Below are 67,282 nucleotides of genomic sequence, written 5' to 3' on the forward strand. Positions count from 1 at the left end.
TATTCTTTCCGGCCAGAATTCATCATTAATTATGTATTCCTTTAAATCTTCTTAAAGCACAACCCTGCAAAGCAGTACCCTATCTCAAGGCTATGACAGATAGGCCTTTTAGTTGTTCAATGCAAAAAATTACTATGGATTTGTATAAGTAAGCCACTCTTATAACTAAATGATTTTATCTCGGGTCGAACAAACCAGCCTAACAAAAACATGTGTTTACGCATCCCTCGGATCTGGCGTGTGCTTCGTTACAAACAATGATAGGACCGCATCAATGAGCTCAAACTTTTATTGCACCCTAAGCTTATTTGTGATCAGCGCATTGATTGCGTAATGGACTATACAGTACAGCCCAGTATTCTTAACCGAGTAATTCATACAACTGGCAGAATCCTCTCTTTGGTGATCTAAGTACTACACTTACCAGCACATTTCGTTCTTATTCTATACTGGTAATTTTAATTCTGATATATTGGGAAAGCTTTTGCAGAAATACAAGATAACATTATCTATGTTTTTAGCATCACTGTTAAAGCACTGCTTAAAAAATTAACAGGGCGTGACATAAGCCAGCGAACATGTACACATTAAATAAGATTACGTTAAATAAAATAGCATCTATATCTAAAAATAGTGATTTACACCCCGACATAATTTCGCCATTGCTCATACGCATCCCTACATGAAGAAAGGCGGACGTATGTCAGCGACGCTACGCGTGCGGCACTGTATAGCGTCGTCGACTACATAACAGCAGGCAATACTAGAAAGGACGGGGCTGGTTTCCCTCCATTGCTGCTACTGCTATGCTGGTTTAGCCTGGCAGACTGCCCACTGGGTAGGCTGCGAGATGGCTGGACGGCTGGGTATGCGGACAACGACCCATACATAAACTTGGGAACTTGGTCGTTCTCAATCGCGCGCGCACATCCAGGGCGGCGTTCGTCGTCATTGCCATCGCTGCTGTTTCTGCTGTCACTGCCGCCGTACGTCGGCCGGTCGCCAGTTGCTGCTAGACGCTGAGTAGTTGAGGTGCTCAGTGTTGGTTGGTTCGTTGGCTGGTATATGAACGAACGGCCCACAGTCCGACTGCCGCTGGGCTGCAAGGGCCCGATGCCCGATAGTCTCTGATAGGGCGGGTCGATGATCGGAAAAAATATCCGATATCGAGCGACATCCTCCCCGGACCCGCCTTAGTTTATTCCCCTGTTGGACCCCTTGGGCTCCCCCAATGTCGTCCAACCACCACCGCCAGCATCCCCTAATCTCTGCTGCTCTGCTGCTGCCCCTTGTCCCCATTTACCAGTCCTCTCAGTTAGTTTCCCTTTGCCTTTCATGGGTAGCTTGACTAGGGCGGCCCTGACTGGTCCGGTCGTTCGTGTTACCCCCTACTCGCGCCATCGTGGGAAAGGGCGGCGGCGGCCGCTGCTGCTGGATAGGGAGTTTGATTTGAGCCGGATCGAAGGCATTCTGCGCGACTTACTATACGTTTAGCCCGGCCGCCACACACGACCAGCGCGCGAGAGGTTTCACTTGTATATGTCCCGACGTCTATAAATGGTACTTTTCACGTGACTGATACGTGTTGCCAGAAAGAACAAGCGAAGGAAATTACGAGTGAGAGAGAGAGTAGCTGATAAAATTGTATGCCATGTCATACGTTTATATTTGTTATGGAACCTGTCGAAAATTGTCATACGTACATTACATCTCGCTTAATCCTTTAATCATGCTAGACTTTTTTAGAGATGTTAAAGGTGCCCACGAAGATCAACAAACAATAACAGCGTAGGGACCCCTCGAGAACTGATCGGTCGTAATCAAACATTGAACTTTCCTCTAAATACGATCAATGACTGAATGTATTATTTCCCTACAATGTGCGTTAAAAACTCGAACGATAGCACGTCCCTGTACTCGTTCATAAGCGCTAACACATTATCCAAACATGCTTTTCAGTTGCTGAAGCTCCGTCTTCTCTCGATGTTCAGTTATGTGTTGCACGTACGTTTAGATGAAGAGTGGATATACGGTTTATGTATTTGGTTGAAAAGTTTTCAACCATGGCACACACGCACAAAAATATATGGATTTGCAAAGCAAGATGGCGTGCATAGGCTAGGTTTAAGGGATGTGAAAGCACCATTCGCTCACCTTGACGGAGTTCAGAAGTTTGATGGCTCTTCATAAATATATTGCTATCCGTTAAATATATCACAGATTAGGTTATCAGGAACCATGTCCTGTAGTTCGTTTGAATATCACGCATCAAAATCTTCTCAGTGATTCGCGCCAAAAGACAACAGAGATACTTAACAAACTTGGCCTGTTTGTCGGGAAATGTGTTGGCAGGCCGAGTTACAAGGTTCATTTCTAGTGTCGGAATGAACACGGATAACCCAAGCAGTTTCCTAAAACGTTTTTATTTGCTAACTAAAAAAAAAAAAACAACAATGGGAGCTGAATAAAAGATCAAAGGAAACCTTTTGACGCTCTGCAGATTATTCGATGGTGTAAAGTAAATCCCATTTCAGTACCTCTTTTTACAATGACTGGTTTAAATATCAAGCCCAGTCAAGTTTGGGTGATGCTAATGTGTACACCCTGACCCTAATCTCCAACCACTTTCGAGATGAATCAACATGATTTAGGGTTTTTCGGGAAATAAGTAGAATCTGAATCTAAATGGTCCACAACCAATATGGCTTTGCAGCTTTTTGAAAGTCACCCTAGATCAATTATAGTCATAATGAGCGAGAATATATAATCGATAACAAAATCATATACTAAATTTCATAGCTACTGAAGCTGATCCGGTTAAGCATCGCCACCATCTCACTATATTTCTTCACTGGCGAATTGTCTAACAACGGCCACCACAGAATGGGGAATAAAAGAAAGCAATACATCTTCCTTTCAATAGATCATCCGCAACTTTATTTCAAGAAGTTGAAATCTACATTGTTGCGTTCGTCGTTCATCTCCCCGATGGTTTTATTGCGGGTAAAGCTGTACACATGTGAGCTGAATAATTAAAATGCTGGAAATGGTTGTAAAAATAAATAAAAAAAAAAAACTAAACCTTATCGACTGGCTCATACACGGCGTTAAACTTGCGTAATGTACAATTATTTTTAATAGCGTTCGTGAGTTTTTACAGAGGTTCTTTTTTATTATTATAACGAAATATTTTGTAACTGTCTGCTAATGTTACTTACTCAAAAAGCCGGATGTTCGATAATATCCGCCATTTTTAAAGGCGGCTTTATTTACATTTTAAAGATAGATGCTGAAATTAACATGTAGGCTGGATGAAGCAGAAATCCCTAGGCGAAAATAAGCAAATTATATATTATCAGGAGCGGACTTAATGGTTATTCTACTACAGCCATTCAAGTACTTTTATTGACCAATATCAGAGAACACCCTAGCATTATAAGAAGATAAAAAAAAAAATCAGTTCCTTATTGCAATTATTTACGCATCTCTTGGTAACACGATCTACGAACAGGTCCGAAACAGAGACGTTTCGACTACTAAGTAATCCTTGCTTTACCGTCTATATATATATATATATATATATATATATTACTAAGATATTATACCGAACGAAATTTTATCCCTTAAACCGATGTTTTGCAGTTTGAATTAGGGTTCGTCAAAATGGCGATGGTTTATTCAGTACGACGACCTTGTAGCGTAAGCGGAATAAACCTTTTTTCCAGTGTTCTGCTTTCAGACGTGTACGAACGATTAATAATTCAATTATTTCGCATTATATTGTACTTGAAACAAACAATCCATAAAGGATACCACACCTATAGGTTTTCAATGTTCCGAAAATACCGAATATACAGACTTCACTGGGTCTCTTATATTGGTCATCCCACATTTCTAATCGAGGGGAAACAGTTTATGGAATACGGAGAAACAGTTTACGGAATATGGAAGAGACGAGGAAGCTGCTAGTCTATCAGTTTCAAGATTGTCCGTTTAACTTTCAGAATCGTTTTCTTTTATATCTACAAAACACTTGATACCAACTCTGTTTTTTACTTCACCTACTTTACACTTTACCATAGATGCGCCTGACAACCGTTCGCTTGAAGGTTACTAGCACTCACCATTACCTTTTGTACATTTAATCCCTCTACAGAGATTTCATCCGCTGCGGAGACAATGCGGCTGAAAAGGTTCGATTATAATGCCCAATTCGATAATGAAAAAAGACGCATACACGCATTTCGGTAATCGTAACAATAAACCACTCTTCTTCTTCTACTCCGTATATGTGGGTACCCTTTTTGTCAACCGACAGTTCTTCCTAACCTTACATAGGCGTGTGCATACGTGTAAAAGACGTTTGTTTGTTTGTTTCTGTGTTTGCATCTGGGTCCCTTCCAATATCTACGTCGTTGACTCAGGAGTACCATTACATACTCCAGCTGGTCTGCCAGTCTGCTTGCTGGGCTGGATAGTGGGTCGGTAGCTGAGTCGCTAGTGATGACGCCGTCGGCAGTGTTCGAATGACGATGGCTTTGTCATGTAGCCAATGTGGCCTCTTCGCTCACTCGATGGTTTGGCTGCCTGTCGGTCCAGCTGCCCGCTACTGTCATCGTTGTTGGCGGCAAGGCTGTTATTGTCAAGATGGTTACTACTGGAGTGTTAGGACCTCATGGATGTCGACCAGGCTCTGGCAACGACTGCAGACTCGGAATCGATCGGGCAAAAGGCCTCCACTGTATTCAGATCGATCCTCCTCAAGTCGAAAACGCACGGCCTGTGCCACGGTGACGGTCTCACATACGACTATTACTGCGACTATTGATAAGTGCCGCACAGACTGCAGCACGACAACGTGCCGACGAACGCTAGTTCGGACCGATTTTGCTCGATTACGCCATCGCCGCATCCGAACTCCTAACGGACGAATTCCCACTTCGATCGGTTGACCTTGAGCTCGACTTCGAGCTGATAAAGCGCGTGCGTCGCTAACTAGTCACTCTCACACTGGTCCACAGAAATTTTAGAAACTTTGCTAGAAATAAAGTACTCCCAGACAAACTTGGTTTTTTTTTTATAGCAAGAACTTGAACTCCAACTTGTTTGGACGAAGCCTGGTCAATAGAATCGTGCATCTACATGTTCACGTCGTGTGTCCCTAATCCTAAATATTATCTCATTCTAAAAAAGGTCTCAATATTTTCTTTTGTATCAGCGGCGCACATATAAACATGTTCCCGATTCGTTATGGAGGAATAGCAATTTTCCATGCAGTTGTGTCCTATGTTGATCTGTGAGCTCCTACTGTTCTCAGATGTAATCATCGACCATGCTAGCTTCGATTGTCCGAACATTGTGATGTCATGTAGCTGCAAGCTAGGCTGAATTCAAGTATGGAAGGAGTAAACGCTGTCATTTGGCTATGCAATTCCATTTATAATATGAATTGTACGAAAGAGCTGTGTCAGTTTGCCGTATATATAGTCTGTTTTGATTAGTATTGAGTAAATATCGATCGGATTCAAAGATTGTTACCCTAGGATCCAGTTATCTAATCATGGCTCTCGTTTCAGACCCCTCGTTCGAAACAGATCATCCACCGTACTGACCATCGAATCAGCAAAAAGTTTTCAAAGAATACTTGAGAATCAATAAACATTTACGTGTCAAATACGTGTTCTTGATATTTTGGTTTTTCGTCTTCTTGCATGCCTCGTAGAGCGTAACATAATGCACCTATAAGACGTGACACATATGTAGCGGCTTACTAATAGTATCGCGGTGTATCTAAGTGCTCTCGTAATAATAGTGCATGATCCAATAGGTGTCAGTACTACTCCCATTTAGGCGCTAGTTAATTTTAATTCACCGTTTCTAGTCGACCTCGTCGATTATCTCTGATTCTCCTATTAGTCAAAGGGACACGTCATATTCACCTAGTGCTTTGTTGATTTTTCGTGTTGATCTCTTCTATGCCCCTCTACTGCACGTCATCATTATGGATTTTGCGCCGTTTGTCCAATGAAGTTCGTCAGCTTCCGGGCGGTCGGTGGCACGACGATGGCCACCTAACTCTCGATGACCTTCGGCGGATACACGAAAGCGTTAAAGAGGAAATTATGCATGAAAGTGAATCGGTCCTTCAATGGGTATGTGTGCATTGGTTGTATGCGTTGAATGTCAAATCGACGGTAATCGCCTAAAAATACCTAAGAGTTAATGCTTTCCCAGGCAATTTGGCATGTCGCAAGATTTCTGAAGCACTACGATTTCAAAATAAATAAAGGGCTCATTTTGATTGCTCGAGAAACTTTTTTCTCTAACTAAATAGCACAGTTTTTTTTTTTAGAAATAATCCGTATCATGTAGTTGAAACACCGCTTTAACCTATTTTCGAATTTATGAAACATATATTTATATTCAGCTTTTGAAACCGACCTAGACACTTACGCCTTACTCAGAATTTTGCCACAGTATATACATCTGACTATGTGACATTTTTAACAGGTTCGATCATCACAAGGTGTACTTCGGTGTCGAATGTGCCCGTACAAAACAAAGGACGAGGACAAGTTCGAACGACACCAGGGCACCGCACACCGACTGAAAGGGGTCGGTAGCAAGGGCAGCTTGGCCGGCAGCTTGAGTAATGATAAAAGGGCTCAAAGCAGTAATACGGCTGCAAGTCGAGCACTTCTCACCTGTGAACACTGCAATTTTACGGCGGATCTCGCGCAGAACCTTCGTGTACACGCGCTCTCTTGCTTGGGGTTGGCCCGCAGAAAGCTCTTCCGTTGTCCCCAATGTCCATTCCAGGTAGTTAGAACTTACATGTATGCATGTGATATATATTTACCTTGTTTATTACCTATAAATGGGTACCAGAAGAACTACAATAGTAGAAAATGATAAGCTAATCCAGAGCAATGGATACATGCTTTTATTTGGAGTCCGGTAATTACAATAGATTTAATTGTGTTCGATTAAACGTTTCACACTTCGCGCCGCATAATACTATTTAAGGGTATCGGTCAATAAGAAAGTGGTGTGTCTTCATAACTTTTCTATGATATTTTTCGGTTCTTTGATTGCGTCTGTTGACGCCATCAGACACCACGAATGCACGAGATCTCGCGGCACATGAACGCTCACCTCTTCGGGGCTGCAGCCGCGGCTGCGGCAGAGGCCGACTCCAGGGTAACTCAAGCGGCGGCCAACGCGGAGCGTTCAAAGAAAAAACGAGAGGCAGCTGAATTGCCAAAACAGCAACAACTTCAACAACAACATCAACAACAACAACAACAACAACAACAACAGCAGCAGCAACAGCAACAGCAGCAGCAGCAGCAGCACAGCGAGGATGATGCTGAAGTGATCGTTGGAGACGAGGACTAAGTATGAACGAACTGTGTATTACAAGTGCATGGAGGGTTTATTAAGGAAAAATACAGAGGGAGAATCTTCACTAGGGTCCCACCAACCTAAACCGAGCAATGTTAATGTCTTTATGAGCAGAGGGAAAAGTATAGGGACAGAGAAAGCGCGCGCGCGCGCGCAAGAGAGGGGGAGCGAGAGAGAAAACGAAAAAATCGAACATGACGTTAGGGCAACGCTGACTCGCAATGATAAAAAATGGTGGATATATACGTAAAATGTGCAGACTGATGCTACGATTCAAGGCCAAATAAATAGGGTAAAGATCATATCTCCAGCATTAAATCACCTTGTTGTTATTTTTGCCAAATGTTTACTTAGGACAATATATAAGTAATTTACTATACTTATTACTTTATTTATAATCCGTATCCGTTAATGATTTTGGTGAGTTTTTATCTGGCCTTGAAAATCTTGAATTCTAAGGCCTTTGGAACAGTTGAAGTAACAATTGCTGGACAGTTTCTCTATTGATTTGTCTTAACGCTAACGCAAAGACGAACTTACAACTTACATCGTAAAGGTTATTATTGCCGCAGTACATAAATAGATGCCTATCACAAAAACAATATAATCAAAGCAATCAATGATAAAAACCTATGACCGCAACGTGTGTGGCAACTTCCTGCTGCCAGCCGTAACTTGAGGCAGCGACACCATATGCACTTACGGACCGGAAGTTTCATTATTGTGTAAATGGCTTTTTCACAGCTATGCCTAATCTAGTTTCATGAATAAATTCTACCTGCAGTGATTTAGCAACTCGGCCGCAGTGATAGTTATTGGCTATAAAAATAGGCGTCCAAAGAACCCCTAAAGCCGGTACGTCACCTTCGAAACTCATATTTTTACAGAACGAATTTAAGCATGATTATGTCCGCGGTTTACTATTAGAATAATGAAATTCATTTTGAGTAAATAGCCAGATTACAGTATGGCGATGACTTTAGACTCAAGCTCACTAGCCTACATTGCTACTACGATTTCCTCAAATATCCTTGTCATATGGAGAAGTAACAACAGTTGTTTCATTGATTCAGATTTTAACTGTCCACGGATGACCAATCAATACTATAGAACATCCCTTCAGGTATATATATATATATATATATATATATATATATATGGCGACTACAACACGTAACAATATTGCTACCGTAGCGAGAAATCGATCGAAAATAGCTCTGTTATTAACCGAATAGGCTTCTTCGAAAAGTAATAGGCGAGCTGGACGTAAATATATTATTATACATTATTATTAAAGGACGATGCAACAGTTTAGTTCTGGATTATCTCATTATCCTGTTCAGTGACAGGTATTGCTAACGGACAACACGACTAAAGGGCCGGTGTAGCCGCAAACGTGTCTTTAGGAGCGGTGTAGAAGAAATATGGCTTTACCCTTGTGCAATGGATCGTCGTAATGTTTCTTTAGAACAAGCTGGTGCCCTCCGGTAATCTGTTCCATGTGCTCGAGGTGGAAATTTAGATATAATTTTCACACTTGCGGGCCAGTCTCCGTATGAAGAACGCGCTTGGTTATAATTTCCTTGAGTTTTTTCGTTATTTGGATAAAATTGTGTATTAAGAAACCGATGTCCGAGAACGCTTCTTATTTTTTTGCCCTTGGTTTGAATCACTGGTGCAAACGGACTCGATTAGGTAATGACTTGCTATTAGCAGGTTTTTTACAACCATAATTTGGGTAGTTAAAACGTATCTTTGGGTACATTGTTAAGGTCAAAGCCGAAAAGTGATTTCGGAGATCTATCCACACAGAAGAACCGCCGAAGGCCAGCTCCAGATATAACAAATAGGGTAACGGTCATAATAGGATGACAGAATTTGCCTCTTTTCAGTCTAAGTTGATGCAATCAATTAAAATTGAACTTGAAGTTCGTTCACTGACATGTAGGAAATGACGCAAATCAGACTGTGTAATGTTTCATCATGCCCTATCCGAAGATGACGAAATGCTTCCGGATGTAGAAGTCGGAATCTTACATTTAAAAAGACCAATGGAGAGGAACCAGTCTGACAAGTGAGCAAGGAAGGACCCATTTAGCTAGTCTAAATCATTGTAACTGTCTCAGGATATATTTTCTTTTTCAATTCATCTGCCATGTACCGTTAGGCTGTGCATTGCTAGCTAGAGGCTGCTTCATATTCGATCGTATAGCATTAGGGGTCAGCCAAATCTGTCTCAGCTCCTATCTCAATACGACCGCTAATGATGTTGCGCGTGTAGGAATACCTTGTCACAGTTGACTAGCCCTATTAGATCTTTCTCAGCCAGGCCTGACGTGTCGCTTTCGTCCACCGAGTTGTTAAACGCTAGCGGAGTAACCTGGCCTCCAACTCAAAGTTGATTCGCTACCGACACGCACCCTGACGAAATGCATTTGTCGCTTTCGGAGCCGACATAATGGCGCCGATCCTTTGTAACGGCAGAATATCGAAATCGATGAATATGTATTTACGTCAAGACAAAGTTTCGGCTATTTCTCTCTGATGCTCTTTGTGGCTTATTCAATATATTTAATGACAGATCTGTAATGATGAATGTCTATTTCGATTTATACATGCATATTCATAGGAATATATTAGCTCGTGTATGGGTATACTGAAAAAGAAAAAGAGTTACGCAAGTTTGTCAATAGTAACGATAATGTAATACGAACAATGATTTTCTCATCGTAGTAGCTGATAGCTAGAAACGCCTCATGGTGCGCGATTGACCTTGATGCGCTTGACAGTTAGGCAATACGAAACTGATGTCGCTACATTGAACGAAGCACGTCTACGACCATTCATGAAGCATGGAGAGAAATCGTGAGTGAGTGAGTGAGTGAGTGAGTGAGTGTAGACACCTTCCTTTCAACCAAAATGCTGGCAACACCATCTTGCAGTAGTTTCCGCGTACGGCTTGATTCAGAATCCATCACAGATTGGTTCATATCGTGGCGTGGATCTTCTTCTGTTACCAAGACCGGAACAGAGTTATTCCTCGTCTAGTTCTCTCGTCGGCGTCAGACCACTTACGTCCCATCACGCCCAACTGAACACCTGATGGCACCTGTACGCAATGCTACAATTGACTTTCAACTCGAGCCCATATCTCTATTTGGGCATGGACATTTGCTTCTTTTCTTTAACTACGTCTAGTTTTTTAGTAATGATATCGGTCGGTATGATTATCGATACGCTTGTTGAAGTAGCTTATTAACTGCTATAGCAAGGAGAAATATTCCTTCGGCGTCAGGTTATCTATCTATTTCCCGTCACGTTCCATTCAACATTCGATGGCACTTGCACGCAATTCTGCAACAATGCTATAATTGACCCTCACATCGTGAGGACGCGTCACATGCAATATCGATAGTACCAATATTATAGCGTTTTTACTTCACGCATAAATTGTTTTTAGTGATTAAGGAACTCAATCGTCCATTGCTATAGAAACAAACACAAGACACTATGGTTTTTTCCGCTGCCAACTTAAAATTTTCGCCGAACATTTTGCAATGGCAGTAATTGTCCATATGAATAGATCCTATTTGTCTTCCTTAGCAGAAAAAAGGAGAACGCAATACGTTTGAAAGGATCAGAATTTCAAAATGACCCTCGTTTCATTTGTGAGCTTAATGGGTGAACACGTCGCTACGACATAGTAATACATCTTCCCTCAGTGCATCTGATTTATTACAGAAACATCGACTTGTGTTTGGTAAGACATCGTGAAATAGCCCAGGTATGTTTCGTGCTAAGTCGTTGAACAAATCTTGAAAAAAAAGAGCTCATCTGTAGATACCTGCGGAAAATGGGTCCGCGGAACACAGGCCCTCAACAATGTTGGTTTAATGGTCCTCGAACATCGGATTTAGCCTTCTTCCCAACTCTTCGTAGATTCTTCCGTAGTCAATCATATTCAGATAAATTGATCAACCAGTGTAGAGAGAACTTGCATATATAAGTTACTCGTCCATCAGTCATGCTAGTATATTCATTCAGGCAGTCTGTGATGCTATGTTATAGGTATACATTTATTTATTACTTTATTAATTGATGCACTTTAATTAAATTATGCTCAATAGATCATATATAGCAATGGCCTTCATCGTACTAAATTTCGATATGTCCGCATCGGTAGCAATACGTTGGGCTAAAATGAAGCCGTATAGCTATAGAAATCTTATTGAGATTAATTAACACAAATACGGTATCTCACAGTAATCCCTATCGCTTTCTTAATTGTTATATTGTGCTATTATAATGCCTGGACTAGTAAAACTGTTTACTCTGTAGCGTGTTTATTCAGTATTTGTTGCGAATGCCACCCGAAGAAGTCCAGAGATGTGACTAATCTACACGTATATAGGCTGTCCGTACTCTTGATGTACCAAAAGAACAAGTTGCAGGTTTAAAGTTCTCCATCCAACTTCGTTCTTAAAAGTACAGCGATAATATATTGTTTAGTTCACTGATTGTTAGATAAATACGTATTCAAGGCTAACTCAGAGCCCACCAACTCAATGGACAATCAAATTACGGTAAGCTCTGCTATTCACAAATGGTTCAAAGCCATGTCCATTGCTCTACTTAACGAGTGAAAAAGAAGGAAAATCTTCGCAAGATAACATTATTTAATTAATTAATTATTTATTATTCATTTAGAATTTCTAACAGTACTATACAGAGCTTGTTATAGGGGAAGTAGGCATGTCTCAAAGTGGGCCTTCTCTCAAAAAAAACATCCGACTTTTTTCCTTAGTCAGTTTACGTCCCTAAGAGCATTAAGCGCGTTTATATGGTGCCGCTATTAAACCGTGTTCAAATATAAAATAATATCTCGAGCAATATCTTACGCCCATATTCTAAAACGACAGTCCTGAAATAGCAAAACCCTCATTAACCGCTTTAGTTGCTCACAACCAGAAAACAGGTCCTTGCAATGGTGAAGCGATAACGTGTCAGTCTAATACACTCAGAGAGAGATTTTCTTGTCTTGACTTGTTAATCTCCACAGATTCTAACATAACTATCTATTGCAATGCTAACGTAACAAGGGACTCAGGGCCTTCAACTAAAAAAACCTCACTCAATCGGTAATTTCTATTCGGCAAAATCAATAGACTCAAGGGACAAGACCTGTCGCAACTAAATACTATTTTCATTGTATAACACAGTAATTTTCCTAATGATCATAATAACTTTCTAATAATACATCAGTAATTTTTGCCTCAGATTCTCACGTGTCACCTACGTACATGTGCCTCGGGTACGTGCAATCAGCGACTGGCGGTATTATTTACTTAAAAAAAATTCTTTTTTGTTACAGATATCATGTCCTGTGCGATGCAATATACATAACGAATGCGTGCTCGAATATTACAGTCGTTCGTTGAAAACGGTGACAACCGCTCTGCTTGCTAGCAAGGTTCCGAAGGTAGAAGTTTAACTTACAAAAAGCTTCCCTACATGGTTGCAATGACTGCCTATGTCGTAAGCGTTCTTTTTCAGATCAGCTGTATAGGCTCAATGTTTTGTATCTATGCTACATTGAATTTGCTAAAAAAATATCATGTCTCGATCGAGGGCAAAACTAGAGTTTCCCCATCTATAAATGTCATTTTAGGCTGCGTACGTTGTTTATTGCGAAGTAGAAAAGTGTATTTCCTTGGTACGTCTTGTCTTGAACTGTTGCAGGGTTGTTCTTACCGTCCCTAAAACTACAAAACGGTATTGTGTAGTTTTCCAAATGGAACAGGTTAACAAGTCGAAAACCATCTGCTCGTTCGAAAAGAGTATCTGCAGAAGCTTTTATCGTGAACATTTACATCTTTTACATCTCCCAGAAACCGCATCTCACCGCAACACTTACAGCAAGACAAGGGCATCTTATGATTCTGTCTGCTGTTGTTTTATCTACACGAGATACGGATTGCTGATCCAGATATAATCGGGGTATACGGGTGTAATCGAAGACATGTCCACGATTTAGGCAAAGCGACCTGGCCCATTCTCAAAGCTGACCGGGTTTCACCATTTCCGTCAGACGCTTAATCTGAATACGACACAATTTGACAATCAACGTTTAATACCGGACGTCTAGCATAACATAAGTACTAAAGAAATGTAAGATATTACCGAGCTATTAAACTCCATACCCTGTTTCTGAGACGATCTTAATGCGATACTATGCCGTGTCGTTTTTTTTTTTGGTACTCAAGATGCAACTCAAAAAAGCGATTAGGAATTTTATAAATTAACAAAAGGGCTGGACTGTTAATTATGTCGCCCAATTAGTACTGATCCTCTGAAAGCTCAAGTCAAGTCCCTATGGTCAAGTGAACAAACCCTATGGAAAGCCTCTCGTTATTTAAAAGCAAGTTTTTGTATAATGCTTACGAAAAGAACATCTGAGAAAGGGGGCCCAAAAGCCGAAGTTGAAATATATTGAATTTGATTAAATTTCACCGTGCTCCTCGTTTTCAGGTGCACGAACATGTCCATGCAGAGATACGTACTAAGTGTAATTTAGAGTAGTATCATCTCGGAAAAAAAATATGTTATAGTGACATTCTAATAGGTGGTTTACGATAAAAAGTTTTTTTGTTTTATGTGTTAAGCAGATATGCTTTTGCCTCACTAGTGGTTGGCCGCATTCATGTAGAATCCCTCACTCAATTTAGCATCCCGAATTCAGTCAGCTTGGTATAAAGGCGGCGCGGAGAGGCGAACACTGATTCTTCTATACAGATGCCTCCATACATCCAGTGAATGAAAAAAGATTTAACATTGTGAAGCGACGTCAGCTGTGAGCCATATGTGAGTATTCGAATAACCGTAGTAATGGTATTCCACCAAGTAAGAGCTAAACTTTGCGAAACCAGTACCAGATTTGGTAATCAACACAGATGTGATATTCAAGAACTACATTTAGCACAGAACTCCAGAAAAAAAAAAAAACCTACAATTGCTCAATGATATCTTCGAATGTGACTAGGACATAGCCTGCGAACAAGCTTTTGAATTTGTTCGTCAAAGTTTATCGATTTGCTATGGTTTCTGGCGGAAAGAAACAATGATCGGCTAACCGTTTTCAAAAAACCCGGGCTTAGAATTGCACGAACGATGAAATAAACAAGATCTACTGTTAGAGCTTAAGTTGTACCTGAATAGGTGTACAGATAGGCATTTCACAAAGATAAACGTGTGCCTATTATTCAAATAGGTTTCTTAATCAGTAATGATGAGATCGTGTTGAGTTTCTTAGCATCGAAAATTCTACAAATGCAACTATTTGATTACGCGCACGCACTAGTACATGTCATGTTATAAGTTTTATGCTTGATTGGGTCGATCTGTCGTCTCATGCAAAAAAAAGAAGAAGCTTTAATTCGTTTTAGTGAACCAAAATATGTTCTATATATAAATTATATCGCAGACAGCATCACGGTGCTACGTAGCGTGACCTCCCTAAGAAGCCAGGCGTTTTCGACTAAAAATGAAAGCCGAATGCGTGTCCTGCTGTATGTACTTTGATCACTGGAAATCTTAACTTTGAATAGAGTACTCTAACTCTAAGCAGTGCAAAGCGGATCCTGCAAAACTTACATGTCTGCATCATACAAGCAGACGATTTACAAATACGAACCACGACAACTTGGAGAAAATGCTATTATTGACTGAAGTTAGTAGTAAGTCTGTCAACGTAGTCAAAAAGTAGTCTGTCAACGTTTTTATCATATTCCAATATCAGCATTTCCGCACTTTTAGGAATGTTCACTGTTAATTTTGTACTCAATATATGTATCTTCTATAGAACCTATAGCCTCCTTGTAGCCAGTGCAAACATACCTGAAGGCAAAATCAATTTCGTAGGATTAGATTTTTTCTATGAATTTTTTGGAGATTAGCCATTTTGCCAAAAAAAAAAAAAAAAAAAACTAATTAGTCGAAGTAGCGCATCTTTCGCTCTGTCTGTATGTTGCAAAATGATAATCAATACGAACGTCACTGTTTCTTTGGCGACTCCTATAACAAACTATAGCTTACCTGGTCTTTTTCTGCTTAATCTGCTTGACTAGGATAATCAGTTTGGGTACAGAACCAAGTGGAACGTCCGCCGTCATACTTTGTCTCTTTCAGTCGATATTTTACCTAGGCAGTGTTAAGGCACTATTGTCGTCAACTCGGGTGTAAAGAGAGGTACTACTTTTTTAAGTGAGTGCCCCTCTACTAATATTGACAATCGTAGTCCTGTCGTACAGCCAGCTGTTGATCTACAGTAGCGATTCGTTTTCAACTTTTGTCCGGACATTAAGACGCACGCGGAAAAGCTGACTAATCCATCAGAGCACTGGTCAAACAGAATGAGACAAATCCTACTGAGTGTCCTGCTTATTGCTATCGAAAGGTACGTATTGCTATTACTTTCAATGTCGTCTTAATCGATTTAAATTATGTATCTGCGTGCCTATTTTAGCCGACTGTACACTACTGAAGACTGAACGTTGACTACCGAAGAGCGTAAAAGCGGTAGCAAAACGGAAAGAAGACGGCGGAACTTTTTACAGGATGGCCTACGTATTTTTTCATGGTACTCTTCGGGAAAGCGATTCGTGTTTGTGGCCGATTTTTCGAAATTGATAAGATTTGTTACATCCTTGAATGCAAATAAAAACAATGCATTAGATTTAATTAGTAATTTCTCTTGCTTGCTATAGGTGTTACGGTCTACTTGAGCTGCAAGATAAACTTTTCATAAATCTAACAGATGCGGCAGTATACAACAAGCGAACACGTCCATCGTACATCATAGGTAGGCATTTTTCACGACGCCCGCACTTACGATTGGTATAGTCCATTCTAAATGTCATCGGAAGAGGAGTAAGTGTCTTTTTCTAAGGAGGAGTAAGTGGCTTATATCTAATATCTCGCTATAGCACGCTGTTTTCTTTTCATTAATAGATACGTTTGTTTGGTTATGTGATATAATTACAAATAATATTCAATTGTACCCAAAAGGAACAGGTGTAGTTGAGCAGTACTAGGATCGTATCCGTAGAGACTGGACTCGGTTTGCTATTCTATATCTTGGACATTTGACAATATGACATCGTCGTGACAGGGAATACGATGTGTGAATTGTGTCCTATGGAAAAATGCGGTACTTGGATTAAGCCATATGAAGGTGATCGTGATTTTAAAAATCCTATTATTTCAGGCATTCCACTTCTCGTGCGTCTCAATGTCGTCATTCACCGGATGGACGGAATTGACGACGTGCACACGGTAACCAACACATTTATATTATGTATATATACATATCTATATGTATGTAGTATTTGTTTACATAATGTAGAGACCTTCAGCTCGAAGATGAAGCCATCCGTTCTGAAATGTGTTAGATTCACAACCATATATTAGTATATGACATTTGTAAGTCTGCAGCGTGGGCATATTTGATACCACAGTGGATTCTATTCCAAGATTTTCATGAACTTTGTTAATTATAGTAAGTATTTAAGATTTGTGTCCTTTGATTGGCATACGCGTTTGGGAGGACCTGATTCAGTCAGGTCCGCCCAAACGCATACGCAATACATTACAGATAATCGAGAATTAGATTTATCCCTTTGTTAAAGGAGTATGAAGCGGACGTCGAGTTCACGCTCCGGTGGCGCGACGATCGTCTTGAGTACGATTCTCAACTCCTGCTTAACTTTCCCATTCAAGGAGATCACTGGCATGCTAATCAGGTTAGAGTAATGGATAGCCAATCGTAGATGGTGTGCTTTAGAGAGAGCATTTGTCGTTCCTGAAAAGTCACTAATTAGCACATGTTCTGTAGCACAAGTATTGCGATAGCAAAAGGAGGCGCAGCTGTTTATAACACGAATAGTAGTTATGCATATATTGAAGGTAGTTGCGTAGAAAGAGCTGTAGCTTATATCCAGAGAAACTAAGCCTATGCTATAATATACCGTTGCTTTTATTTCTTAGATCTGGCTGCCGAATTTGCACGTGGCAAACGATAAACAGTACACGTCTATCATTGACCTTTCGCCAGGCAGCGTGCACGTGCTTATCAGGTCGAACGGTAAAACTTGCGTTGTTTTTATACGGATCACAAACAAACATTATTGTTACCAAGTAAAGTATCGTCTTTGGCAAAACATACTGCGTAAACATGTCTTTCATTGTACGTGTTTGGCCTTGCTTTTTGCAGGCGAGGTAGTGCTCTCGAAACGAGCTCATCTGAAGCTCCGTTGCGAAATGGAGCTCTACAAGTACCCACTTGACAAGCAAACATGCGGGATGACGATTGAAAGCAGTAGGTAGAGCGAGCATTTGTTCATTACCCAATTACCATTTCTACCGTTCCCGTGCACTCGATTCGCACGAAATTTAGACGTTTGCAAACAAACATATTACTATGAAGAAAGCCGATTACACGTTTCGCGTACATTCTGTTACGAAATAATTCTTAAGAACACCTAATGGTAAGCGGCATTGTTTAGGCTCCAAGCCATTATAGTTGGACGATCCTGCGAAAAAACTCGGGGTGTTCCGAAACAGTTACTTTGCTCCACCTTTAGCCGCCAAATCAAGATGACTAAAGGGAGTGCTAAAATTCAAATTGAAAAAGGGAAGAGCTTTTTCATCACTCAGGTTGACGTCTACAATGCCAAAAGCAGTACCGATATCGACCAAGGAACGTAAACATCCGTTTCCACAAGGTCGACAAGACTTACTATCGATTGATGTATAAATGATTTCGATAGCTGATGCTCTGTAATCTGTCAGGCGATCTATCGTAATAGAGGTTAAAAGGTACCTTTACATTTCTCTATTGAAGCAATTTGCCTTGCGTTAAAATATGTCAAATATTAAAAAAAAATCGATGAGGTTAGGACAAAGGGTCGATTGTTGGCCGATTACTGTATAGTAAATAAGTTGAGAGTAGATCAAGAGCTTTTGTTCTTTGGTACGAACTTATTTGTATATGAACCTAATGAGCCAAAATGAGCTGTGGTGCTAAAGAAAAAAAAGGTTGGAAGTTTGTTGTTCGCAATTTCTAAGCTGCGGTAACATTTGAATCATAACAGACAGCTAAAAATGCTATGTATACGCTTCCTATATAAACTTAATATAATAAAATAAAATCTAAGTTAATATTACAGTTGTGTTTTTGCGTGTGAGAGCTGCATCGAATTCTCAGCCGTCAGAACCCGCTTCACACCTCTGTATTAAGCTCGTTGTCGTCGTACCAGCGATTTTTTACGTCAACAAACAGGTCCACGAAAGACGAGGCCGTGTAGCGCCATGCATCCTTACGTGCCGCTATAACGTTGCCTAATCATCAACAGAGCTATTTAAATTACTCAATTATTTATTGCTTGTTTCATAGCATGCAAAGGTATACATATTTAAAGGCCATATAGACATACTGTGTGCCGATTTATGGTCCGCAACTGTAGACAATGAGTAGCTATTTAGGCGGCGACGATGGCGGGGTAAGCTCAAGTACTTAAGGCGACAACCTAATTGATGCAATACAAGGCTATTATCAGTTCCCCAATTTTAGACCTCTATCTAAGGTGGTTTACAGTTTATTTCGTTGGGTCTACCGATGTCTTGGACCAGAAGTTGTCGTGATCCGACAACTTCTGGTCCAAGTAGATGAATAGTAATTTATTATTGGGCGGCTCGTAATGAATACCAGGCGTTATCGTGTTACAATTAACTCGCGCTACTTACTGAAGTTTGCTTTGATCCGCGATTACGTAATATCGAAAGGGATAAATGTCAAAGCAAGAAAAATAGGCTACTAATCAATCTTCTAGCGCATCAAACTGTCTATGGGATTTTATTAGGTTTTTCTTGATATATTTTTATCAAAAAATCTAAATTCGCTTTCGGTCGCTAAAATGTACACGGTCCGAAACAGCGAAAACCAACAGGTGAATTGTCCTTATTATTAGATAAATAGTTAAACCTAGTCAACTCAAAGGAAGGTGTACTTGTAGAAAAAATGAAATGGCAACATTGTTTTTAATATAATGATGATGATTTTTTTAACTTTTGGTTATTTATAGGTTCGTTACCCATTTCACACCTTCGCATGCAATGGTCGAAGCGCCCAGGTCTTTTACTAGCCGACCCTAGTCACGCACGGGGATTCACAATTCAGAATTATTCCACTTACGAAGCGATTAACCATCGGCTTGTGGGTAAGTTCTTTCACAAAGCCTGAACTAGTTGGATTTCTAATATTAATAGTAAAGTTACTAATAATTAATTATTTATAATTGTTAATAGTAAAGGAAATTTTTATTTTTTTTCAAAGTGTAGCACAAATCCACGAGTTACAACGCTATGTCCTATTTCGGAAGCAAACTAATGCCCAGTGACCACATGGGCCATATATCGTCGGAAAGTATTTTTAATTTTGCATTTTGATTACGGTAATCATACCGTATCATATACTAACTTGCTTGATAGACGTAGAGGGTAGAAATGGACGATAAATTATATCATACCGTTGGTTCCACTCGTGTGAAATGTAGACTGCTAGGTTTTTTACTTTCATGATAAAAAGCGTGCAAGGTTTCGAAATTGATGTAAAGTTTTTTTAGTATAAAATTATACCAGTGTATTTCTAGTAAGTTCGCTTTTTATGGCGAAGAGTACCAACCTCTGTGTACGATGCGTTCTTAACGCGAACAGGGCAAAATGTTGGTGAAAAGAAACGTTGCTATTTGAAAAGTTAGCTAGAGGCAAACAGCATCTTAGGCTTATATGATACAATCGTTTACGTAATAGATAGGTTGCTCATACAGCGCGTGTGTACGTGTCCTTTTCGTAGGTAATTTCTCTTTGGTGACTTCGGAATTTGTCCTGTCTCGACAGTTCGGCCCATTTCTACTGGATATCTATATTCCAGGAGTGGCATTCGTCTTTACGTCGTGGCTATCATTTTGGATGGAAGTATGTCGTATGTTTTCATTGTCTATAATCGTATCGATCCATTTATGATTGAGTGGTTTCATCCCAGTCCTTTCTTGCGAAGTAGCATTATGAAGAACGCATCGTAAACTAACTACTTAATTGGCATAAGCGCATAGATCAATAGGTATGATGTTCTATATAAATTCAAATCATAAGTACGTCTGAATACTTTTTGTTACCTTCTAACTGGATAATGGGGCATTGTCGTCCATCTCAGCGTTGCCTAACTCTAGCAGTTCATATGTATCCTTGCCCCACCAAACAGTCCAAGCCACCCACTTGACAGTTTATAACATAGAACTCTTCTCAAGTCGCCTGTTCAAGCTCATATTGGTTATTACTGCCCTGGTCCCAATATGAGAGCTTCATGTAAGTAGAATGCTTTCGTGTTCGAAAACATGTCGTTCCATGCAGCATTTTTATTGCAACATATTCATAACATCGACTACAGACTAAAGATTCTTGTAATCGCCGCGCCTTCTCGTGGAAAGACATTTGTAATATAGAACGATACTGAACCACGCTTTAACATATCTTTATATTCTCATTGCTTATGGCGCCCGGAAAAATAAGACCAGAGCATCCTATATTTTCTTTAACTTACGTTATGCATAGTTTTCGGTTGGAACAACCCGAAACGAGGTCCGAAAAGATATGCAGAGAATCTTTCGAATATGACTAGTTGGAGAAACTGCTACTCTGTATTTGGAGACACTCAATTATAGTCTAATTTAGTGATGGTATAGATTGAATATCCCGAGTATAATTTAACTGTGTTACTTCAATCCCAGTCCACGTAATAAGGTCGTAAATGAAGAACTGAATTATTAAGCCCGACCATGTGTCTGCCTTGGTTGATTCTAAGCGTAATTTCATATACTGATGTACACTTAAACGTTTACGTTGGTCGCTAGTACTAAGAACAGCACCGGCTTCCACAAAGTTTCAACACTAGTTGCCCTTAGATTCAATATCCGTTTATTAAACCGTGCTGAACACAATTGTCGAATGTTATTTCCATATATTTGTATCGCATATGCAATAAGCAGAATTCGAAATTCCTGCTAGAAGTATTATTTAGAAAACACATAATGATCCCTTCTTATACCATATTCTACTTTAGGTAACAGCTGCGCCTGCGCGAATTTCATTGTCGATCACCACTATGCTCACAATGGTAACCTCAGGCAAGACCATAAGGGAAAAACTTCCGAAGGTACCATATGTGCACGCGCTGGACATATGGCTACTCGCTTGCACAGGTAATCAAGCTCCGAGAACTATTTTTAAAAGGGATTCCAATACGTCACTGTCCTAAAATGCACTTAACAATCATGGATATCTTATCGTTATTGCAATATAACTGTAGCGTCAGAAGCAGCTGAGTCGTCTCGTGACAAGATATAAAAGCAAATTTTTAAGAAACTGACAAAGAAGATGATCGAACGAAGCATCGATTGCGTACGGCGTGAAGCGATTTGTAGCACACAACTTTGGTTCGATATTGCAAAAAGCTATATAACCTACATGAGGCTTTATTGTGTAATATGTATATATTAAAACAAGGAAAAAAGAGGACGTTCCAGACAGATTACTGAATATGGTAAGAGTAGACAGTTGTAGACATTCTGTAAAATTGTAATGCTGACACCCTTCATGCGCGTATGATATTTTACATCGCCTTCATCATGGTTGATGTCAGCCTTCATTTTCTTCGTGCTGTTTGAATACGCGATTGTCAACTACATCTATAATCGAGACAAACGGGTCCGGCAGGGAGGCTTACGACGTGTTGATTCTTGTGTTTCACTCGCTTCATCCGTCTACCATAACTCTTCAGAGGTGGGTCATCCGGATCACCGAACCATATTATACAGTCACAATAACAACAGTAATCATTATCATCATCGCAATCCCGATATGGGTATTTCTACTACTTCTCACTGTATAAGGGTTGCTTTATAGTAGATAGATAATTCCAAAGTTTTTCCTACTGGTAATCAAAAATAATGTTGTCCAAGGCTACTTCACGAGAGGTTGCCATTTCGATGGTGTGCATAGGGTTAATTAATTGTATTTAACGTGAATATTGTATGGTATATAATACGCCAGCAAAACGACGGGGCCTTATTCGTTGGTTTTAGGGGTCGTTTATTAGTATATTTTTTAATCGTTATCGTAATCTGTTCATATACTCAGTAGTATTCATTATCTGTTCGCGTATTGCCACTACTTGAAAAAGTTTGCGGAACTTTGTATTAAAATATTTTTTAATGAGTGTTAAAACGTTCTAACTTGCGTTCTGTAAGCTCTGTATTAGTAAACACTCGATGTAGCAGTGGGCCTTCACAGTAATTACAGAATGAAGGTACACGGATAATCCTAAAACTGTTTATGTGAGACGATGCTTTACATACCGTTCCTATGAGTCTTACTACCACAGGCAAAGCAACACAAGTTATTTAGCTCGAGCTCAATTTCTAAAGTTAGTCAATGGGACATTTATAGTTATTCCGACAATCGTCTATAAAAGTGGTTAACCTATAGTCAAACTCCATGTTCCATAGGAAAATAAACTTATAAAACCTATAAAAAAATAAACTTATATACTAGTGAGCATCTAGTGAACAGAATAATCTTCGCTTAATTTTTTTATTTTGAAAAATCCTCAGATTTCCGCTTGGATCGAGTCGTTCCTCCTTGAACATTAATAGCAGTAGTAATTGATGATGTGACGTGTAAAGTTACGCAACTTACTTAGGCAATACGATTTATTTGAAGAAGAGCTAGTAACGAAACACGTAAAGATGAAATAGGAAAAATATAATATTTACCTAAACATTTTCATGTATTGCTTTTGACTCGAGAAACCAACCTGATTCATTCTGTCCGCCGATAATAACTGTCTTCCAAACGTAAAGTCAAACTCCAACGAAAATAAGTTATTATTTATACTAATACCTAATAGAAGCTATTTTCCAAAAAAAAAAAATCATAATTCTACATCCATTTATTACAAATTAAACAGGTTTTTACGACTCCATATAGGCCGACTCGTACCTAAATATCTTAGAACATTTATTACGATACAAGCATCGTAAGCTGATTATTTCTATTTACCAGGATATAAAAAGACTTTTGCCAGACAGTTTGACTTAATGATTTCAGTATTTCCCCCTAAACAAAGACATTTTCTAAAACCAGCTTCTGTAGTATTTACAGGGACCTCAGAACCCTTGAAAAGTCCTGAGGTATTCTTCGCTGAGAGTCGTCCTAGAAATGAAAGGAATTAATAATCTCGTACCACATCAGCTTAACCAGAAATGTTTCCTTTCATTGTCAATGTCCTGTTTGTATAGCATATTGGTACTGTTATGTGGTTCGCATCCCGAATGTTTGCGGCCTTTCAAAAGCTTAACGTTAGCTTCGCTAAGCAACTTTATGCTACCCATAAAAAGCATGGCTAAGAATGCGTCCATCAGAATTACGGTTGTTTTTTTTTTCTATTATTTACGCTTTTGTTGTTCGTCCCGTTGTTTGCCGACGTGGTCTCTTTTACAACGTAACGTGTCCGAATGTTTAGTAGATATGGCTGGCGTTCAAACTGAAAGCGGTCAATTAAGGTGAAGCGAAACATGATCACCTGTTGAATGCAGGATGATCAAATGGGTGAACAGCCAAATGGGACGTAAGTGAAGAGTTGAAAAATTATAGGCTACCAATTACGTTAAAGGACCGTTGAAATAGATACTGCTCTATAGATTTATGTTCTTGTTAGTTTTAAACTCGAGTGTTTCTTTCTAGCTGTAGACCCACTGTAGTCTGATTCCGTAAGCTTACTTACGGTCCTTCAGTGATTTTGAGCGCCTGATATGATGTTAATTATCAGCGTGAGGTTGTCAGTCAACTGCGCAACAATCAGCGCGTAAAAAAATGGTCCTGCTGAACCAAATGGACTAGCATACTTTGGCGCTGTATAAAAGGAATACTTCAAAGAAAAAACCGTAACCAAAGTGTTGTATTAAGAATCAGGCCTATTTCGTAAGTGAAAGCTTCTTCGTCACTGAAATCCGGTCTATGATAAATAATATTCTATCACGCGTTATTTAGTTAGATTTAATTGCAATTTTAACAAATTAATAACATAATTTGACATAAATATAGGATTAGAGTGTTCGAAATTATGCTAGTATTCTAATAGGACAAAATACTGCATTGCTTTTCAGTAGATTTGTGAATATGGCCAAAACGATCTTTCTATCGACGGGTGTATTACTTTCCGACTCTTTCGCTTGTTGCCTAGTGCGCATCCGCGCTTATTATTATTATTATCTGATCTTTGTTGTGATATCGAACTGCAATATACCGATTTTTTACGCTTTTGAGTATTGGTAGAGATCTGATGTTGACCTTTTGTTACAGCCGAATGCATCATTATTTTAATTTCTGCGTTCAATTTATGTTTAAAGAATGGCAAACCATTAGGTGAGCCGATTTCCAAAAAGAGAGCTAAACAGATGGGTTTGGAACCCCTGAACACGACTCAAGTAGGAGGTTCGGCTTCCAGCAACGGGGCTTTGCGTCCGCCACATTCACCGGCCCGCGGGGCAAGTTCAGGAAGTATTTTTCAATTCCCGCCGGATCTTGATCCAATTCAGGTGCCACCCAGCCCTTCGCTTTCAGTACAGTATTCTCGAGAAAGGTAAATATTTGGCTTGCTTAATAGTTTGCTCATATACAAGCATAGCGTCCCTACGTGGATGTTGCCCGCTCAAATAGCAGCGAGTGATATGAGGGCCTAAATGAGCGTGCACGCATGGGCGTGCACAAATACAAATCTAAACGTACACCCTGCTCTGTTCTATTTAAACATGCACTGAATGATCTGAGCATCAAAAAAAAGTCACACATATGCATGTGAGATAAGATGAAAAATTATAAAATTCAAATGTCATTCATACGAGCTGATATGCCTCTATAATTATCATGTACGTTGCGATTGAAGTGCAATGTATGTTTGTATGTTTTGCGGTTACGCTGCCCGCGAATCGAAGTCGATGTATGTCTGTACCATGTTTTGCATAAAGTTAGTGCAGTTTGACACACGGGAATAGGTACGAGCTTTAGGCCACTGGGCCTAAATAGGATAAGCAGAAAAATTAATTTCTTTCGCTGCTGTGCTGTTTTTGTCTGCCAATTTCCACTTGTAGGGTACAATCTATCGTGCGGATGCCGCTTACAAATCGGGACATTGCCAATTGCATAGATCGTCGATGTCGTCTTGTGTTTCCACTTGGATTTGCAATTTTTAACGCCGTTTACTGGACCATTCTATGTCGATGAAAAAATGCCTGAAGGCAATTATTGAGCCGGTCAAAATGACTTATATGTGAAATATAAAGGAGCCTTAAGACGGTATAATACTTTATGGATACGTGATAGCTATGGCTAGGTGCTAACATTACCCTAGGCATCTGTTAGCTGTGCTTTTTTCAGCAACAATTTGCAGAGATGCTCAGCGTACAAGGACTGGTTAAACTTATACGTTGACAACTAGACCGTTAGGCATTATATTAGATATCAACGCTTGAAAATATCGACTGTTAGACAGCTTCGTTCATATAGAACATTGTCATTTCGCCTGTTAGGAATAATCAATTCGTATTACAACCAGCTATAAGGCTGAACTTTTGAGGTTGACGACTCAAACCAAGCTCACGGATAGGACCTATTTGTAGATGCCGTTCATGCTATTGAGCCAGTCTAGCTTTCTCATATTTGGTCCCTGTGATAGCTTAGTGGGTAACGTACTTGAGCGACACGTTGTGGGGTAGGTCAGAACCCGCGCATAAACAGACGATTCGTTTCGTGCTGGGAGCCAGCCATGTGATTTGTTGCCTAACGGCAATACCGGACGTAAAACTCGAGATGTAAATGTTTCGAATATACAAAAAAAAGGTGCAAACGTACATTTACAGCCAGCTAATATATAGGTTTTCGCTTTAGAAAAAGTAGGTTTCGTGTCAGAGCGCATGTTGGCTCAGTTTATAATACGCGTTTTTATTAATTATAAATCTACTTTTCCTAACTGTTAACTTACATCTGTAGCTTTACTTCTGCATCCCATGTGTCTCCAGTAATATCAGTTAATACCGAATTAGTCAAGTGTGCCTTCTGAACAAGCCAAGAAATCAGGCTTATTTGGACTGACTGAGCTCCACTGGCAAACAATAGTTCTAAAAAGTACCCAGCAACTTATAAATAACGCCTTTTTATAATAAATGTTTTATGTGTCGCATGTGAAATTAAGTCGTTACTTTTATCAGGTAAATAGGAATAGATATTATGACAATACGATGACAGCTCTACTTCACAGGGCGCTCAACTTTTACAGAAAGTTCAAGTCGCTTAAAGTATTTCCTTGGGCAGCAAAGTTTCCGACAGTTATCTATTCGAAAATTCCTCGTGAAGCAGATGGTAAAAATCGGCAATGCAAAGGTGATTATAGTTGTGACCCTTAGTTTAGAAGTATTGAGAATTGAAATCGATTTCTGACTAACTAGAATTATCTATCCCCATGTCTTTTTCAGAAATTATCCCACTGTCTTTTGATTTAGTTTAATCGGCCTTGCAAATATCCTTTCTATTCTAATGAATAAACGAGATAGATACACATATGTGAAGGATTATAGAATAGTCTCTAGCATCTAAGAAGGATAGATATTTTCAGTTTTTACGTGTTTTATTGTAAGTGAAAGCTTAAATGCGGTAAAAGATGCTTGTCATCGGTGTGTAAACTGGATCTCCGACATAGAATTTCGGAACTTTCAGAACCTTTTTTCGTCAAAATCAAAGTACTATTCTTTCTCATATATTGCTTTGTTGTAGTTAACATCTATCGTAGATATGAATTTATATATAAGTTAAGTTTGTATTGCTCGCACCTTTTAACAATGAGCATATTTTTGTGTCTCATGGTTCTGTTCTGGGCCGGTTTATACGCGCAATGACACATACATTATAATTTCGAATAAACCAAAGGTGGTATAGGCAATGAGGCCTATAACCAGCTTTAAATAAAATGATGTACTTCATAACAGCTCCATTTGAAATCAATGTATTCAACTGAACGCCCTGCAAAAGCTCTGAACTTACTTTCTATTGTAACCTGTAATCCATTGAAACCTGTAATTCATCGTGTTCAAGGAACATACGAATAGAATGAACTTAACCCTTACTCTGTCCCGTCTACCGATCTTGAAATCTCCTACCAATAAAAGGGAGGGCAAGGGAACAGGGGCAGAAGGACAATAACGGTTTCCATTTCGCTCTATGAATACCTATTTAACATGTCCACCGTGCGTAGTACAGCATGGTTCAGATTGGCAAACTTATTGTCACCGAAGGTTGATTTTTTCTGTCACTGGATCCAATTAGAATGGTACTACGATCTCTTCCTAAGGCTATTTTCCTTTGCTTGAGACGACTCACTTTGCTTGAGGCACTAGAAGAGCAAGAATTCCCATTGCGATGACAATATTGAAAGCGGCATGGATAGCGAGAACGGCGGCATTTCCTTTGTCCTTTGCTATCCTTTACTTCCTTCTGTTTCGATTTTTCCTTCATTTTTAGTAGCGCATTGCTTTGCAATGGAATATATGAGGTGATCCTCAGGTTTGTTGTCATTCCACTCCTCGTAATGCCGTCGTATCAAGATCAGCTCGCTCTTCGTGTCGCTACACGATCGCTAGTTTCTTCATCAGAAGAGACCCTTGCCTCAAGACAAAATGCATGCCCTTTTCTGTGTCTGATGATGACCTCTTAGGACGATGTTGGGCTATTGACGTCGGAGAGACTTGTACGAACGAGGAATGTCAATTAATGGGGAATCGTGTCTCCCGGTACGGAACGACTAAAAACCATTTTGGCTTTCCTGTCAATAACAAATTTTTTTCCGCAGCACTTTTACATATCGGCGGACGGTATATCAGTGGGTACGAACGGGTAAACAGCTTGGCATCGTGGTGGCGAGTCGTTAGGTTGGGGCTTGTCAGAAACAGTGCTTCAGGCCTTTGGAATCATTACGTCCTTTGATATATCGCAGGGCCGATGGGTGTGGGCCGGAAGGACCTCGCGACGGAGACAGGGAACATGTATAACGGCCACGTACCTCAGCTATTAGGTACGTAACCAGACGCTACAATGGCTTGTGTCACGGCTTTCCTTTTGAGAAAAGACCAAAGCTTATGGGCCAAGAACTTCCTATGGATAGTTTGCTTTTCTTCTTGTTCTATTCGATTCTTCTCACCTGAATTTGCTAAATATGCCTGTCTATGTCTATGTGACGAAAAAAAATGGAATTCAAAACCAAATATTTTTGGCGCGATACCTTCATACAATCAGTTCCGTGTCCTGCTATGCATCGATATCTTCTAAACTCAATAGAATAAAAGTGGAAAACTTTCACGGCATAGTTACAGAATAATAGATACAGTCGGTGACTACCAGAGTACTACTGATGGTAAAATGTGGCGGTGTAGCCTTGAAGGCATTCGCGTCAATTTGATTGATTGTGAGAGGCTCGTTGTGGCTTCGGTCTTTGAGATGAGATCATGTTCTCTAAAGCAGCGCCGTAATGCCCTTGCGCACGGGTATCGAAAGGCCCTGTACTATGCCTCCAAAGGCCTTGTGCACTAGACGTGTCTGTTGTTATATGAACTAAACCTAATAAACCGTAAGATATGTAAGAATAGTTATAATGATGAGAATACTTAATGGTAGCATAGTAAGCTTAAAAACAGAAACCTATCTAGGCAGCAGCTAGTTCGGGCTTGCCAGATATATATATATATATATATATATATATATATATATATATATATATACAGGTTTTTAACGACACTATTGCTAGATATATTTTCTAATACTGACGCCTCACAATATTTGCGCTTGGTTGTATACTTCACGAAGATAGTCTATGCATAGTAACTACAGCATGTAACAATAGTCAACCAGCGTCAGAAGTCAAGTAATATGAAAAGACCCATAGAAACATTAGGCTGAAAATAATTTTTTTCAAGCGTCAATAAGTACTCATTCCGCTATCGCACCAGGCAGTTTATTGTCCTGGAAGGAACAGGTCACATCGCTTCATTAGTTTGCGTCCTGTTCACTGCGCTGCGAGAGATGAAATGATAAGCTTTATTCTATAATTTTTTGGTCATATAAATTGAATGAGACTATGAAACCGATCTTGTGCATCATGCAAGTAAAATTATAAATCGGATTCTCTGATCACTAGTTTCTAATTGTACAGAAAACGCGTTTTAATTATTAAATTATTATTAAATATAAATCGAGCTGTCATTTTTTTATTCGTTCCATTTTTGTGAAACGTAAAAAGAAATTTTAGGGATGAACTTACACTTCACGTTTCAAACCTGAAAAAGGGCAGTGAAGAGAAAATGCATTCGTTTTATCCACCGATAAATTACCTGTTAGGTCGACTAGTAAAGCATGAGTCGTCTAAACCCTAGGTTGAAAAAGCCAGAGTTTGTTGTTTTGAGTCCCACCGATGACATATTCCACAAACATGTAGTGCTTTGTGTAATATCATTTCAATATACAAACATTTTTAAGAGCGTTTCGCGTTTTTTAATCCAATAAATGATCAGCGACCACTTTGAGCTAAAACCACTTGTTTTGTTGCGCATACGTGAAGAGATACGCATCCGGGGGTACGTATCCTCACCAACGCAATCGTAGCACATTTTAAACTCGGTCTATTTAGAAGCTACTGCAAATTTTCCGAATTATACGTTACGATTAAAAATGAACGTCTAGAAGAAACAAGTAGGTTTTTTGAAGGAAAAACATTGTCTCGACCGCCTTACCCGTGCATATACGTGAGTGACCATGGCGGTCTATATGCTAGCTCTACGGGATTACCAGTTGCTCTACATATTATATATCGTCTCACTTAATAATAATCATAATACAACTTTCCTTACTTAGTCATCCTTCGGATTTTTGTTGAACACCCGTACCTTCTGCGGCTTTTCGTACAAAACAGATGTCAAACTTTCTGAATTGTGTAACACGTACTTCTCAGTCTATTAGCCTGGCAATGGCTTAGGTTTGTTTTTTCACCCGATTAAGTATAACATTAAGACATCAGAAAGTATTACTTGTACCAAAAGAAATATCGCGCCTGTATCTAAGCCCACTGTGTAGTTATAGATAGCGTAAACGAATGCATTACGTTCTCATAGAAGTAGGATACTTAAAATCATCGAAGTTGTTCACCCACCGTTGGCCTGTTAACTCCTAGAGAGACCGATTCTTGTTATGCTGCTGCTTGTTAGTAGATAGACACATGTTGCGAATGGAACTGTGCCCTATGTAGGGCAAAGTCAAAGGACAATTGAATAAACGCTTGTTTGTGTACGGGCAGAGTTTTAACCGGTAGTATCTACATGTTCGATGGACATTTTCTGTCAAGTGAATCGGACATGGATTACAACTCTCGGATACTAGTGAATATAACGATATGAACATATCTAATCAAGCGCAGATTCTGAAATGGACCATTGATCAACAGCGTCACGCTGAATCATACCCGGGTGCATACAAGCATAGAGAAGTGGGCAGCGTTGATCAGTTGAGTAGTAGCGCAATGACCCCTTGAGATCGGAATCACTAAAAAATCCTCTAACAGACAAAGAGAGGATCCGTCTGATGAGAGGAGACAAGGCGAACATAGAATGTATAGAGAAGCTGTTCAATGAAGAAAAATTCCCAAATTTGTTTTACACTTATGCCAGGGTTCGAAGCAGAGCGCGCAAAACGTGCACTCAAAGACCCAAACGCCCACAAACAAAGTAGGTGAACCCATGCAAACAATACAATTTAATTAGTATTTTTTCTTTATATTGACGTATTAACTAAAAGTGTAAAAATGTTTCACTGGTATTCTTTCGTATTCATTTGAATTTTCCCGTAATCGAGGCCAATAGCTTAAGCTGGCATCGCTAAAATTGTCTGAACTCTCGGTGTCTGTCTTTCCGTTAGCGTAGCTAAAGCGTCCGGCAATCCAGTAATCCAGCCATCAATCATTATTATATATATATATATTATACACAGTATTCTGGTAAATAGTGCACGATATAACTGGTTCCTATACGCAACCTGTTACCATCTGCCGTCAGGCGTGAACAAACTGCACAGACCTACTTGGGGGCCTGTAATAATCGTGTGATAAGCCAGCAACTTGCGTTTGATATAGCTGGCAAGCAGTGGGACATCAGTTAAGCAAGTTATCCCTCAGCGACAGATATAGTTATTTGTTAAATTGATTGTAGGTTTATTAATTAGCATCATTATTATTATTATATAGCAATTAATAAGCATTGGTTGCATGATACTGTAAACGCAATGAAGCCAACAGTTGATTTATACCATTAGTTCTAGAGCCAACTGTTTCATTTGTAAATGTCAACATTGCTGACTATTCACTACGTTTTTAAGGGCGGTCTGTTGTATTAGGCATTTCTGCCTTAAGTACGAATCTGATGGTACTATGGATATCGGAGTAGGGATACATTGATACCAAAGAGTCCACAAAAATAAAGCTATTTGGGACTCTGCAATCAGACTTTAACTGCCATAGAAACCTAAATGGTTTATTTCACATACATCAGAAAAAATTTCGTCGACAGGAAACTCATCCACTCCGTAGAAAAAAGTATGAGCTGCTTATGAGGCGAAGTGCTATGCTCTTTTGTATGATAATAGAATAAGCATTCGTGTATTAGTTATAGAGACAATCATATAAACAGCACGGTTGGCGAAGTTTATCAGACAAACAGATGCATCTGAACATTGACACCTAGTCGTCAACTACGTAAAGCAAACTTGCATGTTGCAAATTGGATCTGTGTGGGCTAATCTTCACTGCGTGAAGCTTAATTTTGCCTCTTATCGTTTTAACAGTTCCGTCTCGAAAACCTGTTTCGTATACGAGTGCGTATTCGAATCCTTTGAAACTGGCTCCCCTGATTCCATAATTTTTTTTCCAGGCCAAATCGCATACGTAACGCTTAAAAACACTTATTGAAATTGAATGACTGAACATGTTTGTCGGCTTTATGATAAGACGCACACACCTATGGCATAGTCTATTATTGTTCACTATCCGTCTCCACAATTTCCTACATATGGAGCACTACGACAAAACTTCTCATCTTTCCAGTTTTCCATTATCTCACATACACTGAGTGCTGGTTATGCTCTATTTTTGCGACGATGTCAGTGCTATCATAACCTACAACCTAGAGCTATTTTGAACCCTAAATCTATAAGGCGGGTTTTTTTTCAAATTTGTTTTTCGGCGATTTTATCTATGTTTTTAACGAAATCGTAAAATGCTCAAGTACGGATAATAAAAATTATAATCAAATTTGTTAAATAAAGAAAACATTCGCTACAAGACAGAATTTTCTCTCCGATAAAATATTATAATCGCGAGTAGGTTAACTATTAGATAAATTCACAATGTACTAATTAGCTTTTCTATTTTGCAGTTAAGTACTAATCACATATATATTAACCGCCGTACATATATTAACGAGTAAACAAGCGCCATCCATCCAGTCAGCCGGACGGACGGGCAGACGGTGGTAAGCTCTCAAACAAGGCAGGAACCGAGCGTTCGACCAAGTAACTCAAATGGCGCCGAGTTACTGTGTAGCGTGATAGTTGATTAGCCATTCTCATCAAGTCACAACAACAGCAGCCGGGTTGTAATAATCAGCATTATCGGAACACGGGGCTGTCACAGTGGTGGCATATACCACCTAGCGGACGGACCGAAGAAGCGGCGACCCTCTTAACATAAGGAATCCCACCGGGAATAAGAAGCGACAAATTAACAACAAAGACAGAATCAAACGTTATCATACTAACGGTACTGTGACCGTCGGTCTGTATTCCCACGGTGGGAAACAGAAGCTACCAGTGTTGCTTTGCGGCCACAAAGCAGTACTCGTCGTTTCATAAAAGTTAAACCAAATAAGGCATCAATCAATACTCGTTAACAGTATATTTCGAAGAACTAGGGGTCCGTTTCATACTCATGACCCCAACCCGTTTCGAGTTGCAGTCGACAAAAGGGTCATAACCGAGCTACCAAAAATAAGTGTTTATTAAAGTTATAAAGGATTGATTGTCTGGTTTAGTCGCATCCCGGAAAGTACAATATCCAGTGATATTTTCAACAATGCACGCTATCACGTTGCTGTTAAGCACATCAAATATTAAACCCTCAAATTATTACAAATATTGGGTAGGAGAGAACATGGTAAACTCGATTATATCACAATTATAAACTAGAAGATTTTTGACTGGGAGCTAATAACAGTCCCTTTTTTATTTTCGGATTACCGCTGTTCGCAGAAAACTATTTTTGGCGCTTCCGTGTTTATGTTGTACACTGACTTATTGAAAGCCTTTATTTTTAGTAGTATGTACACCATATAGGATTATCAAGGAATGACTGCTTTCCAGACACTACTTAGTACGTCTGTGAAAATGATCTCTTAATCCTGATCTCAAGCTACTGTGGCTAGATACGCCGTATTGCATTCTGCTTTACAAAATTCCAGTGTCGACAATTCCTTCGGATGACAATTCCTTCCAGACTGAGTTTGTTACGAAAAATCCAGGTGCACCCAAAGTACAGCACCCACATGTCTGAAATTGTAGCAGTTCTCACAACAATGATGATAAACAGGATAACGGGAACACTTGTTCAAAGGATTCAAAACTGAACGTTCGACTGTATAAGCGCCATACTCTGCATATAATAATATGACTAATATGGAGCGCGGGTTTAGTTAGTAGTAAAACCATGATCTTAAGAAGGCGCAAGGACGCGTTCAAAACGAAATCAACCACTGAAGTATTAGAGTGTCGTCCATTTCAATTAGAGGAGCAAACTAATGTGCAAATGGCTAGACAAACGTACTTATAACGACAGGTAGGGTTCAAATGAAGACACGGGACGATGAAAACTCTCAGGCACAATTAATGGTCGCAAGTTACGCACATATCAAAAATAATCCGTTAGGTGTTTACTGGCAGCAGCAGCAACAGTCCTCATCATTGACCTGTAACATGTCCTTCTTCACTATTTTCGTACAATAAACTGTACTGTTTTAGTACAGGTAAAGTTAGCAACAAACGCTATTGCTTACCGACATGATGCTTTATGAATAAATATACTTGGTTTTACAATAAAACAAAAGATCGGGGCATTACAATTTCCGAACGCATGTTGTCCTCGAAGAATACGAGGGACGAAGGAGGCAGAGATAGAACAGTAAATGACAAGTGCCGAACCTCCCAATGGATGTTCTTCGTAATTATGAAGCAGCGTACTAACGTCTCATTTATTACTTCCATCTATATCGTATAGAAAATATTAGTACACTCGCATCGACTTTCCTCTTTGACGAAAAACAGATCTTTCTTAGAATGATTTTGTTTAGAATATTTTCAACACAAAGGTAAAAGACCTATATAATACAACCACATGCAAAATCCTTGTGATATATATATATATATATATATATATATATATATATATCACAATTAAAAGGCAAAAATTAGACTAGTTTCATTCTAACCTTCAGCGTATAAGACATGAATGAGCTACATTCGCAATATAAACTGCATCTGTCAGTTTGAAGCCCTGCTGTAGTTTTTACTTTTCGAGCTACCGCCGAGGCACATACAATCCAGACTGCTATGGCCACGATACGATTTCCATTTGGCGAATATTTACCATAAAGATGACAATAAATTCGACATTGTTCTATTCGCATGAAATACGAGACTATTTCTAAATCGCTGGTATCAGAGCAGAATCAGATTTAATTCCGCCTATCAAGTACGGGAGCTGGGTCTGCGAGTTTCGATTCCATAAGATTATTACGCCTCCTAGCCAAAATGGCTTATGAAAGTGCCACATTGCTAAGGCTTTCCTTCTATTTAGCCTCCTGATTAAGGCCTCGACGAATCTTTCTTTTGTTGGCAAAAGGTACAAAAAAAAACTAAAGGAAGCGGAAGAAAGACACAAATTTAGCTTATTTAACAATAGTTTCAATGTAGAAACGTAAATGCAGGATGTAAAAAGATCTCGGCGATAATAGCATCAGTGGCCTAACGAATAGAAATTTGTCGTATATAGGAGTGAATAGGCAGAAATCCAGCTTTTGTGATAACACTTAAGTGTATTTTTGTGTACGGATCCAACATGCTGTTCCTCTCGATACCTGAATATAGCGTACTTTTTTAGATTAGTCACGAAGACACTGTGTTTTAGGTCTTTCCACGGCTCATCTAAAATGAAACCGAATAATTGTCACAACGGAATAAATTGAAATATTCATTTGAAGGAAAGTCTGTTGCGTTACGGAAGATCTTCCTCACTAATTTCACGTGTAAGTGCAATTCAAGGTCCAACTTAAACTCTAGAGCCCTTTTATTGGTGTTTATATTTGATATAGAAACACGAGTTCTAAACAAACTTCATTAAGGAATCTAGTATGTTTTGGATAATAACCACATGTTATTTTGTCTTCCTGAAGGCAGAAATCCTCCATATTCTGACTCGAGCAACTAGACTGATTCAAATAACTGGTTTTAACAGATATCGTTATCTAAGTAATACCAATTCACGTTCATAAGCTGAGACTCAATTTGCTGAGTGCCTATGGAAAATAAACGCGATGAACCTTACCAGCCAGAGATTTGGACCTCATTTATCGTAAATTGAAAAATAATTATCTCCCGATGAAAGCTGTGTAATGATTTTTCGCCGAACGCCATCAGACATTAGTTTAACCTACACACATTGAAGCCTGCGCTGCGTTCCCTCTCTCTGAAACATCTGTTCAGTCATAGAAGCAGCCTTCGCGAAGAGAGGTTCGTCTTCATCGCGTGTATACGACCTGTGCGAGTGCGGCCACGTGCTCCGATCACTACCTTCGAGTACTTACTGCGTGAAGTAGTATCTTTTATTTATTTGCCTAAAGAACTTTGCCAGAGATGCACTATGTAGAGAGGAAACATCCGCTGGACCAAAGGGTTGCATGCGGGTGACCCTGTGATCGCACACTGAGCTCAGTTTGCCAGTAGGCTTAAATGACAATCTCAGTGTACGTCATTAATAACGGATGCCCCTAAACGGTGGGCAGTCTTAAGGAGTTATTACTGTTATTGTGTGGTTTTTGTTGTAACTGTCGATCAGATTCTGAAAATGTTATCGGCATTCTAATTGCTGCCTGTCGCTATCGTTTAGCAACTGCTCTGGTGCTAACTTGTTCAGTATTCAGTAGAAACCGCTTATGGTATGCCCGTTCCGTTGCGTTTGTTGAAGTTCTCATGCTCTATGTAATAATAACACTGCATTCGTCACAATATCTGGAAGGCTAAACACTGGGAACACGATTGAAAAAACGGTCGAGTTTTAATAACGCATTTTCAGTTGGTAGTCTCATCGCCTCGCTAATGATCAAAAACATTAAAAAAAAATTGCCTGAAAGGAGCGCTTCATTATCGCATAGGCATTCTTGTGGAGAGTCTTGCAGGTTATAGATGCGCACTGTAATTAACCGGATAGGGTTTATCATTGCAGGTATGAATGAACTAACTAACTGCTTAAAAGACTATAGCCACGATTTGTGAGCCCAGTTTGTGCGCGCGTATCTTCGACAAAAAATCTCATCGTGTTTGCGTCACCTTACGGTGGAGTCCCAGGATGACCACGACCGCAGGCTCGCAGAAGCAACCTTTTCGGCACTTCATTTGTAAATAAATGGTCAACTAGGTACTATACACTGCTGTGTTTAGTGGCAAAAAAACAAATACCTAGCTAGATACTTCGTGAAGGTTAAGGTCGAAGAACGTGAGGTGAGAGCTCACAACCTTCGACGAAGTGTTAACTAGCATATACACATAAATGGTAGCCAACGCCAATGACACCAATCTCGCTTCGCAGCCATCTCACTACGATACTAAATAATCTCTTATAGACGGTGCATTGGTATGTACATATCCAAGATGCAAAACTTTAAAAGGTAAGTTGCTTTTACCATTAATCTAGTCAAGTTGGCCAATCAAAATAATGGTGTTGGTCGTAATTTTCGATCACAGTACGGAGGCCCAACTGGATTACAAAAAACGACAATATAATAAGGTAATTTAGATGAAAAAAAAACTGCCATTTCCGAATTTTTGACATTACCTTGTAGTTTAGCAAACTTGCAGTGTTCCAGTACAACGACAGTTCTCAAGTTATCAAACTTATTGTGCGTGCTTCTTAGAAGCCTAGTTCATTCAATCAGCTGCCACTGCGAAATAATTTCATAAAAATATACGTTTCGTATTTTCTCACAGATCCGCATGCCAGCGAGCCTGAAAATGTTCCGTATCTGAAATGTCATTTCGGGAATAACTAGAATCTTATTGCTGCTTGTCCATGTTAAGACGACGTCTGTAAATGTTATTCTTTATAAAGACAGATACACACACACGAAGTTACCTATGTATAATTTATCAGCTGCCATCGTGATTTGCTCTAAACGTGAGATGAATGACAATCCCCTTTTACCATACTCGCTAAATAGAAGAGATATAATAATATGATTGTTCGTGCATGATTCAGCTGGAAAGAGAAGATCGTAATAGCGATGGAGACGACAGATTTCGGTAGAAAACCAGCAACTGTTGCCAGTCCTTACCCTCATCGCAACGGCGGCAGTAAGACATGTCGTTGTTATGGGGCTGACGACAGACACTGCCATTGCCACTGATGTGGTCTATGCAGCAGCCAATAGGGAGTATAAGTTTGTTCTTTTGCCTGCTCCTCATATAGATTTACACGCGTTTTCATGATCTGCTGTTTCAAATCTGGTCGCAGGGGAAGCGATGAATACTGGGTGGTGATAATCTTCGCCGGTGGCGGACAGGAAACCGACGGTTGGCCGGGTCGATTGACGGCCCGCTTAGTTTTTTAGCCAACGCCGACGAATGTTGCGTAGTTTTACGTGGCCATCATCCATTCGTATTTCGTACAGAGGTATATTGGGTTCGGTCTTGCTGTGTCACCCATCCATTCAGGAGTAACCGCGTAATGATTACATAGAGGTACCTGTATATTATCCTAGCAATGCTTGCATCGTACGCGGTCATTATAACCACCTTTTGGCGAAGAAGAATGTTTTTGCTTCTATGTATCGAAGTCAACCAGCTAGAGAAATTTCTGTGTCTTTGACGCCGCTTTAGCGTTTCGTCTTTTGGTGCACACAGAGATAGATGTAGACTACGAATAGCAGCTCCGTGTCGTGTGTCTGCAGTCTTTATGACAACGACAGCTCAATCCCCCGCCCTTCTCACTGCAGCAGGTGTTTCCTTACCCACCTATGCACCTTTACTACTACTACTACTACTACTACTGCAGAGGGCCATTTCACCTTGCCGCGTGGCAGCCTTAACGTAGTACCGCGTCATATGGCGATATCACAATAAACATGTTTCCATTCAGTCAAATCGACGATCACTGAGACACTGCTGCCGGGAGCAGCACATAAAAATGACAGCGGCCTGTCTCCATGTTTCCCTGCTCTTTCCCCCTTCCTCTCCTCCCCGTTCTCCTCTTCTCTACGGTAAATGGTTATCAACGGCCGAATATGGCTAGCTGAACTGAAGGGGTCTAATGAGCAGCGAGCACCCGCCCGCCTGTACGGCCGACTGTCTCGGCCACTTAGATCGGCCTGTTCCGGCGACGCGTGCTGTGAACAACACCGTCGCCACAGTGACACAACCAGCAGCCGCCTCCCCCGCCACCGCCGGGGGCTTGACTTGATAATATCACTACTCGACGGCGGCGGCGGCGGCGGTAGTGGTAGCGTGTGTATGGCGACTACGTGTCGCCGCCCTTGTTGTCCTTTACTCGCTTCTTCATTCGTTCGTTTGCTGGTTCGTTCATTCATCAGATTTTACCGCCCTACGCGGCTCCGTTTCTACTTCTGCCTTCTCAACAGCCGTACAAACAAATCCACATACATATCCATTCACAGACACAAATGCCGTCACTCGCCACGTGGTCGTTAATAACAACAACAATGACGACGACCAGAACTGTGGCTGGCTTCAACTGTCGCCGCTCCAGCTGCTGCTTGTATTATTAGATGTAGGCAGCAGTAGCAGATTAGGACTAGAGATAATCAAAATAATAATACGTTCAGCGGTAATAATGGTCATAGTAGTAGTATTAGGGACAACGTTACTAGCTATGGTGTATTTCTGCAACATTTCTATTCGGTTTAGCCGGACAATTTAGGCAGCGCAAGCGTGCGCCGAACGCACCACACAATGCCCCCAGCAGCAGAAGCGAAAGACAGCGAGTGACACTCTGAGGCCGTCAATCAGCCAGCCACCCGACCGCCAGCTCGTTAGTCGAGCGAGCGAACGAATGAACCATCGCTCAGCCGCTTCGCGGATCGCGTAAATGAATGAACGAGCGTAATGCGACGACGATCAAAATACCGACAACAATAGCGACGTTAGCCGTAGCGCCATAAAAATCCTGGTACTAAATAGCGGCTTTAGTGATAATAACAGTAGTTGTACTGTCTTAGTGCACAGACGCAGTAGCAACGTGTCCGTCTATAAAACTTAGGGATTCATGATAAGAAGGTGCAAGTTTGAAACCGAACGTAAACGGGCTTCGTTTTGTGCTGGAATAAATCAGCCGTCTGAAACAATATCTAATTGGACTTATGTCCGATAACTTGAGGCATTTTAGTTAGAGCGATAGTTCTAATCGTAACCATACGACTTAGTGTAGTGTGTCTGCGGTGGAAAAATAGGACAAGCAGGGAGACAAGTAGGGCTGTAACAAAAAGCGATCTGACGGATCTGTTACGCTTTGATGACTTGATACCGATTCTTTGGCAGTCCATGCTGGTTGTCACTTGTTAAATTAAGTACTCGTAGCGACCGTCTGATCGCAGACTCGTTTTATTGGATATAGTTGCAGACCAACTTCATTCCGGTCGAGGTGGTACCATTACCACAACGAAATAAAATCGAGTGCCGTTGTCTGTCGTTTTTAAATAGTAGTAACAATATACCGATTGTTGTTTACGATGATAATGGTGGTGGTGGCGATAATGCCATTGACCATATTGAAAAGAAGTACATATTTGTCCTGTAGTAGTACCACGTCGGAGTTTTACATTTGGTTTTACCGACACTGCTTTTGCTGACGGCGCTGATATTGCTGCCATTGCTGCATATGTACATTGACTTGGGAACCCTCTGTATTCCTTATGATTATCATTACTATTTCATTGTTATCAGTAAGCTCATATCAATAGAAACCCAACGACCATCTATCAAACACCAAAAATGCCTATCGTCTATAGAAAACGACCCAAAAATAGCCAACGAGTATATAATGCTCACTATAGCAACGCCCTCATAGCATATCGCGTGCTGGCTGCTGTGAAGATGCGATATAACGAGCTTGTGACGCAAAAGGGTTTATTTATAATGTTTTGTTTGAAGAACCGACATCTCAACACATAACAACCACATGAAAATTAAAGAGCATCGTTGCTAGCCTTTTCTTGTATTACCCAAGTATATTTTCATACAAAATAATAACAGAAAGAGAAATATAGAATATCTCCTAAATATATTTGAGTGTCCCGTTAATTTAACAAATTTAATGGAAGGCAGCGTGGATCGTAAATCAGCATAAAAGCTTTCATTCAATTCTGGAGCGGTTTGACCCATCAACTTCATAAATAAAAGAAACATTTTAGGTTTTGCAAACTTAAACCCGAGGATTCACTCCCCGAAGTCCCTGACGTCCTTATTGATCGTAGCCTACATTACATAAACGCAAAGAGAGAAAGAAGTTTTATTATAATGTGTGATAGAACCGACGTGTCGCGTTCATAATTCCATCCCATCATTCCTTTTTTTAAGCAGTCAACTTGTCAATGCCTAGCATTTGGTTAACAGATTCTCAGTTCGGTGAGATTGTTATGACGCACACGTCGTTTGCCGAGCTCATGATCGAGCTGATGAATTAGGTCAAATCGTCATTCAAAAAGAGATAACCAGCCGAAATCTTCCTCGCCAGCCGAAAATTTTATTCGAAAGTTGATCAATCATTATCAGCTTATCTTCCTTTGCTGCCTTCCGAACTGAAGATAGCATTTCATCGAATAATATTCATACAATAGCAGAACGTCTGCCAGAAGACCTTAGTATGCTAAATGTCCGAAAATGGTCCTTTGCTAGATCATAGTACATACATATATAATCATATTCACGCACATACTTAGGACGGTACCGGACTGTATGGACCTCGCAATATTTCACAAACGATCTCACGATATTACAATATAGCATCGTCATTGTGTAAAGTTTTCCAGGGAAAATGTAGAGGTATGTGGCGCATGACACTTATCGCAGGTTTTATCCATATTTTGAACATAGGCGGTTCTAAACAGACTGTGAAAGCTCGATGGGGTATACAACACGTAATAGAAGCCATGGACCGGAAATCGTGTGGCAACATGACGATCCGAACAGGTACTCCTTCCACGTGTCATTCCTTATTGCTCCTGCGCTAAGAGAACTGACGTCAGTTTCTATGAAATTCCATTTGCAGTTTTTGAGGTTTTTCGTGAACAGGGAAATGAACGAAAGGTGTACGAAAAGAACATTCTGACGAAAAAGCCAAGGAGTCTACTTCATGCTGAATAGTGCAGCTCGAACGCATGTTTCAACAACGACTTCTCTAGCCGATTCAGCCGTTCGGTGTTGTCGACAATCAAAGACTGCCTTATTACGTCGATGCTATGCCCTCAGATTATATATGGTGGCTGCCGCCGCGTGCGACATGAATCGCCGGCCGTCGTACTGTAGCTTTAGGTATCGGAACTTGTTAATATATTTTGGGAGCATGCCCAATCGAATAGAGCATCTTGAGCTAGCGTTCGCCCTTTCCCGTCTTAAACTTCATCGTTTCCGTCATTGTGAAGCTCACCATTGAACCGAGCTCCGTAACAGCTGTCTGTAGCCTAGCAAGGGCTCGATGTGTCTGGAACATGCTATTTTCGTAAACATCTACGTCGGCTGCATATAGGAGCATTTCTATAAGATTCGTGGGCCCACCAATCATTTCGGGCCGGTCCCTTATCAGCAAAGACAAAAAGAAGAGGGCTTTGCATTGTTTCTTTTTGCTAGTCCAGTGGTTTAAGAGAAATGGTAGAATCTAGAAAGCCCGTTGTCGATTATAAACTTGCTTTCTTAAAACATCGCCGCCATCAAACCAAGCCTATTTACAGTACCTTTTACCGTATCAAGAATTCTTAGTACCGCGTCTTTAGGCACATAATGAAATGATTTGAAAATTGCAATGACGGCATATGTGAACTTTTGAGGGACCCTAGTTGGTTGCTTAACATCCGCCAGGAGAGTTGTGAATCCTGCAGCCGTTGAGCACTCCTTCCTAAATCCATATTGCTCTCCGTGAATCAAGTGCTTATCCGTTTTAGGAATTTGCTTAGCTCCTTTGGCAGAGGGTAAGAGAGAAACTTGGAGCACGCACTCTTTTTCCATAAGTCCAAAAAAGATTTTACGCCAGGTAGCATTAAACCACGACCTAGGTCTGCTCAGCTGAGCCGGGCGTACTGTACACTTAATACTCATTGACTGAGTGATACGTCATACCTGGTGCCGAAATTATTTTGTCGGCACGTTCCAACGGCTTTTCGGTGTCCAGTCGTTGAGCCAGAGGTTTGTATCAGGATTCAAATGCAGGTCTACCGGCACCTTGCAGGTCGACCCTGATTGGCACGTGTTGGTGCAGATGTTTACTCCCTCATGGATAGTATTTCTACACAAAAAAAGAAAAAAGAAACAAAGTGACGCTTTCTCTGCGAAGATTGTAATAAAAACATCTATGGCAGAATTACCTGTACGCCCGACGGACCTCGGAAGCGACTTTGGAGTGACTATTTAGTATCTTTGTTCAACCAGCTGCCTCGAGATGCGGTCGTACGATTTGAGATGGGACGTTCTAAGTCAGTGCTGAAATCCGCGGCTATCACGATCACAAGAAGACAAGACTTAAGCTGTACCGACGAGCCTTTTTACCTGTGACCAAACGGGAAGACCTTGTAACCAACATCCTAGAGCATACTGGTTGCACAGGACTACAATTGACAGGCCCGTATTTTTAATACCAAGGAACGTAATATATATGTAGTTGTTGTGCATCATATCTGCTTGAATTCATACTAGAAGCTTAGGTGCTTAAGTAGATAACCGAAAACGATGCCAGTAGAATCGTTGCTATGACTAGACAGTATGGCGTGCAAACCGTCAAACCCGACAGAAGAATCATCTAAATCATGTATGTTGAATTCTGTTTCCAGCGTCAGTGTTAGACATTACAAATGGCAGGTTCATATTCAGGTCTGCGACTGCGACGACCTGGGTAATTGAGCCAGACTCAAAGAGGTCCTGCTATAGGAAGTGTAGTACATGTGTCAGCTTTGTTTCGAACCCCCTACTACTTTAAGTGGTCGTACTCGTTCTGATCGTTGCAGTAAGACGTTGAATGAACAAATCTCAAGTATGACGGCTGTGATCCAGCGTGTCAACTATTACATACAAATAGAATTTTACATGGCTGAATGAATAAAACGCTAGTGACACGCTAATCACTGACTGAAAATTGCTCATTATATTGTGTGAGTATAGAAAAACGACTTTTCGTTGGAGCCACAGTTGTCGTTACGACGAGTTAGCTTGAGCAATACGAGCGCGGTAGAGCAGGCAAGGTTTTGTCGTTGTTATTACTTTCGACTTGAACTTTGTTGGCTAAACGCTCAGTACGATAGTAAATGATAGCCATTTATTTCTAACAGTTGCGTTAGAAAAAATATTTCGTTATGGTAAGAATATATTTTAACTATACTCGCCAACGTCTTGCACCGTTTGCGCAATAGCTAAGCGTGGAACTTTACGCTCAATGATCGAATGTCGAAAAAACCACAATTAACACACAGTTAGGTTACATAGCCTACTATGTTTTTGTATTTGTAAGAAAGCAATAAAAAAACTATCCAGCTGTCCCTTCCTGATGTTTGTAGCAATTGGCTTACCTTGTAATGTCTAAAATCGTAATTCCAATAAGTGTTATTACTCATATATATATATATATATATATATATATATATATGTAGACAAATTTCGAAATTATTCGTCTGCGTTGTAGCAGACATCTTTATAGCATCGTATAGCCATCCGTTGTCAACACTCAGGCGAGTAGTTGTCATGTATCACGGATCTGCTGTAATGAATGTTCTAGCATATATATATATATATATATATAAATCCTGAATATCTCTGTTGAGTATTCCAAGACTGCATGTAAACAAAAATAGACATTGTTACGAAATGTATTTGCGCGTATCGTTTCCCATAGTCATGTTTGTTGGTCACAGATCTAATTCGAGACCTAAACCACTCACTAGTAATATTCCTTCCGAGGTTCACAAATGGACTTTTCAATAAAGACCATCGGTACATATACTGGTAGATGTACACTGATTCAGACATCACTCGAATACACTACACATTTGAGCGGAATGAAATTTTAGGCTCGTTTTGAGAAACTTTGCTAGAAGCTAGAGAAATGGTCGGAAAGTGTGGAGCAGACTATCTAAACGGCTCAAGTGGCAATTTATATTGTCCTCTTCGAAACGACCGTTCATTACTGCATGCACAGATCAACTGCATCGATACTATTCGTATAAATCTAAATCCAGAGTTAGGGATCTTTCAATAGAAAAATAATACATTTTTACGGCTATGGTTGTGCTTGTATGCGAGAATGACGTGCCACATTATTGCACAGGGGGCATAAAATGACACACGTTGCCGGTCGATCATTCGATCGAGTGTCACTTTTACTGTGAGTTGGTTAGCGACGGCGTCGCTGACGACGAAACCAATTTAGCCTGGTTCAGCTTTGAGTAAGAGTTACAAGCAACCATCGCCAAACGGTGACTAAAATACAGTTCGATTATGCCGTGTAGTGTTCATTAATGTCCAGTAGACATTCAATGCCAGCCCTTTACAGGTTTCTTCTTTCGTAGGGCAAATCACGTACGTGACGATGTTGCTGATGGTGACCGCGGCAACAGCAGCGGCGTGATGTCGGTCATAGTGTTGTATCGCTATCTGAATCAAACGGCAGGGGCAAACTGGTGCCAAAATTTCTGCGAGTTTTTTTCGCTCCGCGCAAACACAGATTATACAGCCCGACAAAAAAAAAGATTTTGTATAGTGTCAAAATAGTATAAAAATCAAGAGATTTATCGTTTACGCGACGGCTCAAACGTTTGTAAAGGTCGCTGTCTCAAATCACATTGACGATAGATAAAAACTAGAAAATTTGCGCAAATGAGGAAAGTTATGTTCTTTCATTTAGTCGAGTATAAAGTGAGACGCTAAAATATAAATCCCTTGCTACAATAAGTAAATAGAGTTTTTTTGTATTTTCAAAATAAACAAAAACATTTGTAGAGTTTACGCGTTTTACGGGTACTCTCAATAAAAATTACATTCTCCTAGAATTACTTAGTATCCGTAAATGGTTATAAGAAGCCAAACTTTCCCTCATATCTGAATGAGACCTCGATTGGAGACGTATCCTACTACCCAGAAAGCATGTCACGTGTATTCAAAATGCAAAGGCTAATTGTAAGAACTATAAGCATGAAACTATATCATCAGCCGTACTCGTTCGATCAAATCTTACGTCAAACTAGCACTACACGTTCTTCTATTCGTTTAGTTACGACATCATCTTCTTCAATATGCATAAGTGAAACGTGGTTACGAAGGCCCGCCGTAGTCGCATTAGGATGTTATCGCGGCCAACGGGTCTTCTTTTAACTTTGTGCTTAACTTGGACTTAAACAACGTGAAAGATATGCGGCAAGTGATTCAGGCGGGCACGCGTTCTTTCCTTTACTATCCGATTACACGTTCATCATCAATCGATCGATTCGTTGGTTTATCGCTGCCCACCGTGCAGCCAGCGCCCCATCCCTTTTCCTCAACGTTTCCGCTTATCGAAAACCAGCCAGCCAATTTTATTTTATCAGAGTCTCTGGCGCTGTGTTTTAAAACGATGCAGCTATTCTCTTCTTTCTTCCTTTCGATGGTCACCCCCAGTCGAGGCCGCCGCCGCCGCCGCCGTCGTCGTATTCGAGCTGATGTTTGTTTACCACCGTCTCGACTTCACATATCAGCACGGCCCGCATTGGTCGGTGGTGCGTATCCGATTCATTCACCCACTGAAGTACGCTCGTGAATATGGAGCCTATGTTGTCTTCTTTGTAGTCGGCTGTTCTGTTCGTCATTCTATGCCGCATGTGTAGCTTTTCGCTGCTTCGCCACAATTGTGAACATCTGAAGCAATCCCTCGTTTCCTGTTGTCTCAGGGTAAAAGAAAAATGGGTTGGTGTTGTTCCTTTATACAGTCAACGTCTAGTGCACAAGCAGGCATCGAGTGCGCTGTAGTCACTGACGGCAGAACGGCTTGTGCCAAATGCTGGCCGCGGGCGGGCCGACCGGCCGGCTAGCTACAGTAAACACAAGCCGGAAAAGGAACGATGTCGAGTAGTTCCCTCATAGAGTGGACGAAGATGCCACAGCAACAGCTGATGCTGCCGCTGTGTTATTGTTTCTCATACGGTGGAAATGATCCGATACATACGAACGCCTATTTAATCGTCGTCTCCTATGGAACCAGAGAGTAATTGAAGAAGCACGAAGTAGCTAACGCGGAGACCGTAATGATCCAGATAATCGTAAGCGTAATGGTTGCCAACGTTGTCGTACACAGCGACGGGATCATTGTCGGTCAACTTTGTTAATAACTATGGCAGCGCTTGCTTCGCTGGATCTCGAAATGATCGTACATGAATGGGTAGACGTTAAGGAGTAAAAAGGAGGAAGCCCGGGAGAAAGGACAGATAGCCTGGGCGGGCGTGCGTGCGTGCGTGCGTGCGTGCGTGCGTGTGTGTGTGTGTGTGTGTGTGTGTGTGTGTATTGTGTGTGTGTGTGTTGTGTGTGTGTGTGTGTGTGTGTGTGTGCGTGTGTGTGTGTGTGTGTGTGTGTGTGTGTGTGTGTGTGTGTGTGTGTATGCGTGTGTGTGTGTGCGTATCTGATAGACAGATACGTTGATTATTGTCGATGATCGACTCTCGGCATCTAGTAGCAACGTGATCCTATCCGCGATTAGATTGCTACCTAACCCCCCAGTCTCATCCTGGTGATCGTTGCAGGCTCGAATGTTTCGTGACGGAATGTTTGAGTATTACAACTGCTATTACGAGTCGAGAATAGGAACTAACGGACCACAACAACGGCCGCTAAGAGCATGGCCTTCGAATAATGCGCGCAGCCTACTTCCTCGAAGGATGGCGAGAAATAAACAACGGCATAAAGGGGTAATGCAGGAAGCTTATTAATTAAGATAAAACGTCATGTAAGACGATGCAAGAGGATGAACATTTCAGACTCTTCCCGCACCTTCTCGTAACGGCACATGTTACGGTTCAGGTCCGTAAATTGAACTTACGCGCAGATATCGCAGACGTACGCACAGGATCGAAGTATACAGTTTTATCAATATTCGATGACGTTTAAAAAACCATTTTATCATGTTAGAAGGAAGCGCCGATAAAAATATGAGTGATTAAAATTTTCAGCGGTTACACAACGTCACATTATAGTAACGCAAGGTGCATTTCCAATCGGGTTGCTGTAAACGAATTTTTGCAACTTTTCGACCGGCCAATAACATAGAACATCTTTCCTCTTAAACATGGATATGTAAAAATGATGATAAAAAAATTTTTCTACTTATCAAAGCGGACAGATTTACACGAATCAGCTTTAGTCATTCACTATGCATTTTCGCTGCGTCAATAAGTCGGTCTTGAGTCACAACCATCACTTGCTAGGGCCGTTACGAGAAAGAGATATATAGTAGAGAACTGCAAGAACGTATAATTATTTCGACTTCTTAAAATAGTAATAGTTACTATTATTTTTCGTTTTAGTATTATCGATCGAATATTCCCTGTAAGTTGTTCAGCTTTGGGAACAACGATGTCACCAGCTTGATATGTTGCAATGTCCCTGTTGTTATTATGGCGGAAAGCCGAGCTTATTTTGGTAGGATGTACCACATATATGCACATATCTATGCCCACATATTACCAGGTAAGGCACACACACACGTATCTAATCGTGCTCATCAATCAAGATTGATAGCCGAATGTAAAACGATCTTCGGGATATATAAGAGCTTCCTGCATTGATCTTCGTGGAAATCCTGGAGAGCACTTTAGTTAAGAATAGGGAAAAGGCCACTTAGGGGTTGACCATGTTTGACCCGGCAACGCTACCCTCTCTATATTACCAGCCTCCTACTGATGGAGGCGCCAGTGCTTCCCAGTCTGAATGTATAACTGAAGATGCTATCCGCTCGACCGCTAATAGTGCTTATTGACAGTTCTAGCAGAAAGGTCGATACTGGAAAGCTTTGCGCATCCCAGCGTTGCTGTGTATCATTATCCTCAAAAACAACAGCAGAACAGCCACTAAACGTCATCCAGTGTTTCAAAATAATCTCTAAAATCTACACGAGACCGTCGTTCGTTGTCATCTTTGCTTACGTAGGTTCGTTTGACTAAATCACTTCAATGCAATCTTTTTTGACACTGGCCAACTGTGGAAAGCTACAATGAATTCTCTTTATTTCCTCGCCCGCACACATCCTTTGCCCCCAATGTGGTACGTGAACTAGAATTTTCGGAACGCAATGAAGACCTGTCGAAACAGAAAACGAGCACAAAATACAACTGATTTGACTTTGACAGAAAATTGATTTAACTTGATATATTTAGAATCAAATTGGTTACATATGAAATCCACTATCGACAAACTTCAACTCCGATTGCTGGGTCGGCACTTGTCGATAGTAAGAATGACGTTATTACAAAAGTACGTGTATTCGTTCTAATCCGCTATTAGCTAAGCAAGTATCATTATATGGAAAAACTGGGACAGGTAATGACCCATCTACAATGCTCTCAATGTTGCTGGCCATTTGATATTTCATGCCCTGTTTGTTGTTGTGGTATGAATAGACCTCGCTCGATGACTTACTGCGGCTGAAACTGGGTCTTCATTGGCAAGGCAAGTCGGCGTCGTTAGCACTAGCATCGTCGCATTTGTCAGTCGTTGTAGTAACAGTTGCCACCGTCGAGTACGTGAGAACTGGCTTACCAACACTCGCTGTCTCAATATTTCTTCAAGCGGAAAGCGGGCAATAAAAAAAAAAAGAAAAAAGAAACGATTTCTTGCCACTCCAATTTCTTTTAGATAACTAATCTGCGTTTTCCCGTTGTGTGTGCTTGCTCGAGTGTCATCTTAATAATTCCCGGCTATTAAAAGGTGAAAATGACACACGTTAGTTGCTCGTACGTGAGCCAAAAACGGATTGCTAACTCATTGTTTCGCTCCACGAAATTCCGGTAGGAAGAAATCATCATGAAAAACTTCAACAACGATAACAACAGCAGCAACAACAACAGCAACAATAGCAACAATGAATACTACTGGATGTTCTACTATGATGATGATTCGTCTATATTGTGTTGCCTACCTAGTGCCGATCATGGCCATCCGACTATTACGTTACGCGCACGTCACGTCAAAAGTGCTATTCGTGGTTTTAGTAAAAGTGAACCAAATACACGATGACGACCTTAACCACCTGCTACAATTATTGAAACCGCCGTACAGTTCCGAGTATGAGCTTTGTCTTATATATATATTCACCATTCTATATTGTTAAAGTTAAGTCTACCCTATTTTACTCATTTCTTCCGTGTGGAACCCATCGTTGCTGTTTAAACCGATAATTTCTACAATGTGGCAAGATAAAATTGGCAACTTTTCATGTTGTTGTGCTCTAAATACATTTTTTCTAGTCTCAAGGAAATTTTATTACACTGTAAAAAATACAAAAAATGAAGTCGATGGTCCCAAGCGGGCTATAACGAAAGATTAGCGTATCCTAGGGGTCTTTCCGTAGACACCTAATTTTAGGCGTACATTTTTCGGTATTAAAAACGCGAAATGAACTCTCCATGCCGCACGTCATCTAGAATAGACGATACAGGCGCAAGATAATCTGCTCTTACCAAAGTTTACTACGTTCCTCGTCGCAGTGGGGGAAGGAGTCTGCGGCGTCTCTCGAAACGAGACCGCCTCACTTAAGCGTTACCAACAGCAAGACATGACGATGTGCGCCACAGGGGATCAGATAGCCGACGTACGCGTAAAAACTCCACTTTTCGTACTCCATCTCCTCCACTCCCCACGGACGGGGTGCTATTAGCTTCTCATCGATGCACTACGCCACCAAGAGCAGCAACGTTGTTGCTGATGGGAGACCGTTAAATGAGCTCAAGACATTTTATCTGCTGCGTTTGCCCCCAGCTCAGTATAAATAACACTACCTACAAACCTTGCTAAGTAGATCGTTTTATTTATTTATTCGCATGACGACATAAGCATACAGATTTCATGTAAAATTTAGACTGTTTAGAGATATCTTCACGAGTGAAGGTCTATCCCACGTGCGAAATGATTTCTATTTGTGCAGTAAAAAAAACACGCTAATTAACACTGTAACTCAGTGTTGTAAGTGCACACTCTTAATTTGAATTTATTCACCGCAAGCTTTCAGACTTGTTCTTGTTCGATCTTGTGTGCCTAGTTACTATGTAAAATAAAGCAGATATTATATATATATATATATATATATATATATATTTTCAATAAAAAATCAGCTAGTTTAGAAAAAGTTGAACACCAGATACAATGGCTGTATGATGCGCCCACCGTAAAGAATAATGCGTTTCATTCGGACGACCTTGCTCGAATGAAGAGGCCCCACAGGCATCGTATGGTTCTTCTACGCAGAACTTAGGTTAGACTTCTCCGGCTGTTTGACAGAGACAGAACGCCGCCGCTGCTGCTACAACTCAGAGGTGATTCTGCTTACTCCTGCCCGTCTCTTTTTACTTTCCGTCAATGCCTCGCATCGTCGCGAACACCACACGACAGCCAGGTCAGCATGCGTTCGTACTCTATGCTTTTATCGACAATCTGTGCAAGCGCCCGTCACCTAGTCTTCATCGATTAGCGTGCTAGTGACCAGCCTCTCAAATGATATGAAATCAAAATTACCTTTTTTACAGAACCGTTATAGATTATTGGTATTAATAATAGTGGCCGGTAAAGTGTTAGTTCATTGGCTAAGTCGGTTAGAAGAGGAGATTCGGAGAATCACAGCCGGTCGCTTGTGACTTGCGTCGAAGAACCCTCGATGAAGGCAAATTTCGGTGCTCTGCCGAAAAAAAGATGCTCACGACATGGGAGGCGCCTTGACGGATACGCATAGATATATATATATATACGTACGTACGTACGTACGTACGGAGGCAAACAAAAACCCACACACACACAGACTCACACTTCTGCACATCGCGTTTCGATAAAGAAACACGTAAAAACGGACCGCAGCGTCAACCATAGCACAAAGCAAAACAAGTGCCCGGTGCCATCCGTGTATCAGTCAGTATATCCGCAACGTGCTATGCTGTGACGCCATGACGTAACATTGTGGTATAGTGGTGTCGTACGACGGGGCGCGTTTTGGTACATCAAGGTCCGAAACCTCCTTCTGTATGGACCGTCTCGTTGGGTTCACCTTTATGCGATGCCAATGAGATGCCCTACGAAAGCTAACGAGGAAGCCCAGAAGGGAGCCAAAACGGGAACTATGAAGGATCATACCGGCGATACACGAGGCACTATATAGGCTCGTGGTAGTGTCGCGATGCTTGGCTTGTGCTACTTGCTGTACTCTGTTAGCGTGCGCAGTAGAAGCTTGAAGAGGGGCACCGCGCCTTCGAAGTGGGAGGAGAGGGTGGGGCCGGGGAGGAGGAAGAGAGGACGAGGAGGAGAAAGAAAAAGTAGGTCTGATCGGATCGACTGCGAACGATCGAGGCCAAATGCGCGCGTGTGCCAACGAACGTTTTAGGGCTTTATTTCAGGCCCCTGTGCAGTCTCCGGCTCGCTGTAAATATCCTATCTAGAATAACACTGAAGTATCAAGACACGAGTAGCACTGAAAGCACTTAAAATTAGTATGGCCGACATAACAAAACGGACAGATACGAAAAGATCAGGTGAGCCACAGGCCTTGCCTTTGTGTTTAACGCAGCGCAGGGCATAAACATAAACCGTTACCATCGAGAGCAGCCTAGTACCTTATACTATGATCAGTCTCACCTCTGAACTACAATTCAGCGTAATTATAAACCAAAAAATCAGTCCTGTTGCTTTGTCGGGTCAGTGAAGTGAGTTCTGCACTAGATTGAGCATTGTTTAAAGTCCAGCTTCAGGATTAATCTAAAGCGATGTGTCATAATTACTATTATTCGGCAAAATTGTAAATGCGAGAAATGACTATTTAAACGTTTAGGTTGGCGACAATTTTCAAGCACTAAATATCCCATAAATTTGTTTCCAACAATCTAATGAAAGATGAGCCAAAACAGTTTGTTTATCATAAAGCTGCGATCCAAATGAGCACGTCACGAAAACGGGAAATATTTGAAGTGTGATGTTCTACCGAAGTTGTAGAAAATGAGCCGTTAAGATAGAGAGTGAGCCTGATTCCATTATATTAGCGAGGTTTCAACTTTGCTTTGTGTTAATCTTACATCATATTGAAAGAATGAGCCGTAAATAGCTGTTGTTCGTATCAGTAGAAAATAAAAATATGATAATTAATTAATGTTGTCGTTTAAAAAAAAAATACACTTCTTGTATTGCTTTACGGTAAAGTTTTCGAATTTATTCTATTGTGCTAGCTACTAGCTAAGAATCTACACTTCCTGCGATGTTGAAGCAAAGAAGGCGTTGTCATGACGTAACCCCAGTGTAACCTTCGTTCCAACAGCGTCTTGTCTAAACTAGAATTTCCTTCAGTAATAGCAAGCAATTGGACCAAGGTAGCATCTCATCGCTTTTTCTCTGTACGATTCTCAAATCCCGCGGGTCTCTTGGACCAGACGTGTCGCCTGCGCGCATCATAGCCTCTAGTACCCATTGCTTACTATAAATGTCGTTTTCTTCGATTCGGGAGTTTGAGTGTGTTGCTAATATTGCTGCTGCTGGATCATCCATCGCAGCAGCAGTGGCGGCTGTAGCAGGATCGGCCGTCCTGACTGGCTCCAGTTCAACGCCGTGTGAATGGGCCACGATTCCGGTCGTCGAGTCGAAGCGGGTCGGGGTACTCTCTCTGTTGTTGAGGAAGTCACCACCCCACCAAACTACATAGTAGAGAGGCAGGCGATCCCGGCGACTTCTGCAGCAAACGCCGGTTGACTACCGACGACGACAGGCTACGCCGATGACAGACACCAACGATACTCGCCTGTTTGCTTGCTTTCGTAGGCTCTATGTCTGCCAGGCCGGCAGGCGTCCGTTCACATTCACAAGAAGCAGACGAAGCAGCAATAATAGCAGGAGCGCAAGGAAAAAGAAGAGAAAGACGAAAAAAAGATGAAAGTAGCTGCAGAAGGAAAGAACAAGTGAAGAAAAAATGAGGAAGGGGAGAAGGAGAACAGGACGACGACGAAGCAACCAAAGCCAGATCTATAATGGCAGAAGCATTCGCGACAGCTAGAAGACGACAAAGATAACGACGACACCAACAACGACAACGACAACCGCAGCAACAACAAGCTCAGCGACGGCAGCAGAAGAAAGGAAGCAAATGTGCGCCCCCACAGGAAGTTGAACTGCCGGCGAGGAAGCATCAGGCAGTAGCATGAACAACAACAAAACTAAATCTTCTACTCGATAACCCCGATATCTATCTGCTCGTTCCACTCATAAGGATTACCTAGTACGCGGGTAGAACTCTGCTGCCGGCCAGCGACGGCGGCGAAGGCGACAGCATGAGCAGGATCAGTCTTCCTATTGCTTATACCACTGGCCTTACTATTCTCTTCTAGACTATAACTACGATCAGTACTGCCAAGCTGTACCCGTACGCACATATGTGCCTGTACGCTTGAAAGAGCTGGAAGGAATCATATTGGAAATCTATCGTTTGTCGACAGAAAAGGTTCTTTCTAAGGGCCTTTGAAAAGCGTCGAGGTTAAGAAGAAGCCTAGACGCGGAAAGTGAGGAAATCTTGAATCGAGAATTCATTGAACAAATTGTATCGTTGAGAGGACTAGTACCGCAGATACACAGCTTTTTCGTGTTTTATTTGAACGCGTCTCGTTTTCGCCTATTCGAACTAATAGACATTCACACTTTAAGTTTATCGTGACCACAAATAATGGCTCTGCTCCAATCCTTACTAATACATCATGTTTCGCGCTGCTTTTGACCTCACGTCTACGAGGCCATTCCCGTTATTCGACCCAATAGGGTACTGTCGGTATTTATTTGACGGATATAGATCATAAAATATAATTAGCCAAGAAGGGAACACGGACTGAAGTGCAGACAAGCAAAAAGTGTTTCGAGTTTTCTAGTACTACAAGAGTACTATTGGTTGCTTCAGATAATCCAAAGCTGATCGCATAACCTCACTCATTTTAGATGCTTTTTGGCAACAATTTGTTGTGACATCATGGCTTACGCCTCTACCTCGTATGTAAGTCGTAATAGTGCAACGGTAAATTATTACCTATCTGCTTATCAGGTGGCTGGGACTTATCAGCCTGTGGGCTGATATCGAGTTAGCCATGTGTGCAACTGGCTTCTAAATGCGATACAATAGACTGCAGCCTGAAAATAAAACCCCTTTCATTCTATCTCCGTTGACTTGTTATTATTTACTTGTTAGTTCAGCTGTCGGTGGCTAGTTAACAGACGTTCCCAGTTTAGCGTCTAAATTTGGTTCGTATCATGAAAATATGGGAATGTTCTAGGTCAAAACATAACATCCTCTCCAAAAAGAACTAGCATGTCTGGATCTTTGCACGTTACCTACGATCCGTAGTAACGTAGGGTAGAATCCACAACGAACTGGGAAACGTCAGTCACTGTGATAAACAGCTTAAGCTTTAATAAATACTAGCAGCTTCTACTACTGAACGGCTGGCTTAATCAAACAATTGAATTCATAAATGTAGAAAGACGAAATATTCACTGTTTTCCTATACAAGCAAACATCTAACAAGGCATTATAGCGCAAGACAAACATAAACGAACTTGTAGTCTCGACTGTGGACACTTTTGCTACCTTTGTCTAAGTAGATTCTATTATGTTTCTGTTTGGCATAATCCGACCGAGACTAAGAGCCCAGCCACCTGTTATTGAATGGTCGTCAAGCGAGCGTTGCCAGGGATAACGACGCCGGAACGAATAGCAAGGATGCGACGCAGTCACAATATCGAGAAATGGACAATAAAAACCATTCCACCACTTTACCTAAACTGTATATTTAAGCAGCATATAAGCCTCCGAACTGAAAAGATTTTACACTCGTTCCGGACGTACACTCGTCCTAATTATGCTGTACGTGTTACAACCAGGACACGGCAGATCGACAGTAGAAACAAGTAGCATCCTACAACAGAGTTCTCAGTTGTCATAATGGCCATATTCTGAAATCTAGAAGAACATGCATGCACGGCCAGATGAAGCGGGCATAATAACGAGCGGAAAAAGTCGTCCAATTCCTGCTGGTGACAGCCACGAGACATTGTGCACTTCAAAATTTTAGGCCAGCAAAGGGTTACAGGACTGAAATGAACAAAGCGTAATTCCTTCCTCAGACGAACGAATGTCTCTCGAATCTATGATCATATGTACACAGAGGCACAAATGTAGCCCTATTGTTACATATGTGACTTTTGACGCTTATTCACGTTGTATACATACATAGTCTTGCTCTCCATACTTCATATGTACATCTGCGCATTCGCGTTTCCCTTTTTTTAGTTTTTGTTGTTGGTCCCTATCTCCTACCGCTGCTGCTGCTGCTGTTGTTACGAGTCTTCCTTATCGTCTTCTAGTTCCTCTTTTTCCTTTGGGTCTTTCTGTCTTTGCTCATCTGCTTGGCGGCTGGTGTCCGCCTGCGACATGAACGACCACGACGGCGACCTGCGCCTGCCGCGGTGTTTTGCGGTCCTGATGCTGTGGTGATGTGCCGCGGCTAGCCGGCGTTCACCGCTATTCTCCACCCAAGGCGCAAAGGCTTAACTCTACCAGCGCCATCATCATGATTACCAGCAGCAGTAGCGGTGCTAGCAGAATCAACTCCAGAAAGAGCACATCTCGTGCGCGCCCTTCTCGTTTCTTTGCCAGTCAGGCCTAGCCCATCTCTCTCCGTCTGTTGTGCGCGCAGTCGCCCGCTCTCTTTCTATTTGTTTCGCTATGTCTATGTATTTGATCCTGCTTGTGAAGCAGCAGCAGCATGAACTTCGTCTTCCTTTCAAGTTCCTCGTTGGGTTGTTTTCTTCGATTTCGTTCCCCGTTTCTTTCGTTCCCACGCTCCTTCTTCCGGACCGTGCTCGTTTCTTGGGCAGTCGCTACCATCATCACCAGCAGCATCGTCATCGCCAGTCGCACCAGGCCAGGCTGCAGCCAGGAGCCGGGCATCAGCGGGAGCGGCAGTTCTTAGCGGACTACCGCCAAGCTATCGGCCAGCCGGCGAACAACCAGCCCGCCAGCCCGCCAGACTGGCTGGCTCACAGCGAAACAGACTAGAACCGACTGCATCAGCCGCAGCACCAGTAAACTAGTGGTAGTATTCGTTGTCATCGTAGTACTATCCTCTCTCTGCCTTTTTTAGCACGCACACATGGACACACACACAGTAAGTTGCCTTACACGCAGTTTACTACAACTACTACTAGAGCCTGTACAGTTTATTCACTCTGCCATCCTAGTTTGGATCCACCCGCAGCATCTGCTCTTGCTTAGCTCCCTCGTTCTGTTTTTGGGTCCGAACTCCGGACACATGGTTCGTCCTGCATACCGTCAACAGCGGCGGCGGGAGCAGCAGCATCAGAACTATGAATCTGGGGTCCAGGGCCACTCGTTCGGCCTTTGACTACTACGACATAGCCTCCTGCTTCCGCAGAGGTACTCGTACACCCGTGCTGCCGTCTCTGCCGTGCCATACCGAATAGACTCTGCTACGAACAATCTAAAGCAGAAGTTCATACACGTGCAGCATCGTCATTCGGACGCGATAATCATTCGCTTTATGAGCCTAACGGGTAAGCACTATGTGACTTCACAGAGATAAAGGTCCGTTCGCTTTGTTCGTTTGTATCTTTGCATGCCTTGAGTTCGTTTATACGCGTATAAGGTAAAACTTACAGCGTTAAGCGGTCAGAAGTTAGTCCCGCAAACCTCAAAAGTATCTACGATGATCATTCTATAGTTCACCAGTTACAATACTGATGGAGGGGCCAGCAAGTCAGGTCGACGTAAATAACGAAAGCAATCATTCCTAAACGTCTTCCGCGGATTATGCGCCAGCGGAGCTGCCCGGAGTAATTTCTCATATACGGGGGTCTTCAAATCGATGTAAGCATAGTTAAGTTTGAAGCGAGAACTAAAACAAAACTATTTAGGAAGGTCTGGATATACATTTTAGAGTTATTTCAAACAGTTCACCACCTCCTCTGTTGTTGTTCTCTATGGAAAGAGTACTGAAGTCACGATCTTCAGTTTGTTAACAGCCGTTGACATTAGGAAAGCTTTGAATAACGTCGTTGTCTCTAAAAGGTGTTGGAGGAAACTACAATGGTTCGGCAATCCTTTGCGATTCTCGTTGCGGGGAACACCACAACATGAATTCAGAGCATCCACAACTCTCTCTAAAATAGCTGAAATGCACACTTTTTAATGACGGCTATCTAGCCATCCCGGCGCCCTAGCTATAAAAAGATAAGCTCATTCGATATAACGTAGGCCCGTCCGTGATTGTTCATCTTTCAGCGACCTGACTTAACAGAAGCTTGTAGAAGTGAATGAGAGTGCCAGTCAGCTGAAGTGGGGACCTGAAGCCGAATCGTCAAGGCTCGAGGTCCCTCGCTTGCATTCTAGCTGTACTAGTAACAATGATAGGTGTAGTGCCTGGTCGATCGTTGTTATCGTATACGATGCTTCATGACCTTTGGACGACCTTCACCGAAGGCGTCCTCTATGATCTCTGCAGCAGATAGCGAACGAGGAAAAGCTGTAGAGGCTAGGCTAGTATTGTATCCGGCTGTGGAAGTAGCAATGCTTGGGCGATCACTTAAGGAAATATAGTTAGTCGTAGTAGTTGTGCGTCGCGCTAGTGCGCGGTGGCTGTGTTGATGCTACTACAGTTCAGCCTCAACTTTAACCTCACTATTGCAATCTGCGTACTACTCGAGGCTATGGCATTCGTTCATCTGTCTCATCTCACGGCCAAGCGCGTCACTCCAGGACTGAATCTGGACTCGAGGTAGGCCTGCAGTCACAAGTCGATCGATTCTCTGCACATCCTGCTTTGCCTTGTCCGACTACAATCGCAAGCCACAATCATCCGTATGCTTCTGCTGCTAGATAGTGGCTGTATGGTCGCCTGCGTAGACGAGACACCGATCAAACAACTTCCCGTGCTGGCTGCCGGCAGTGCGTCCATAGCGCCCTGACTTACAAAACAGGCATAGGCGGTAGGATTGAACATTGCCGGACATTCACCAGCGAGACCGACAGGCAAACCACCTCGCTGCCAAGGACGGGCAGGTGGTAAGTAACGCCACCAACGTATTATGTGTATCTCGTCTTGAAGAAGGCTTTTCGTCGACGATTGTCGTTCCATGGTCCTATACGGGATATATCGGTCAAGCATGAGGTCTTCGTTTTAGAATAGAACAATGTAAGAAGATTTATACAATACGAGTAAAGTCATAGCTGAGTGCGACGTGAAACAACAGAACAACGTGTCTATGCGTAGAATACTAGGATAGGGTAGCGGGCATTGCATTGAACGAAAACACCGTCTGCTATTGCCGATTCGGTTGTAACTATCAGAAGCTGCTCCAGGTCCTTGCTTACTTTATTACGATGCCGTGTTGGTGATGATGATTCGGACGCTGCTGGTGATGATGACGATGGTTCCGATGCTGATGTTGATGATTCTGATATCGATGGCGATTGTGACGGCCGGCAACCGGTGCTTAGTAGGACTGGCAAGTCCTGCTTCGAAACAGTATGTGCTCGTTCCTGGCTGAATCTAGCCGCATCTCTCTACTCCAGGAAGGCCAGATGGCGGCTTGTCGATACTCTCAACGTGGCAATGGCTCGTCGTCTACGAAATGCGTCAGCAGCAGCGCCAACAGATTCTTTCTCGATTGGTTGGTGTCTGAGATCGACGCTGCTTGATGTGTGCGTGCCTCTGTATGCTCGAGGCGCGCACGACTGACTATGCGTTGGTTGAAAGATAGTGAGTGTCGGCGCCAGAATGAACATACCCGCAGAGCAAAGGGCCACCCCAGAATGGAGGTGGCCGCGGCGGCCGATAGAACGAATTCGAAATGCGTTGTCGTTCTTTCATTGCTGCTGTCGCTGGTGCCGCTATGAGTCTATCAGCTGGTCTTGGCTCACTCCGTCAGCGATCTATTTACGAGTACTCCGTTTCACCTTGGCTGTCTCCCATTGCAGTGGTGGGCGGCAATCGCCGGCTTCGGAGGATCACCTCTGGTCGTCCCGCCAGTATCGGCCACACCCAGCTAAACGCTGACCCATATCGTGCATCCGAGAAGGACGGCCACACCAACAGCAGCCACAAGAGCATCTGCAGAATCACTAGCTCTTTACACACCTTTTCTACAGTGTACGTGAAACATAGTAAAGGTAAGACTGCCATAGAGAGCCACAGAGCGGAAAGGCAGTGCAGAAGCAGAATCCTACAGCAGACCCATGAGGTCGCCCCCTATTATTAATTGGCTTGTAGTAAAAAAACATGCTTCATTCGCACTTTACGCAGATGGACAGGGAAGAGGTCGAGATAAACAGATAGAAACGGGGAAAATGGCAAAGTAGACATATTGCGATTTGGACGGTGTTATGAGAAGCGTAACAACTTCCGAATTGAACAGAGAGAGGAGGCCATCGGACCGTCTTTCTGTCCTTTGCACTGACTCAGCCATCTAGGCACGTTCACATTGACGCAGCTTAAACTTGCAAGCAAAGCAAACATCGATTCGAAGACGCGTCATCTAATGTCAATAAGTGCTAATATATATATAGATTTTTTTAAATCATATACTTGATTTATGCGCATGCTATGACCTTTCTTAAATAAAACTCAGACCATTTACAACCGTTCACTAGTCCCGAAATGGACAGCGGCAAAATTCAAACACGAGGCACTCTAGATAAATACGAGCATTATACTTACGAAGTCATTAACGGCACTGAAGCCTGTAGGCAGTGATTGATGTTAAAAAAAGAGATAATTACATTTTTAGAGCGAAAAAATGTAGCCGTTTTAATTCCGTTGCAAAGAAATTAATGGTTCTATTGTTGACACGTATGCACACAAGCCGTCTATGCTTCAGAGTTCATAAATTATTTGGTGGGTGTATAGCAGCAAGGTGCTTTCACGGATGTAAGACCCTCTTGCCCCAAAACGTCTACCTTGACGATGAATTTCGCGCATATATTCGTTAGAATTGCTTCGACAGAGGCGCTTAAAGCGGAAGCGCAAAACGGTAGATGGACGACTGATTTGACGTCTGATCGTCCACCTGTCCGTCTGTCCCTCTCTGAAAGCCTGTGCGAAGACCGAAGGCTAGAGTTCGCTTAGTCACTAAATAGCGCCGGGTAGACTAGATTCTCTATGGAATATAACGACATCCCCCTACGCATTAACTTGGCCTATTGATTTTAGTGGGGACTCCAGTTTTTATCTTTAGCCGGGACAAACTTCTGCTGCTGTTGCAGACGTTATTATAGCTGTGGTTAGCGCCACGGCTGTTGTTCCTTTTGCCGCCAACGTTAAATGGAGATAGGTTGCCACATGTAAAATAATTGTTGCTCTCGCCGTCGCTGCCACTGGTGCCATCTGGTGTCGCACCGATCGAGGACGTTATCGGTCGGGATCCACGAGGAAGGGGGTTTACGAGAACCGCTACAGGTCCTTAAGGACGATTGTACAACGATTAGGCAGAGAAACTGTAAAGGCGATAGAGGAGCGCTGCCATTGATCTTCAGCTTCGGGCCATAATTACGGAGCCGAAAAAATTAATTTACCGAAAAAGGTAAAGAGCCAATAGGAATAAACCTCGGCGCTTTCCTGCTGCTGCTGCAGATCCTATTTTGCCCGACACAAAATGTACAGCCGTTGTTTATCGTCATGAAGGTGATCAGAATTATCATTCATGCAAGGTACATCATGAAAATTAACGCACGTAACGGATTCAATATCATCGTCAACAATTTATGATGACTCAGAGTGAGTAAAACAACCACAAAGTAAACGACTGTTCCAAATCTACGTTCCAAAGCGTCTTCATTCCTCTTGAGCGTAGCAGCGCGTGTATTTAGATACGCTTACCATGAAGAAAATGTTCGATTATTGATTTTTTGTTTCAGGCCAAGTAGTGCTTGACCTGGGAGCGATGGCGCAGATGTGCGGTTGCGGATTAGAATAGGACTAGACAGGTGTGCTCGAGAAATTTTGCTTCATGTTCACCAGCCAACTGTGCATCATGCAAACAGCTCTACGGTACGAGAACACGCCAAAAATTGTCGAAAACAACGGGATTAGGTCGATAACCGAAGCACAAAAAGACTTTTTAAAGGCGTCGCGTTAGGTGGCCTGGCACCGTTCTAAATAAATATTATTGAGAGAACTCGGCCACACCATATAGAACGCCATCGATTTGCATAGCAAGTTTATCGTACTTTAAGTTAAGACACAGCCGATGTGTTTCCGCTTACTTGCTGCGTCTCCCTTGCAAAAAAAACTATCAAGTAACCAGTATCTCCACGTTTCTCTAAGCAAATCAGAACTAATTGTAACGAATAAAACCAATAAAAAAGAAAACATGATTGCTACAATATCGTTATCATAAAACGGCAAGCTTTTTACAAAAAAAAAAAACATCACCAGACCAGCGTCTAGTTTGGCTTCGTCTTTAGCTATTAAATCAAATAGCAAATCTTTTAGAGAGACGCTTGCTGTGTTTCAATTGCCTGCTCTTGTTTAGAAGAGAGATCATCAACCGATAGCCTCTCCAATGTTACCGATGTCAGACGACCTTTACCAGTACATACTCACATGTTTCCACTGGCCAGAGCTGCTATTGAACTTGTCATTAAAACGACAACAGATCATTCGAATCGAACCTTATAGAAACTACGTAAGATGAATGATGCACGGGCTAAACTACTTGAATGCCTTAGGCGCATGCTCGAGAATTCGTTCGTATAGCAGTTCAGAACCAATCGGAACTTGTATTTCGTCCAAGACCTATGGTTACGCCTGGTGTGTCCCGAGCTGATCTCCTGTTCAAACGTGCGCTTGCAGTTGGCAGGATCGGCGTCTGATCGTAAACATGGGTGAAACTTGTATTTATTCGAGCTGACTGCAGGTACCGTCACGTTTTGTGCTGCACAACTTAACAGTTTCTACATATCTATCAGGTACTCTTTTTGGTAAGCGCAGGATCACTGGATGGCCACTCGTCACAGACTAGCCATCATTTAATACAGTACATTAAGGCGAGCTCTTTCATGAACGAATCGGAGCTTCAGTTAAAATGAGCATTATCCTAACTACTCAACCAACTGCAGTTTCGAGCGACCGATGTTTCCAAGCGAGAACACTTTGACAGAATAACCATATTGGTCGGGTACGCGAAAAGCTTCAGTGGATTCTGTGACAAAGAACAAGGCCAATTTGAAACAAAACCAAAAAGGGCAGCTCTGTTTTGTACATTGATTTTTCGATGCTGAGCTCGATTAGGTAGTTAATTAAAGTTAATTAATTAATTAAAGTAATTAATTGTCCTTTTTACATAGATAATTTGCCCATTGTTCGTTGAGTTCTACACTCACGCACACCATTTGCACATGAATCACGGTAAAATCATACTTCCTGAACCTAATATAATCCTGTAAGCTTATAGCTCGGCAAACCTTAAGGTTGTCAGGTGTGCATAAAATGGCCGAAAACTATGAATTACAGAGAATCGTCAATAAAATTAGCTTCGGAATTCTTTAGCTGAGTCGAACACTTCATTTGATAACTCGAAATTAGCTAACAATCGTGAAAAAGGGTACGCTTTTCAGATAGGTACGGTAATGAAAGAGACATAACCCTCTCTGATATTAGCATTTCTGTCAATGCGAAGTTCCGCTCCTAATTTACATTACTCCACAAGAATATGTCGAAAGTAATAATATCTAAACAATATAATTGATAACACGAATCCTTTTATAGAAGTCGCAGAGCAACCGTTTCCAGCGATGGCATTTGCGGTGTGTAGATATCTGCTGGGAAATTGGCAATCATACGTGTCGCTGGTTAGACGTAGCTATCTGAGTGGCCGTTTTTACCTCGTAGGACCACAGCAAACCTCTACAGGCCAGCTCAGTGTCGTCTGATTTGCATGTCGAAGGGCTCGAATATGATCGGGACGTCCAGAAGCGTAAATCAATCAAGGCCTAAATGTTTTCAGTGGTACGACGCTCATTAACAGAGCCAAAACTCTACTGTCTGTTGGCGTGTATTTCGTGCATTAACAGATGATCCTAGGTTACTAGAATGGTTTGCTACGCAGGGTGCTGACAGCAGGTTATAATTAAATAAAACTACCAGTAACCTTAAAAGGTTGCATAACACCTGAGCAGCGGGGAGAGAGGCAGAAGGGAGTGAGTAGAGGTTTTCGAGGCAGCGAACATATTAAATTGTCTTAGTGATATTAAGCTAGGCCATTAAAGAAACGTAATAAATTTTATCGGATCACTATCATTTATTCAGTGGGAAAATCCATTCAACTTCGTTAACAACTATAGGCTGCTATGGACGACTAAATCCCTTCTGAGGTATATTACTACATAACAGTTTAGAAAACGACATACTAGCTATACATACTCGGAGGAGATTTTGACCATTTACGCTGGCCTTTGGGTTCAATACGCTGGCCAATATCTTGCATAGTTTACAGATATTTAAAGTTGGCGATCGTCTACATATGAAGCAGCATAATGCTTGTAATTCATTCTTTTAATAGTCCTCAGAGCTGTTTCGGCTAGATACTATTCCAAGCGAGAAAGTAATCCTCTTACAGACATGCTAAAGATCTTATATTAGTATTCGGGACATCATAAAACTAGCTCGGTCGATGGCTTAACGCTGTTGGGCGTATTCCGTGTAGTTTCGTAACCATGGATGGATGGTTTGGAAGCGGAGCCGTCCTTCCGGGAAACGGAATCTCGATCTGTCAAGCGCGCTTCATGCCGATCGTCGTGTTCTATTGATATACTGTGACGAAGTGGGCACTCAGGACGGACAACGCACGCGTCTAAAGCTAACCATGGCGGCTAACAGGCCTGAAATTGAGTCTCAGACTCGTCCATCGATACGCAGTTTCCGCACTCATATTGGTGTTGTACTCTAACTGCTTGGGAAGACACAAGATCGTGACCGAATTCACCCACAGATAGCCGTCATAGCAAACCCTGCACCAATAACTTGTAGTGGCACTTGTTCTAGCAGGCGTAAACTCCATATTTCTAAACTAGCTGCCACTACATGGCTAAACTGATAATGTTATAATAAAACCAGTAACAGCGGCTAGTGCCATTGAAAACAATTATCATGACGATTTTTCTGATATCTTGAAAAAATATCCATGCATAAATAGCTGCCAGCTATCAGAACGGTAATTTCCGCTATCGCTTAGGGGCACGTTGTAGACCAGGTTCGAAGTCGGGCGTAGATTCATTTTGTTTCGTGCTGGAAGCCAGCCAGCCAGCCGTCTGATGGAATGCCTAGCGCCAACACCGGACGTGAAACCTATAGGTATAAGTATGTTGTCCTAGTACTTTGACGTTCGCAAGGTATATTCCGACGAACGTAGAAACGCAATGTATGCAAACAAAAGTCCTTTAACTAAGTATCTGTTAGGCTGGAGGGAGTGCTCCCTGTACGTAACTAGGTATACAGAGGTGGAAGTAGATACGGCCGTACGCCCGGTCAAGGCTAGCAAAATATTACTCTCAATAGGCATAAGAAGTTGAGCCGATTTTATGTGCATTAGAATCACAGGACAAGTAGATGTCAAGGGTTTTAGGGCTTGCTAACCCTACCCGAATGCTTGATCCTGAAAGATTCCATGGTGCATGAAATCTTTCAGAGGTTAGTTTTTTTTACCGCTCTTAAAAAAGACCAGCGGTTTTTGATGGCTCCAAACTTTGTCGAAACTTAGCAATATGGCCATTTTCAAAGGCAGGCTTGCGCCTCAGCTGCCCTGGACTTCTGCAATAGTACACCGTGGTTTGGCAATAATGTCTACCATGTTTTTACCAATAACAACGTGATGTCGAGTTACATTACAAAGCTGCTTTTCTTAATTATTCAGCCGAGTGGTAATAACTGTAACAACGACCTGCCTAATGGTTGCTTTCTAAAGAGGAATAGTCGTAGTCTTCATAAACGCAATACTTGACAGCGACAACAAGGTGTCGTTCGACACTCAACGGTATAAACGTGTAGACTTTCGGCATTCATATGGGATACAGCCAGTATATATATGTGTATATATATATATATAGCCGTGGAGTGTGTACTAAAGACTCAAACAAATTCTGTTTTCAGAAATCAATGTGTCCATCTTAAAACAATCCATCTTAGATTATGTGAAATTTTTAAACCCAAATAATATCAGTAAACTTGCAATGATATATAGCAGTTTTTTGCGAATTTTGGGTTCTGCTACCAGGAATTTGTCAATGTATTTGTCAAGCGCACTTATCTGTATCTAGATAAATTTATTAGATAAAAAGATGTTGCCAAATGAGGAGCAGTTCTAGTGCTATAGAAGAATATAGTATAGTATTTTTTAATATTAAAGTATTGCATATGCATTGTGTGTTAAGTTGGTACAAAGTGTTAAGTTGGATAAAGTTATGAAACTAACATACTTAAATCAATGTAATTCTTTCCAGAATTCAAATTGCCAGTTGCCTTCTGTTCACGTTGAAAACTCTAGCCCAAAAGGATGACTTTGTTGTTTATCTATATGGTTTTCGAGTTGAGAAAGCGTTGTATAAAACAAGGATTCCTAGACTTGGAAGGAGCTAGTTTCCAGATTACTTAGCTAGAATAGGTTCCTAATACGCTCTCGACATTGCCCATGAGAGTGTAGCTTCCCTTGTCGTAGCTAACAAGTTCAGATTTTTCATATCCTACAATAGTATAATAAACGCCATTAGGGTGGACATTTGTTACGCTTTTTGCCCATTGGGTTCGACAAAATAGAGCTGACTTATCATTTTTTTCTAATTAATTAGTTAGTATCTTAGCAAAAAGCAAAGAAAATAAAGTTTTCGTGTTAGATA

General features: G+C 41.4%; 2 protein-coding genes and 3 long non-coding RNA genes across 15 annotated transcripts in view; 3 read left to right on the top strand and 2 right to left on the bottom strand.

The window, feature by feature from the left end:
• LOC111243053 (uncharacterized) overlaps nt 1–8,219 on the top strand; it is a 15,921-nt gene extending 7,702 nt beyond the window's left edge. For 3 of the 5 annotated variants that reach the window (XM_086987760.1, XM_022788073.2, XM_022788074.2), the window contains 3 exons: nt 4,425–6,152; nt 6,511–6,819; nt 7,114–8,219. In XM_086987760.1, coding sequence (XP_086843886.1) covers nt 5,976–6,152; nt 6,511–6,819; nt 7,114–7,398 — 771 coding nt within the window. In that variant the 5' untranslated portion in view covers nt 4,425–5,975 and the 3' untranslated portion in view covers nt 7,399–8,219. The remainder of the gene's footprint in view (nt 1–4,424; nt 6,153–6,510; nt 6,820–7,113) is intronic. The other 2 variants (XM_086987766.1, XM_022788076.2) reach the window with 1 other exon arrangement.
• A 5,894-nt stretch (nt 8,220–14,113) lies between these two features.
• Nucleotides 14,114–26,759, top strand: LOC111255404 (gamma-aminobutyric acid receptor subunit beta-like). 5 transcript variants are annotated; one of them, XM_086987734.1, is made up of 13 exons: nt 14,114–14,265; nt 15,528–15,856; nt 16,167–16,261; nt 16,667–16,734; nt 17,088–17,201; nt 17,446–17,542; nt 17,672–17,776; nt 19,542–19,676; nt 20,312–20,433; nt 21,578–21,716; nt 22,157–22,296; nt 24,924–25,156; nt 25,665–26,759. In XM_086987734.1, the coding sequence occupies exons 2-13, from the start codon at nt 15,813–15,815 to the stop codon at nt 25,795–25,797; spliced, it is 1,425 nt and encodes a 474-aa protein (XP_086843860.1). In that variant the 5' UTR covers nt 14,114–14,265; nt 15,528–15,812; the 3' UTR covers nt 25,798–26,759. The 5 variants fall into 5 exon arrangements, with proteins under 5 accessions (XP_086843860.1, XP_086843869.1, XP_086843850.1 ...); XM_086987743.1 differs by having other exon boundaries at nt 14,126–14,265; nt 15,589–15,856; XM_086987724.1 differs by lacking the exon at nt 14,114–14,265 and adding an exon at nt 14,549–15,130.
• A 3,033-nt stretch (nt 26,760–29,792) lies between these two features.
• On the bottom strand, nt 29,793–47,660 carry LOC147759063 (uncharacterized). Of its 2 annotated transcripts, XR_015326321.1 has the most exons (3): nt 45,075–47,660; nt 37,760–43,692; nt 29,793–33,339 (listed from the first exon to the last, which is right to left on the bottom strand). It is a non-coding gene; the product is annotated as an uncharacterized LOC147759063 (long non-coding RNA). The 2 variants fall into 2 exon arrangements; XR_015326322.1 differs by lacking the exon at nt 29,793–33,339 and having other exon boundaries at nt 41,656–43,692; nt 44,706–47,660.
• A 1,060-nt stretch (nt 47,661–48,720) lies between these two features.
• Nucleotides 48,721–55,540, top strand: LOC147759064 (uncharacterized). 2 transcript variants are annotated; one of them, XR_015326324.1, is made up of 2 exons: nt 48,721–48,795; nt 49,773–55,540. It is a non-coding gene; the product is annotated as an uncharacterized LOC147759064 (long non-coding RNA). The 2 variants fall into 2 exon arrangements; XR_015326323.1 differs by having other exon boundaries at nt 48,735–48,843.
• Nucleotides 49,357–49,925, bottom strand: LOC111250238 (uncharacterized). The gene is made up of 2 exons (XR_002673234.2): nt 49,792–49,925; nt 49,357–49,452 (listed from the first exon to the last, which is right to left on the bottom strand). It is a non-coding gene; the product is annotated as an uncharacterized LOC111250238 (long non-coding RNA).
• Nucleotides 55,541–67,282: the final 11,742 nt, after the last annotated feature.

This window comes from Varroa destructor, unplaced genomic scaffold (assembly GCF_002443255.2).
Source record: "Varroa destructor unplaced genomic scaffold, Vdes_3.0 BEIS01000001.1, whole genome shotgun sequence".
Classification (NCBI taxonomy): Eukaryota; Metazoa; Arthropoda; class Arachnida; order Mesostigmata; family Varroidae; genus Varroa; species Varroa destructor.

Excerpts from the sequence above, each read along its gene's own strand:
- LOC111255404 (XM_086987734.1), top strand. The coding sequence starts at position 15,813 with ATGAGACAAATCCTACTGAGTGTCCTGCTTATTGCTATCGAAAG. Across the intron at positions 15,857-16,166 it reads CTGCTTATTGCTATCGAAAG|GTGTTACGGTCTACTTGAGC; the intron begins GTACGTATTGCT and ends TGCTTGCTATAG. Across the intron at positions 19,677-20,311 it reads GATTAACCATCGGCTTGTGG|GTAATTTCTCTTTGGTGACT; the intron begins GTAAGTTCTTTC and ends TCCTTTTCGTAG.